The sequence below is a fragment of the Schistocerca gregaria genome, chromosome 1 (genome assembly GCF_023897955.1).
Source record: "Schistocerca gregaria isolate iqSchGreg1 chromosome 1, iqSchGreg1.2, whole genome shotgun sequence".
In the NCBI taxonomy this organism is placed as follows: domain Eukaryota; kingdom Metazoa; phylum Arthropoda; class Insecta; order Orthoptera; family Acrididae; genus Schistocerca; species Schistocerca gregaria.
Genome location: NC_064920.1, coordinates 1100604558 through 1100676646, shown reverse-complemented (window position 1 = coordinate 1100676646; position 72089 = coordinate 1100604558). Strand labels below are relative to the sequence as shown.

General features: G+C 37.8%; 1 protein-coding gene across 3 annotated transcripts; it reads left to right on the top strand.

Moving 5' to 3' along the window:
• The first annotated feature begins 13774 nt into the window (after positions 1–13774).
• Positions 13775–63325, top strand: LOC126282382 (U4/U6 small nuclear ribonucleoprotein Prp4). Of its 3 annotated transcripts, none has more exons than XM_049982055.1 (10): positions 13775–13916; positions 16931–17170; positions 21184–21388; positions 29292–29422; positions 29624–29828; positions 31568–31750; positions 37247–37462; positions 53695–53802; positions 54130–54298; positions 62956–63325. In XM_049982055.1, the coding sequence occupies exons 2-10, from the start codon at positions 16948–16950 to the stop codon at positions 63097–63099; spliced, it is 1584 nt and encodes a 527-aa protein (XP_049838012.1). In that variant the 5' UTR covers positions 13775–13916; positions 16931–16947; the 3' UTR covers positions 63100–63325. The 3 variants fall into 3 exon arrangements, with proteins under 3 accessions (XP_049838012.1, XP_049837999.1, XP_049838006.1); XM_049982042.1 differs by lacking the exon at positions 13775–13916 and adding an exon at positions 14724–14808; XM_049982049.1 differs by lacking the exon at positions 13775–13916 and adding an exon at positions 14757–15014.
• Positions 63326–72089: the final 8764 nt, after the last annotated feature.

Sequence of the window (72089 nt, the reverse complement as noted above, 5' to 3'; positions counted from 1 at the left end):
TGCGTTACACATCTGTAGAAACAAAATCCTATTGATATAACAGTGTCCAAAAAATTTTCGTCGGCATTGTAATACATTCACGCATTTACATACGTTTCATAACTCTTAAAGTACGATTCTCGGTTTCCGACATCCTTTTTCACAAACCAGAGTCCCTAACCACTACTCTTTATTCCTTACTTTATTCGTCGACACTTCTTCAATATTTCATCATAACAGATACATAGCATAATCAAATAACTCATATAGCATCAGCTTATTGACCATAAACATACCACAACAGCATAATACACATAGTTATCGTAATAATAACATCATAACACCTCAGTCAAATCTCAAAATCGTCGTAGCTTCCTCCAATAATTTCAAAACCTAAAAAATATTCTCTGCTCATGTCAAAAGTGTCATCTGCCTCAAACGTACTTTAACAATCATGATCCCATGGCAAACACATCATTCAAAGCTCTCATAGTATCACAATAGTTCTGAAAAAATATGAACATTTCACAAAGTACAGACAAAATAGAATTTCATAAGTGTGAAGTTATCCAACTGCATAATTGCTTAAACATGTGTCACTGACGTAGTAAAAAGATGTTTGTTTCTCTGTCAAATAATCATATAGCTGTGTAATTTATGTGTTAGATAAATATGGTACCGATGTGTAGAGTTGTATAAGCAAATACCATATTAGCTAGGGCTCCTTGTGCTTGCCAAACACATGGTACACAAAGTAAGTGAGTACCCCCCTGAGGATTAATGTAATTATATCCTCAGGTGTTGCAAATTACAGCAATGGAATGAAATGTATCATGGAAAACCTTTGTATCATTGTACTTCAAATATCTTTAAGAATAAATGTTTAAGTACAAAATTAATCACTCAAATACGTGTAAGGGTAGCGCTAAACTGTGCGTCTTGTTGTAAGATAATCTCTGTGGAAGTGTCGTAGTTATCGTCCTCCGAAAACTAAGTTCTGCAGAAGTCAATGTACTTACCTCATGATAAACAAAAGTGAAATGCTTTGCATATAGATATCGTAGTTACTACGCTTATTGCCGTGATGAAGTAAGTACTGTACTGTAACGTATTGTTGTGCTACAGACAAGGCTGTCTCATTGTAGCTATACCACAAAAGTTACTAGTAAAACATGTTTTACTTTCCAGAATTATTCAGAAAAACTGCAGATATAAAACAGATACACCGCAAAAGCAAAATTGTAAATTGTCACTCATTAGTAGCGTCATGATATAATCGTGTAGCTGTCACATATACTAACCACTGTGTCATCTGGTATCTCACAGAAAGTACTTTAAATCCAGAATGTATTTGCAACTAAACCAAACTGTTGCATTAAAATCTCATTAGTAGTACTGGTAAATGTTCTAAGTATGTCAGCCTTATGGTCGTTACATAATCGTGCCACTAACAAGCAAGAATGTACACACACACAATGACACTGTGTCATCTGTTCACTGTAACAATGCATTCATAATTTCTGTTTAGATAAGTTCTCTTGGTTCTTGATTGGATATTTAACTTAAATATTGCTGCATGTTAAGAGATTATAAGTCTGACAAAGCATACTAGTAATGTGAAGTGAAAAGTTATATGGCAAATACAAAGTTAAAAAGCAGATTATCTTTCAATAAACGGTTTTACATGTGAAATGTGGTGTAAACCTTTACTCTTCCTAGTACGCAGAGTTTCAACTTCATCGCAATTATCATGTGGTATACGTCGGATTCTGTAAGGTCCATTGTAAACTAGAAAGAATTTGTGACTCAAGTGTTTCTTCTTATGTGACAATGGATGAGCTTTAATGAGAACTTTCTGACCAATATATAATTTCTTTGCATTTGCTTTACCGTGTAATTTTTTCCTTTTGTCTCCAGCAGAATTTATATTTTTAATAGCCAAATCAATTATGTCTTTGTGTCGAAGTTTACGTGTATTCGGAAAAGGTACAAGCTCTCTGATTCTGTTTGGTGGTTCTTTATTCTTCAGTACAAGAAAAGGTGGTAAAGCAGTGGAGTCATGAGGCATTTCATTCAGCACGTTTTGAAATAAGTGTAAATATCTGTCCCAATGCTGATGTTTTCTGTGACAATAAAGTCTGCAAAGCTTATTGATTTCTTTCATAATCCATTCAGACGGGTTACAATGTGGTGAGTACAATGAAATAAAAACAGATATGATTTTATGGTTACGAAGCATGCGTGACCAAACAGCAGATCTGAATTGCGGTCCGTTATCTGAAATTACTTTAATAACGTGTCCAACTTCACGGAAGAAATTTCTAACAAAGGCGTTGGATACAGACCGTCCAGTGGCTTTACATAACGGAGTGAAAGAAACAAATTTTGAAGTAAGTTCAACAGCGACTAGAACGTACGAAAATCCATTAGATGTTCTGACAAGCGGTCCCAAGAGATCAACAGCAGCAAATTCTATTAATTTAGAAGGAATGATAGGAAACAAGGGAGCACGATGAGAGACAGTAGATGGTTTCGCCTTTTGACAAAGTTTACAAATAGACAAGACTCTTCGAATTCTCTTTTCCATATTGTTAAAATAACAAGTGGTTTGAAGAATATGATAACATTTTCGTGGACCAAAATGTGCATAGCTGAAATGAATGTACCAAATGAGCTTATTAACAAAATCGTCTGGAATGCAAAGTACCCATAGCTTGTCATCAACAGTGCATCGTTTGAACAGTACGTTGTTTCTAACCAGATAATAATGCCGAATCTGTGTCTGTGTCTTTTCATGCCATTTGCTTTTGATGTCTTTCCAAATCGGATCTTTATCTTGTTCATGAGCAATGTCCTTTAAAGATGTGGTGATGAAGTTTTCAAAGGCGACTTTCTGGATGTAAAGAATACTGAAATTTCTCTCGAGGTTGCTTTCAGTGTTACTTTTCTCAAGCCCAGCCGGTGCACGTGACAGTGCGTCCGCAACAATGTTCTCCTTGCCGGGAATGTAGACTATTGTGAAGTGGAATTCTTGCAGAAACAATGCCCAACGTTTTAACCTGTCATGATTTAATTTTGAAGACATAAGAAATTGTAATGCACGATGGTCACTGTATACTTTTACGTGCTTACCATAAAGAAAGAAACGGAATTTGTTAAATGCCCAAACGATAGCTAAAGTTTCTAATTCAGTAACGGAATAATTTTTTTCAGATTTTGTTAGCACTCGGCTAGCAAAAGCAGTGGTTTTCTGAACAGTAATGTCATTTTCTGTGGCTTCTTGAAATAAATGGGCACCAAGACCGACTTTAGAAGAATCCGTGCTAAGGCAAAAATCTTGTGAGAGATCTGGATGAGCTAGTATTGGCGCGTTAAGTAACGATTCTTTCAAAGAATTGAATTCCAACTGTGCTTGTTCGTCCCAGTTCCAAATAGTATTTTTTCCAGTGAGAGAACAAAGTTTTGGTGTAACTAGAATTTGCATATTCAGAAAACGACGGTAAAAATTTACGAGACCTAGAAAACTGCGGACTTGTTTTTTTGTGGATGGAATTGGAATGGCTCTGATTGCTTCTAACTTTTCAGGATCCGGCTGGATGCCTTCAGAAGAAATAATATGTCCCAAAAACTTCACTTTTGTCCTACCGAATTCAGACTTTTCCAAGTTAACTGTAATTCCAGATTCTGCAAAAATATGTAACACGCTGTTGAGGATGCGATTATGTTGTTCCCATGAGGCTTCTGCTATCAGAAAATCGTCCACATATAAGGTGATGTGACGTTTTAAGAACTCAGGTAATATGGAATTTAGCCCGCGAATGAATTCTGCCGAAGAAATGTTCAAGCCAAAAGGAAGTTTCCGAAACTGATAACAAACGCCGAAACAAAGGAAAGCTGTGTATTTTCTACATTCTGGATGAAGTTCGATCTGATAAAAGCTGGATCTGAGATCAATGGAGGACAACACTTTTACACCATTAAAATTTTGAAGAAGTTCTTCCAACGTTTGCGGCCTGTCTGTTTCAGGAATAATGATAGTATTGATTTGTCTCGAATCCAAGACAAGCCTGATCGACCGATTTTTCTTCTCAACAATATGTAATGGATTGTTGTATGAGCTTACTGCAGGCTCAATAATGCCATCGTCTAGCATAGATTGTATTTCTGTTCTAACACGGTCCCTATAATGTGCTGGAATTACGTATGGTCTAACACAAAATTTAGTATGCTCACGAACACGAAATTGGTATTGAAATCCCTTGATTGTTCCTGTTTTGTGAGTAAAAACTGTGGAATGTGCTTGTAAAATCTCAAAAAGGTCCTGCCTATCAGTGTCATTACAATTCTCAATTGTTCGAATTTTATTCTGAATTAACTCATTAGTATCAAATATGCCGTCGATATCATCCCTGTCAGTACTTGCAGAGCGACTGTTAGTGTCTAGTTCCGTAGAAAATTCCGAACTGTTGTCTAACAGAAGGTAAAGCCGATTAATTTCCTCGTCATGGTTTGAGAGCCAATCTTCAAATTTCAAAGCTATTGTCTTACCTTCTTTCTCTAAACTTATTTCAGCATCGTGAAAGTTTAAGATTGCTTTGTTTTCATTCAAAAAGTCTACTCCCAGTATAATTTCCGTCGACAATAATGGAACAATAAGAAAATTCATAGAGAAGCTGTGGCTTTGACAAAAGAATTCTAAGTTGGTTTGTTGGCGTCCATCTACACTTTTTCCAATGACTGCACCTTGTAATTTAATCTTGCGTAACGGAAGTGTGGGGCAATCTTTCGATTTGCTGCATTTACTAAAAGCTGTTTCACTAATTACTGAAATGGGACTGCCTGAGTCAAGTACTGCCGTAAATTTTACGTCATTTACTGTAATGTGAATCACAGGATATGCAATGTTGTTATGTTTTACGTCCTGTTCCTGGAGTAAGATGTCCCTAATGTCTTCCATTTTTACGTAATTACTGGCTACGGCAGCTGCGTCGTCAGTTTCATGCGTACGTTTTGTGGCTGCCAGCGGTATGAGTCATTGCCTATTGTGTCTTTGTTGGCGCGAGTCGTTAATGGGATTAGGAGACCTAACTTCTACAAATTCACCTTGTCGAGAGGGCCCTGCTCTGTTTGATTCCCGCCAGTTCTGCTGCAATTCAGGTCTGTCGTTACGATCATATCGTGTGTCGTCATGTCGGTAGCTTCCATAGTTTCTTTCTTGTCGGTCACGTGGTGGAGAATTTCTCCCTGAATCGTAACTGCGCGCTGGACCATTGCGTCTTAAGTTATTCCGTCTCCCTTGATAATAATTATTTTGGTTTCCATATTGTCTGTTTCTCTGATTGTCTCTGTGATAGTCATTACCGCGGAGAGGTGATCTTTCCCTGTAATAATTACTACTCTGCCAACGGTTGTCATACGGGTGGTGTCCGTTTTGGTCACGATTTACGTTGTACGAATAGCCTTGTCGTGTATTATTTCTGTCATCGCGGAATTGTGACAGGTGTGACCTGTAATTGTTGTGTTCCTGTTTTCGCGTTCGATTGTCAGTGTCAACTTCCAGTTCTTGTAACAGTCCCTGAAAAGCTTCAATGTCGTCTTTGCATCGTCCTGCTAAAATAATCTGTCGTAAATGTTCAGGTAATTTGATTAAGCAAATGCGGATGAGTTCTGAGGGGCTGTATGGGTTTGCAAGATACTGATTCTTATGTAACATGTCTTCAAAATATTTGACAAGACTGGAAAATTCAGATTGTTCGAAATGTTTCATCATTATGATGCTATGTTTTACTCAGTCTTGTGTGGTTTGGGACCAATATGCTGAGAGGAAGGCATGGTAAAATTCTCCTTCACTGTGGCAATCGTGAATGACCGATCGCATTCTTATAGCTGGTTCATTCTCTAAATAGCCACACATAAATTCTAATCTGTGCTCTAGTGACCAGTTGGGAGGAAAACAATGAGAGAATTGATGGAGCCACGCTTGTGGATGAATGTCGTTGACAGAATTCTTAAATGTTTTGAATTTACGTGTAGTAATGAACAGCTTATAGCCAAAATCATCGTGTCGGCGGGTCGCATATCGGTCATTGTTACGTCGTTTCGGCGGTTCCATCTCAAAATTCGGTGTATTTTGCCAATTACTTTCATGATTTCCGAAATGCCCTGTGTTATTATTTTGTGGTTGTTCTGTATTGCTATGTCCCTCTTCCCATACTGGGGCGCGAGTGTCCTCTGAAATATGTAATTCTTGTATTACTTGAGCCAACTGATCTTGTACTTCCCGCATTTCTCTTTTGTACTGAGTGTTGATTTGATTTTGATTCTGTTTGAATTTCCTAATTTGTTCATACTTTTCAGTGTCAGTGAAGGCTACAGGTTTTGTGTCATTCAGATCATCATCTACCTTCGTAGATAAGTTAGTAAACTGATCTGAAAGTTCGGCTACTTTCTCCGATAGTGAACACATTTCCTCAGTGTGTTTTTCTGAACCAAGTTTCAGAGTGTCCATTTGTGTTGAAATTGAATCTACTGTGACCTTTAAGTTTTCCTGAGTTCTTGCAAGTTGCGGAACCGAATTGGTGGATGCAACTGAGTCAATTTTAGCTTGCAAGGTCTCATGATTTTCATGAACAATTGTTTGCAGTTGTTTTATGGCTGCTTCGTGATTCTGTAATGCATTTTCATGCCGCGAAAAAATAGGTTGGAAATGCTCACAAATTTGTGTTTTTACGTCATTACAGACTTTTTGACATTTCGATTCGATTTTATGTAATTCAGTAGTTAAATCTTCACGTGTTTGTTCAAGCATATGTTCCACTATGTCTAACTTTTGAAGCTTTTGCTGTGTTTGTCTCTGATTTTGTTCCATTGTGTCCAACTTTTGCTGTGTTTGTCTCTGATTTTGTTCCACTGTGTCTAATTTTTGAAGCTTTTGTTGTTTTTGTCTCTGATTTTGTTCCATTGTGTCTAACTTTTGAAGATTTTGTTCCATTGTGTCTAACTGTTGCTGTGTTTGTCTCTGGTTTTGTTTCATTTGTTGCATTAATTCCAATAATAATGTATTAGTGTCTGGAATCTGATCACTATGCTTTTCGGCAGTGCATTTGCACCGGCAACATTCACAGTTTGACAAGCAGAAAATGTGTCTCGGCTTATTTGAGAAAACGGTGAGGACGCAAAACCTGAATGTACAGTATTTGCAAGATTGTGTCCTGTCATATCGGATTCCTGACGCGAGCTGTTGCCGACCAATCGATCGATAATGCTTCCCTGTTCACTAATTGTTTCACTGCCTACACCATTATTTGCAACCCGCTCCATTTCCCTATGCACTATTACCAAATTATTACTTTGGACATTAGTTAATTAATTACATGGTGGCGCCAACACACTGCTTTCGTCTTCACTGTCATTTCTCAGTTTACTTTGGAGCCTAGTATTACGTTTTTCACACGCCATTATTGTCACAATTTTTCACACGACAACACAAAAAAGCACAATTTGAAGAGCAAAAATAAGAGAACACATTAACATAGCACTGAAAATAATATCTAGTTAATTGCAAGCGCAGCTGAGAAATACTTGGTGCAACTCTACATGCATGCCACAACTGTTGTACTGTACAACAATGAAAGACTACAACTACAAAGGAAATTCCCTCTATGATTACGCGCTAGCAATAAAAAAAATCTACATTAATTACACAAACTACAAGAAAAAATCAGAAGATTCCAGTGAGGTATCCTCGGCTAAGGGTCGACATATGAAACGTCCCCTTTGAACAATTTATACACGACTGGTCTATGTGAAACGTCCTCTTTGAACAATTATACACGAATGTGCTTAAACTGACACACAATAGTTTTTAGCGCAACGCAATCTGACTTCCAAAAATCCCTACGAAAGAATGGCCCTGACTAGCATTAACCTATACGTTTCACAAATCACTTACCTCACAAAAATCTTCGTTACTGAAGCTACTACAATACAGCGAGCGCCACTACTGCCAGCTAAATAAAAGATTCAAACTACTGAAGGCACTAACTACTGATAGGCATAGTTAGCAAATGAAAGATTTTAATAGAGAACAAACAATGTATTTACCTCACTAGTCATAATATATATAGCAGTTCATGACACCAATTCTTACAAATTTCAAAACTCCGCCATCTCTCTCCCCACGTCCACCACTGCTGGCGGCTCACCTCCAACTGCGCAACGCTACGCGCTGTTAGCATCCAGCTGCCGCTGCTCAACACTACAATGGCGAGTATTACAACAATGCCAACCAGCCACAGACTGCACACGGCACAGCCAGTGATTTTCATACAGAGCGCTACGTGGCGGCGGCGTTACCAATAAAAAAAACCTAAACAGCCTACTTACAAGTTTGACGATCTGTTTGCCACCTGCATATAACATTCATCACAAGAAAGGCTGATTAGCGCATTACTCTCCTGCTGGAATCCTATTCTCCATATACAGCTCAGTAATAAAATTTCTACAAAGCGGAACATGCTCATTATGGCTCCATTTCTTGTCTCTACTGCCATCTGAGTCTGCACACCGACATTCTTTGGTTTAGTGCCAATACCACCCAATATTCTACAGTTTTGGACAGGGTGAGTGCGAGGTGTGGATGAGTCACAAATCTTTTGAAATGCCTCAAAAGAGATGATGGTCATAGCTGCCTTGTGTCGATTGTCACACTGAGAGGTATGCCTCCCACAATGAAATAATATATAAATTATATGACATTACTATTCTGTTTTTTGCACAGCATAAATTCTGTGCACAGTTCACCTCTTATACCTATACCATCGTTATAGTGAAGTAAATTTATATGCTCACTCGACATGCCGCCTATTCCTGCCATGGCCATCATTTGAGGACACATTTGGTTTAATGGACTTGAGGTGCTACATCGATACTCGTGTATGACTTCAGTTAGTCTTACAGGTGGGTGTCGCCAGTTTTGCTCCGCCACATTGTTAGATTCAGTAGCACTTTGTAGCTGGTTTGTGTTATCAGTTGACTGTATCATATTTTCAATATTCGTATGCCAGCTACTCTGCTGACTATTATTCCAATGTTGTTGCAGATTATTTCCGTTTTGAAAATACCCACAGTTGTATCTTGCAACAAGTCGCCTACGACTGTTGAATGGTGGCGAGTTTATGCAATCATTTAGCCAGTTATTTGCACCATTGTGATGTAATGGTAACACACCTTACTTCTTCCATTAACATTTCTACTGTAGTTATGATACTGATTGTTACCATTTGCAACAGACGAACTGCTATAGTTACTGATGTTTAACTTAGTCTCTCCATGTAAAAGGGTCAGGATAATCAAGGGTTGACATGAAGATATACAAGTCAGTGTTGAGTATGTGTAGCAGATTTTCCTACATGTGAACAGCGAGTTTGGATTTTAGCATCTGTATCACCTCTTGTTGTGACACAGGATCATTCCAGTAATGAGACTTGTTTACATACTTTTCAAAATATTTTCAGTGGATGCTGCACTTACTGTTATAAGGCTCCTGATTATACACTTCTCTCCAACGGCGGTCCTGAGTTCTAGTAGACAGGTGAGTGCTTAGGAAGGGAATGAACTGTGTGTAAGAATGACAGTAGTCTGCTATTTCACTGGTCCGCAAAGCACCATCGCCTTGAAAGTGTGTAGACACAAATTGAATTTTCTGAATATCTGTCTATGTACACTCCTGGAAATTGAAATAAGAACACCGTGAATTCATTGTCCCAGGAAGGGGAAACTTTATTGACACATTCCTGGGGTCAGATACGTCACATGATCACACTGACAGAACCACAGGCACATAGACACAGGGAACAGAGCATGCACAATGTCGGCACTAGTACAGTCTATATCCACCTTTCGCAGCAATGCAGGCTGCTATTCTTCCATGGAGACGATCGTAAAGATGCTGGATGTAGTCCTGTGGAACGGCTTGCCATGCCATTTCCACCTGGCGCCTCAGTTGGACCAGCGTTCGTGCTGGACGTGCAGACCGCATGAGACGACGCTTCATCCAGTCCCAAACATGCTCAATAGGGGACAGATCCGGAGATCTTGCTGGCCAGTGTAGTTGACTTACACCTTCTAGAGCACCTTGGGTGGCACGGGATACATGCGGACGTCCATTATCCTGTTGGAACAGCAAGTTCCCTTGCCGGTCTAGGAATGGTAGAACGATGGGTTCGATGACGGCTTGGATGTACCGTGCACTATTCAGTGTCCCCTCGACGATCACCAGAGGTGTACGGCCAGTGTAGGAGATCGCTCCCCACACCATGATGCCGGGTGTTGGCCCTGTGTGCCTCAGTCGTATGCAGTCCTGATTGTGGCGCTCACCTGCACGGCGCCAAACACGCATACGACCATCATTGGCACCAAGGCAGAAGCGACTCTCATCGCTGAAGACGACAAGTCTCCATTCGTCCCTCCATTCACGCCTGTCGCGTCGCCACTGCAGGCGGGCTGCACGATGTTGGGGCGTGAGCGGAAGACGGCCTAACGGTGTGAGGGACCGTAGCCCAGCTTCATGGAGACGGTTGCGAATGGTCCTCACCGATACCCCAGGAGCAACAGTGTCCCTAATTTGCTGGGAAGTGGCGGTGCGGTCCCCTACAGCACTGCGTAGGATCCTACGGTCTTGGCGTGCATCCGTGCGTCGCTGTGGTCCGGTCCCAGATCGACGGGCACGTGCACCTTCCGCCGACCACTCGCGACAACATCGATGTACTGTGGAGACGTGTTGAGCAATTCGGCGGTACGTCCACCCGGCCTCCCGCATGCCCACTATACGCCCTCGCTCAAAGTCCGGCAACTGCACATAAGGTTCACGTCCACGCTGTCGCGGCATGCTACCAGTGTTAAAGACTGCGATGGAGCTCCGTATGCCACGGCAAACTGGCTGACACTGACGGCGGCGGTGGACAAATGCTGCGCAGCTAGCGCCATTCGACGGCCAACACCGCGGTTCCTGGTGTGTCCGCTGTGCCGTGCGTGTGATCATTGCTTGTACAGCCCTCTCGCAGTGTCCGGAGCAAGTATGGTGGGTCTGAACACCGGTGTCAATGTGTTCTTTTTTCCATTTCCAGGAGTGTACTTGCCATCAAACACTGAAACACTTAAAGAAAATAACTGGGTGTGAGCTTCTCTTATCAGGGATGACTATCTGAAACTGCCTATATTTCAGAAGTTTCTCTTTGGTAATTACAGAGGATAAACCAGTAACCACCCTCACATTAAGAGGTACATGACTTCTTGGCGATCTAACATTTATAGTGCCACATCTGTTTACATCTGTGTCTTGCAGTGAAACAGTATATGTTTCAGTAAGTCGAATAGCAGTAGGCATTACATCTTTAACTACATCTTTTACTGATGATACTTCCCTTTAAATGCTTCTCCAGTCATGTCATCACACCATTGTGATGATTTAGTCTCATTCACCTTGTTAAAGTCAGTCTGTCCTAACAAAGCTTGATTAATTACTTGCTGCACTACTACATGTAGTTCTTTCTGCAAGCACACCATGAGCTGAAAATCTCATTGATTTAACCAGTAAACGAAGTAAAGCGTGATCTTTTTACTCTTTTCATCGAACATTTCCTGTATTTGTCTTTCTTGCTCAACAGCAAGAGTCTGTACATGTCCAGCAAGCTGCTGAGCGGTTCCTCCTAACGCTTCATGAGCTGCTTGTATTTGATTGACTTGCCTAGACAGATTAGTCACAGCCTATACCAAATCTTTATAGGCTTTCTTATGATCGGCAATTTCCATCTTCATACTACGAAAGATTTGTTTTAATTGACAATTAACTCTCGTTTCTAGTTCAGATGTTTCAAGTACAAAATTCGTATTCATATTAGAATTTAACTGTGTAGTTACATTAATGTACATTTCAGATGCAATACACCTGAAGGTTCTGTTCATTTGCGTCATGTGCTTATGAACCATGTGCTCTGAATTCGAGATTGATATCTCCTCAAAAAATTCTCATAGATCGGTAAACGATAACGGTAAAGGATTACATAAAGGAGCCGATTCTGTGTATTCTGCAGACAGTTCCGTTCTGCATATCACAGAATCCACCTTTTCGATTGAGGAACCTGGTATTTCTTGTTCGTGATCTACTGATTCCATGTCGTGATTCTCAGTGGAAGCCATCTCTTTAGGCCTTCCGACTTTTCCCATATTTAATTGATTCAGAATAATTTTTGAATAGTTTTTCAAATTGATATGTACCTTACCTATCGTTTTAAAGTCAATCCTGGCTGCAATTTCACTCAAATGAGCTCCATAGCTTCTGACTTACAATTAAAAAAAATCTTACGACACTAAAATTTATCCATTGGGTTGACCATAATCTCGACATAAAAAATTAGAAAATAATATTTCCAATGCAAATGTGGGCAGGTTTAAACACAAATAAGTTCCTCCAAAAAAACACATAAAGATAGAACAGTAACTCTCTTACCTTTCCTTATTAATGCTACACAGAAGTGTGTAATTTACTAGTTCAATCAATACGAAAAATTTTCCTGTTATCTTCATCATAGATTTGGTCAATATTCTATTCTCTTTTACTTATTGTTTTCAGTGTAAGCTTGCTCATTAAATTGTTGTCCATATAAAAAAACACAATTTTTAAATACACAATGATACAAGAGATGAAATTACATACTTACATAAGATTGGATTCAATACACCTTAGTTAATGGTGGACAATTTAATGTGGCTTACTACTACTAATGAATAAGTAGTTCCCACCACTCCTTAATTGAAAGTTCTGATAAAATAGGCAGTTGTAGTAAAGAAAAATCAAATTAATCTTTGTCTTATCTACAAGAGTAAATGCAATGAATGTAGCAGATATTCCTCCTTTTAAATGAAATACTTTAAATATCAGTGGGGTTTTCATTCAGTTTTTATGAGATTAGGAAATATCGGCTAGGTTTACAAACTTTTAGGAATCGATCCATTTAATAATTGCGCAACTGCGTGATTATTAAGCAATTTTCTTTAGACGAAAATCTAATCTAGTGTAATATCCAGACTTTGTTAATAAAGCAGGTACAGTTTTTAAAATAGTAATAAGGAAACTGGAGCTAAATGACATTCAAAATTATCACATGAAACAAATCGATTCTGATTAAAAGATGCTCATGTTTAACATTACCTGATCATTTCTCTCAATAACTTTTATGAAAGGTAAATTTGGACAAATTTCCCAACACAATTAATCTTGAAAAGGGTTACTATTCATTTGCACGTAACTCTTTTGTATCGCTTGTGAATAAATAGTGGCCGTTATTTAAGTTCCAACCCTCGTAATTATAATTCTAGAAGAAAAGTGACATTCATTACTCAACATTAAGGTTGTCTTTAGCACAGAAAAGGGTGCACAAAGAGCAAGAAAAATTGTTGAGAAATTACCCAGTGATATAAAATGTCTAACAGACAGCAAGATAAAATTTGAAAAAAATTTAAAATGTTTCTCTTTCGCAACTCCTTCTGTGCCCTAGAAGCATTTTTATGTTTGTAATGTGTAAAACGTGGTGGTTAGGAAATGCTAACTCAATATGTATATTTTGCTTTCATTTTGGGGAAAAAATTGTATTGTGATGTTTAGAGTACAAATATATGTACAAATTAATTTGCAATATGAATGTAAAATGACTACTTCCACATCATGACGATTTATTGTGCAAAATGATCCATGGAATATGAAAGTAACTAACTTTGTACTTTTGATCTAGTTTCTGATGTTTTTTTCTTTGCTTTGAGTTTGATAGCTGTATGTTTACTTGCAGTGGCCAAGTTGCATTTTTCTATGAGAAAAGAAACATTTGATTCAAGTGCAGTTGAATCATCGACTAGTAGTGTGTGAAATACGAAGAAATCATGTAATACAAACATGTTGTTGTTGTCTTCAGTCCTGAGACTGGTTTGATGCAGCTCTCCATGCTACTCTATCCTGTGCAAGCTGCTTCATCTCCCAGTACCTACTGCAACCTACATCCTTCTGAATCTGCTTAGTGTACTGATCTCTCGGTCTCCCTCTACGATTTTTACCCTCCACACTGCCCTCCAATGCTAAATTTGTGATCCCTTGATGCCTCAAAACATGTCCTACCAACCGATCCCTTCTTCTAGTCAAGTTGTGCCACAAACTTCTCTTCTCCCCAATCCTATTCAATACCTCCTCATTAGTTACGTGATCTATCCACCTTATCTTCAGTATTCTTCCATATACAAACATATAAAACAATATTTATAAACGAATGCATAGAACCCATTTACTTTTCCATGGCGTATTTTTTCCTATGTAGCAAAAAACATCATAAACAACTGTGTTTTTCTCCTTCGGTTGCATTGACGGTTTCGCTTAATAAAAGGTCGTTTAATGAAAATTGCTTGATCGATTTGTAAAGTGTAGATATCAGCTATACAATTATCCTAAAACCTATAAAATGTTCCCTTCAGATATCTGGCCACTCTCATGGAAGAACATTTAATGGAAAAAATATCAAAATACTCAACATTTGCTGTTTGTCATGAAAACTAAACAAAATTATAAAATAAAGGCTAAGAAAATGCAAAAGCATAAAATCACTATATTTAAATGAGTGAGCGTGGTGGACATAAGTTAACTTGTGATGTTAGCAGAGGACGACATATCAACAGCAAGGGCAAAATGTTCTTCCGGGAATACCTTGACGTGATGTGCGGATACACAAAACTCTGTTGTTGAAGTGCTTTGGTTGTGTTTACAAGTTACATGTGCTGCTGTGTTTTGTAAGTGTTTGGTAGCGTTCAAAATATTATGGGATAGCAAGGAAGTTGTTTATGTCGATCGTAAAGTCTGTTTGGATTATGTCGAATAGTAAAATACGTGCTTTGAGACTTACTGTTGTGAAATAGTGAAATATGTCACAGTCTTCCAAAAAATATCAAGAGAATAGTTTGAATCGTGCGACTTAAAGAACACACGTGACGTCCTAGTAAATATTATTTATCTTGTGTCTCTAGATTACTGTCAGGCAAGGGACGAGTAAAAAGGGACTAGACGTATCAGTAATTAAGCACAGTAGTATCGCAGTGCTCGTTTGTTGACTTAAATTTGCTGCTATTTTTTTTGTCGTTCAGAGTTCCCTTTGCTGAAAACCATCGAAAGTATTTAATTCTAGTTAGCAAAACACATTATGCGAAATGGATAGTTTTTCCCAGATTCCAGAAGACATTTGTCAATTTCGAAACTCTGTACAAGGGACGTGTTTCAGTGACATTTTTAGCTTTCAGTCACATTTTAGGGAAAGCTGCGACTCTGAAGTTCTTCCATCCCACATTTTCAAGAAGTACTTTTTGACACTTTTGTAGATTTCACGTTGTTAGACAAAATTGTGTAAAATTATTCGTAATTCTATGAGTGTTCGACAGTTAAACGCTCTGAAGTAATAAACAAACACTGTAGTACTGAATTTCATTTTTTCGGAAATTTGAAACCAGTCCCCGTATTCTTAACAAATGTGTGGGCTTCCGCGGCCGGTGTTAGACACATAACTATCCTTGGTATACTACCTTGTCGTCAAGATACAACAACCGACGTGTATTCAAGAGTTGCAGGGTCCTTCCTGAGGGCAAAGACTCGTAATGCTATTATTTATGAGGTTAGATTAGATCCAGTTTTCGTTCAATAGCCCCAAAAATCAGATGATTCTCGTGGACGTGGAACATCCCAGAAAGTATAACATAAAAGACATAGAACCTCTGAATATAATACTGGTGACATGTTCCACATCCACGAAGATCTCCTCAACACGGATCTATGGAACGAAAAACTAATCTAATCTAATCTTCCCAGAACGAATGTTAGGAGATTGTCAAGATATGTGGATAAATGACAATAAATGGGAGCTGCTATTAATACCAACGCAATTAACACACTGTCAGAATGAAATATGATTGTGCAGTTTTAATAAACATATCATACACAAAATTCCTAATCTTGAAGCGTTGTCAAAACTGGAAGCCAACAGATATTTTTACTTAAGCTGGTCTAAGAGCTTCTGTTAAGATAATCATCTTTACAGTAGAAGGAGTTGCCTACCAAAAAGTCTTTCATACTCTGTTTACACTATGGTTTATCTAAACCAAGTTTTAATCTTGGTCCTTGGGATTACGCAAACAAAAGCTACTTCATTTTGGAATGAGTCACTATATTGTTTACAGAATGCTGATTAAAAATTTATAAACAAAGAATTAGTAAAACATGAAAAAGCATAGTATGTGAATAAATGTGATTTCCTAATCCTATTATTTATCCAAATCAGATGTCTATTAGTACTGCTTATGTGCCTGCACTTGTGTGAGAGAACTGTTAAAGAAAGTGATAAAGATTTGAAGAAATGTGTTGTATTTGTTATTCAAGCTGTCTGTCTATAGATTTCTTGCCGCATTAGTTCTTGGAGATTTGCGCTAGGTGGACTCATCTCTGTAATTTTTTTGTTTACCACTTTGCTGTGACTATGCAGAAGTTTAGTCTGTCTAAGATCCTTTGGTGAATTACAATATAGAACCGAGTTAATTTAGCTTTAGAACCTAACAGCAATTTACTTTGGTCGTGAGACCTTGCTAACTTTCAGTGCCTCTTATCTTTGGAGTGCTGTGTTAGTAAAATGGTGCTAACATTCTTTAAATTATGGCTGAATAACATGTACCATGTTTTGTAAATAGAAGTTTCTTTTAAAAATATTTATCTTTTAAATTATCTGTCTTTTTGATTATCCATGCTGTCTGGGGTCTGCCTTAACCTGATTAATAAAGAGCATACTGTACCAGTAAATCATATAGAAATTTCCATTCTTTATTTTATTAATAATACACATTTTTAATGCTGCTATTATCTTGATTTTTTCAGTTGAAACTTGAAAAACCATGTCTGATGATGAAGATATTCTGTACATAAAAAAGCAGAAGACAATCCACTATGGCTCACTTGAGGAACAAGAGCGGAATAGGCTGAATGCTGCTGCCGCTGCTTCTGCAGCTGCTACAACTACTGGTGCACCTACATCATCTGTGGACAGTGATGGGGACAGTCCACCAACTGCAATGGTATCTTCACCGCCTGAGGCAGGGAATGTCAACATATCAGATGGTACAATTTTTTTTTCTTTTTTTTGTAACAATGTTATGTGATATTGGTATTAAAAAATGGGGTCGCCATTGACACAACTTTTCAAATATAGGTTGTGGTTACAGATTTCTAGTGTGCCCTAAGGCGAAGTTAGAGGATGATAGTGTGCTTATGAGTTGATAAAAGACACAAAATGCCATAAGAATTAGCTTTGTTTGTTTGTTTGTGTGTGTGTGTGTGTGTGTGTGTGTGTGTGTGTGTGTGTGTGTAAAAAAAATGAGGGTTGCTGTGGCAGACTGATCTGTTATATAGCACAAGGTCTGCTTGTAAATTGCTTGTGATTTGACAGTCAGCCAGTGTGTCATAACAATGCACTCATGAAAATCCCTTATTTTCTCATTGGGGGCTGATATTTTCAAATTTTTAATACATTTGAAGGCATTAATAACAAGAATCTCCTCCCCAGTTCGGAACATTCTCTCAGGAGCCCCAATACTTTGACAGTTAAAATATATGCGTCGTCGTCATCAAGTGGGTACATTGTGCTAACAAATATTTGCCTTGTTGACAGCGTCACTGGTCCAAGTTGATGTGTGGTGTTGTGTTATTCAATAGTGAGTCGAGGGCAAATGGAAATCCTGTTATTTGATTTATTTTTTTTGTCCTTTGTGAATAGTTTTTTACAATTACCAAAGAAAATAATCACTAGTTAGTACTTCAATTTTCATAATAGTAAGCACTTCTTCCTGATGTGTGGTGTATGGAGGTTGAGCAAGTACAGGGTGTTTCGAAATCAACATACTGATTTTAAGGCGTTGTAGCATTTATTACGTTCAACTTACAATTGTAAATAATACCCCAAATGAAAGAGCAACTTATACAGTTTTGTGAGTATACCTGTATGCAATGAGAAGAGTATGGAATGACAAAGGGTGACTGAGAAAAGTGTTGAATGAGTGTGCTTAGCCTCTAGAAATATCCCGCGGAAAGTTTATGGGCCTTTCTTTTTTGGTGAATCAACTGCAACTGATGTTTCTGATCTTGATGTGCTACAGCTATGGCCTGTGCCTCAATGGGAAGAAGCTGACTTCCCATCTTTATTTGGGAGTAAGATGGTGCACCGCCTCACTGGCATAGCTCAGTACGTGACTGGTTAAATAATGTTGTATCCGACCGGTGGATTGGGCGCAAGGGACTGGTTGGCACAGCATTTTATGCATGATCACTTCGTTCACAAACGATCTGGTGCAATCATGTGTACGTGCCTCCAATACCAGCTGATCTACCCGATTTTAGAAAGTGTTGTTGCAACAGTTACTCCTGACAGATTGATCAAGCTTCCGCAACAACTCACCTATCGATTCGATGTGTGATCGGTGTTCACACTGAATAATTGTAAGAAAAACTGTTTGTGTTTCTCTTTAATTTGGTGTATTATTTATAATTGTTGGGTGAATGTAATATGTGCTACGAAGCCCATATATTCATTTTGAAACACCCTGTATAGCCTTCAGGAGAAGAAAAAGAAAAAAACTGCGTAAAAATGATAACACTGTACCAATTTATGTAAGAAAAATCATACTCATCACCTTTTTGTTCGGTAGTTATCACAGGTGTTCAAAATTGCCATCTTCAAATAGTTTTTAGACACTTCTTCCTTAGAGCTTTTGCCCAAGGTCAGCTGTAATTGTACGTATTGTTTAAATATCTCCCCAAGGTTCTGCTTCTTTGGTATGCACTGTCCCTTAAGGTTCACAGTCCAGGACCCTACATGATTATCATGAAGATTAACTCATAAGTCACAATGGTAGTTAGGCAACAGACCATCCAATTAGAAGAAAAATGTTTCATTCTTGCAAAGTTTATCCAGGAAAGGATATTTTGTGTCATATATTTGATTGAATTAAAAACCTAGAACATGAATGCCACAAGACAAAACAGTTTATATACCGGGTGTTTCATTTATATGATGACCACCTGCCTGGGGGATTGCAGGCCATGCCTGCTGGTCAAATGTGTCCCATGGGACTGCACCATGCCACCCCCCCCCCCCCCCCCCCCCCACCTCTCCTCCCTCTTTTTTTGTGGGTTTTAGCCTGAAGGCTGTACAGGCATATGTGCCTTGTCAGTCAGTGTCATTCGAGCAGTGAAACAAGCATCATGAGTGTGACACTGAAGTTTGTTACACAACAATGTCGGGACTGAATTATTCAATTCCACAACAAGTGTTTGTTTATGATTCGGACTGTTCGGAAATCGTTTGAACAGAAGTTTCCAGCTGTTCGAATTCTGAGTTGTGATGTAATTCACAAACTAGTGAATAAATTTTATGAGATTGGAAGTGTTCAAGACGAGAAGCAGAAATGACGACTTACAGGTCTCACAGAAGCTTGTCTTGATGACTCTGCACAGACCTGGAAAATTCTTCTGAAAAATGTCTTAGACATCTTTTGCAGCAAACAAAATATTGTGTGCTTCTCTACAAAGGGATGTTAAGTTGCTTGAGCTAAGGTCCTATAAAGTATCAGTAGTACAAGAACTTCTACCTGGTGATCATGCACACAGGGTTAAGTTTTGTGAATGAGTTATAAAACGAGTGCATGACTGTGAAATGCGTCTTTACCTTATTCATTTTCAGACGAGTCTTGGATCCATTTACAAGGGTATGGTAATTCCCAAAACCGTCGACATTGGAGCGCAGATAGACTTGTTGTGCTTAATGAGGAACCCGTTCGTGATCAGAAAATAGGGATGTGGTGTACAGTTAGTGGTGACAGAATAACATGCCCAGTTTTTTTTTTTTTTTTAATGACACAGTTACAAGTAAAAGACACGTGAAAAATATTTTGCAACTATTTTTTAATGAACTGACTGAAAGAGAACAAAGCTTCCCATTTTTTCAACGGGTTTTGGCAAGGGCTCATACTGCCAATGATCCTTTTGTATTAATGGACTGAGATCCGCCTCGATTGCGAAAAAACACCTAGTGTTTACCTAGGTTTCGGTGTAGATAACTACACCTTCTTCAGAACAATAAACTCAAAAGTGTCTATAAAGACCTTTGTCAATAATTAAAAGCTCAGCATAGCTATATATTTATAAAAGAAAAAGATGACACATAAAAGTACATGTGAACAAAGTCAAAAGAATAACTTAACTTAATGGTGTACACTCCACCTCACATCAGCATGTGTTCGATGGGCCATGTCCCGTCGCAAACTGCAGTTATAAATCCGTTCTCACTTCTCCAGGCTCTAATAATGGTCATCTTCTTTTAATATTTGGAAAAGTTACTTTATGCACACTAAACTTCTGATGATGTAAGAGAGCAACATATGTTGGTTCTACTAACCTGAACCTCACATTGATGTCATTTGCTAGATTTTCATAAACAGCCCTGCAACATCTCCCACAATTTCCCACTTACACATTTTGCATTGGATTATTCCATATTCCAGCTAGCATTGTTGCACTTCTATTGAACAGTTATGGTCTCAGCTTTCTTCTAACACTTTGATATTTTCTTTTGTTTTTAAATGGTAAGTTCTTCTCCATTTTGTTTATTGATTTACCAGTCACAGAGCAACACTAAAATACTGTATTCAACTGAGATATGTTAAAAAGAGTACGTCATATCACCAGTTGATGTATTTCAGTCCAACTTCTGATGGGACGCCAATGACCACACTGTTACAGTGTTCACATGTATTTTAGTACGCCTTGTCTACTCACTCACTATTGGCGCAGAACTAAAATGTAGAACATGGTATTATTATGTTATTTAACTTATATATCAAGCAATTTATGAAGAAAGGGAGTGAGAGAAATGGGACGAGTGAGATGTCAACAATTGTGTATGTTTTGAGAGTAAACTAGAATGATAATGTAATATATCTGTAGTAAGTTATTTTTATATGCTTACACATCTCTGTATAACTGGATGTGTCTTGTAATACAAGCAAATATTACTATTACATTAGATAAATATTAACATGTTACTTGAATATATAGCTACCATTTTTTTTTATGTTTAGAATATATGGAACTCGAGGAAGAAATGAATCGTGATCGTCAGGCATTATTAGAAGAATTTGAAAGACGTAAACGAGCACGTCAGATTAATGTATCAACTGATGATGAAGAGGTGAAACGTAATCTAAGACAACTTGGAGAACCAATATGCTTATTTGGGGAAGGTCCAGCAGACAGGCGTAGTCGTCTGAGGGATCTGCTAGCAAGGTAGTCCTGTATTGTCAACTGTGAAGAAGTAGTACAGTAGATTATTTGTATTTTATAGGTATTATACATGAACTACACTGTAAGATGTGCGGAAGTTGATAGTCACTATATTCCAGAACTTGGGATTATTTGACAAAAGAATGGCAAATAGTTGGAGCTAATAGTTCTTTCTGATCAACAGGTGTAAAAGTGGCTTAAAACTCTAGATTGAAGGGCACAATCTGATAACACTGTAAGAAATAAATCATTTATTCCCTCACATTCTGCCCAGTTGTGATGTCCTTGATCTTGAATTACTTTACAGTGTACTTCCTTCAAACCTTTCACCTCTTACTTGACAAACCAAAGAACTGTGGCATCTGAAAACTAGTAACTACCTACGTTTTTGTACACATCATCAGTATGCTGTTTCCAGGTAGGGAGTAAATGTTTCTCCTACTTTTCTTTGGCTGTCCCTTCATTTTGGAATATTTTTCTCTTTGTAGATATATTAAATTTTGGTGTTACCTCAAGACTGTAAATCTGATAATGAAAGCAGCATATTATTAGCCTGACAAGCATTGTAATAAAAGTAAATTTGAAAAAAAGCAATCTTCCTTAGCAATATAGTTGTTCGTATGAGATTTAAGTAATAGAATATAGTTAATGTAGCACTTCCCTCTCATCAACAGTTCCCATTGTCCAGTGTTATACATCAATTCATTCTACATTTACAGGGTGTCCCAGGAAGATTGGTCAATATTCAGGCATATGACAGGTGATTGTACAATTAACTGGGCACCAAGATTGTCAGACTTTACACCATTACATTCTTTTCTGTGGGGCTTGATAATGTCTTGAGTTGTCCAAACAAAAGGTGAATGCAGAAGATGAAATGGATGGTTGCGTAACTGTTGCTGCTGCCTTCATTAGGAAACATGCAGAGGCACTCAGACAAGCAGCACAACATGTTCTCCCAAGAGTGCACAAATGCATTGAAGTTGATGGTGGGATATTTAAACTTTTGTTGTGAACTGTACAACAGCTGTAAACCTTACAGTGTATTAAATAATACACAAACAAAGAACAATGCGTATTAAATGTATTCTGTCTCATAAACTATTTGGAATAGGGCATTTGTCTGTAGGAAGTATTTCACTTCAAATGATTGTTCCTGTCGTATCCCTGAATATTGACCAGTCCTCCTTTGATGCCCTTTATAACTCACAAGTAATAAAATATTCTGGGCTATTATGCCGTGTCCAAATGCATTTCACTTTAAAACCCATTGTTTTGTCCCCACCTGCGAAGGACATTATCAATGGGGATGTCCTATCTTCTTTGAGTGTCCAGTTCACAATTTGGCTCCCTACTGACCAGCAAAATTCTGATTACGCATGCTCCCATGCAATGGTTTGGCATCAGAGGCTTTGAATAGCTGAGTTCAGTTGACTGCTGTCGGTTGCTGTCATCCGCTGTTGCTATCTCCCCATGGTGGAAGATTAGTGAGCGTCCTCAGCATTGGAATCCAGATGTCATTTAGTTTTATGCCCTCTTCCTTCCTACTGAAATTCCTGGAATGTTTAACAATCTCTATGGCCACTCTGTACATCCTTTCATGGCATCCTCTTGTGGCTGCAAAGCATGTTCCGCAAAGCTGATCTGTCTGTTGTTTTTTGGGCATTCTTTCTGTGCCCCCCCCCCTCTCCACACACACACACACACACACACACACACACACACACACACACACACACACACACACACACACACACACACACACCTCCCCTGCCCATTGTCTAACCTCCCGACTGCACCTAACTGCCCTACTCTCTCTCCACCTCGTTCCTGCACACTCCCTAGCAGCACTTAAACATCCCCCACCCCTACCCTCTGTCTGTCCTCCTCTCTGCCCCAGCCTCCTCCTTACTCCCACCCAGTTGCCTCTCCCATCACGTACTGCTGCTGCTACTTGCAATGTGGCTTCAGCTGCCAGAGACCGCAGTCGTGTGTGTAGACTAAAGCATTATATGAAAGTGAAGCAGAGACCATGGGCTGAGAAGAAAAACTTTTAGAGTGTTTGAAGTGCTATAGTATTCAAATATTGTTAAACTACTGTCTAGGCAGATAATGTTTTAGGTAAGGAAAGAAGCCTGTGGAATATTCTTGCTAGTAGAAGAGGTAAATCGATGGGACATCTTCAGAAGCATCCAAGAACAGGAACGGTAGAGGGAGAAAGAAGACTGGAACTTGAAAAACAGATTATAGGAGTTGTTGAATATGACAATTATGCACTAATGAAAAGATTAACACGGTACAGGAGATGCAACATGGCATCAATCTAATAAAAAAGATTGAAGAGTTTAAAAAAAAAATCAATTGAATGGTGTTGACTCCAGATTTCAATGCTTGGCAAGACAGTCATAATTAACGTAATTGATATATTAAGTTGCCACTATTGATCATTTTCTTTGATGAAAATATTTCCAAGCAGACTGGTTTTCAACATGATGGCCCTCATTCAGTTTGACACCAGCAGATTGAGATTCTGTACAATTTCATGGTTATAAACTGAACACTTTTCAGCAACAGATACTTGACATTAAAAAAAATAGGGTCATAACTTTGTGGGACCACTCTATCTGGACATTATGCTGTTATGACTTATTAATGAATTAGAAACGGTAACATTATTTCCTCTCAAAACCAATGAAGGATAATAGAATAAATCCGAAAACCTGAACAGAGACTGGTTACTATGTATCCTTTTCCCATCAAAGTTATTAAGGCCTTTGGATTTCATCATTGTGTAACATATTAAAGAGAGAATGGAAAACCAGTAAGAACCTGAAAGTTGTTGATCAATTACATGATTCTGAGTACATCAGCAGTATGAATTTCTTCCACAAGATCCATCAATAAACAGTACCTACCAAAAATCCATTTTCTTATTTTTCTCCGCAACCTGAAAATTGGTTGACTCGCTCGTACCTCCTCCTTTTGTGATGCTGTTGTGTCTGCTGCCAGCTCTAATTTTATCAATGAACTTCTGTCCCAGTTGTCCTCTCCATGTCCTTGCCTCCTTCATTCCCTCAACCAGAGTTGTGAACTGGGCTCAGTGATTGGGTAGGTGGCAAACCATGTTGCTCCTCTTAATGTGTTTTGAGCAGATTTCTTTTCCTGCTCCTCTCTGCAGTTTGTCTGAGACCCTGTCAGCCCCAGGTATCTTCAACATTCTTCTCCAGCACCCCATCGCAGAAGCTTACAGTCTTTCTTTTCAACTTTCCCCTGGTCTAAGTTTTTTGTCCTGTACGTGATATGCTCCAAATGTAGCTCTTTAAGAAAAGTTTCATGGTAGTCAAAGAGACGCTGTTTAGTGTCAGGAGTGTTATTGTCTGGATAAGTAATTCTTTTGCCTGGACTATTCTAGCCTTAACATCTGTTGTATCTCTACCAGCTGCTGCGATACAACTTCTAAAGTACCTGAAGATAATTACTTTGTCTTCAAGTGGCTGGAATGCCCTGTATTTTCCATCTCTTGCACACATTGTGATTTGTGGTTTGTTTCTGTTGAGCATCATCGCACACTTCTAAATTAGAATTTGATTCATCTTGTGATGTGCCTACTGTAATTCTTCTGCATATTTTCCCAATAATGCTATGTTGTCAGGAAAACAGTTTGTTTCTGACGTATTCTCCATTAATTGTTATCCTATTGCTTCTGACGTGTGAGAATCCCTTCATTGCATTTCCTAATTACAAATTAAACAGTAGTGGAGGAAAGCCACTTCGCTGACTTACTCCTTTTCTTATCTTCTCCCCTGACATAATTCTGATTCACGTAGAGCTACAAGACTATTGTTTCTTCCCTGTAATCTTTTCCTTAAGTCTTCATCTCTCACAACATTTTCCTCCAGTTAGTGTTATCAAACATTTTCTCTGTGTGACTGAAGGTTATCAAGATTGATATTTGAGTCTCAAGTCTGTACCTAACGGTGAAGTGAGTATTCCTACTTGTGTCATCCAGTTCTTCAAAATGAATACTAGTCATTTTGTAAACATTCCTCTACTTTATGCTGAATTAATTTTCTGTGTCTAAAACTTTTACTCCGAGGAAAGCGAAAGAATATATTTGTGGTGCTCTACTTAGTAATAGACATTTGTGTTAAGTAATTTTTGGGAGGTGCAAAAGACAGCTTTGACATCACTTAAGAAAATATTTTCAGAGCTTATTTATGTCTTTCATACTTCAGTTTTCTGGCACAACCATCGAAGTTTCCTGTGCTGCGATTGGGAACTTTGGCACCCACCTTTGTAGTTCCAAAACTAGATGTTGTGGGGAGTTCATTAAAAGAAGATTACTGGCTCAGTCCTTTTGCTTGTTACTGTATACTGAGACATTACTTGTAAGCTAGTTTGCGACTGAAGGTAAACTTTGATCGTAAGACAGTCGTGGAGAGATGATTAGTTTCACTAATGAAAAACAGTTTGTTTTGGACTTGATTGATGGGCAATTGCAGAAGAATGGTCTAAGCAGTATAAATGAGTGCTTGGTGATGAGAAATTTTCTGTTGAGTTCTAAGTACTGTAGTCTGAAGGGGCAGGCAGAAGATTTTATATGGAACAGGTGAAAATTAATACCCTGCACTGTTCGTACAGTTTCAGTTGGTAGTGAGAAGGGTGATATGGTGAAACTGCAATTTGTGTAGAGCAAGAGGTAATAACAGACATATGAGTAGGTAGCATCTGCAATTCCGTTTTGGTAATGACTATTTATGAAAATAGCACAAAAATCTTAATTCAGTACCTCATGTTTCAGCTGGAGTTGAGGCTGTGTTATACATGGAAAGTCATCTTAAGAGTCTACAAGAGCCTGGAATAATCAAGAAACAGACACTCAGACTTGGTAAGGGATCATAAGACAGTAAAACAATTCTAGAATCTTAACTTTAGGGGAGGGTCTAAGTAGTACCATTGAAAAAAACAAAAATCCTTATATGTTATTGTCAGTGTACAATTTGTTATAGGGGAAAAGAAGAGATTTTGTGAAGTAAGCAAAATGTGATACAAAGGTTATGAGGGGTTGTATGGCTTTCACAGCAATATTGAGATTGAGGGTACTTCACGGGACAAAACTTTTAATGTTGTCTCACTGGTAATAGTGAAGCCAGGTACTGTATGTAGCTATTGAAAGTCACAGCAGAGTCAAAAGATAGGTATGGGTCTGACTTGGTACAAAACACCATTGGGCAATGGTGTTTTGTACCGAGTCTGTTTTTTTGTGATTTAGTCCAAGAAAACCGTATTGCTCTTTCGGAACATAGCAGTGCTGCCTAAGCATCTTGTGAACACACATTGCACATCTTTTATTAAATTATCACTGGCTTAAAACAAAATGAAACTGTTCTACACCCTGTTGAGGAGACATGTTCTACAAAGCATTGATAACAGTTAGTGCTGTTTTTGTGGCACTGATACTAAAAATAAATATGCAAAGGATTTTGTTGTAAAACTTAGTTCTAAAATTCTGTTTTTGGCAGGAACAAATTTTGAACATGGTTAGACTGCAATAGTGATGATGAACTGTTTGTCTTAATTAAGATATTATTTCTGCAGTTGCTTGTGTGTATCATATTTCTTGAAATTAAATTATCGTTTGGTTCAGGAAGATGCTCATAATGTTACTGTACATACAGCAAAAATTCATGTGCTTAACAGTGCAGAAAAATTGCCTTCAGGAAAAAATACTATTTTATATAGACAAATTCTGAAATATAGACAAGAAGAAACAGCAATTAAAAAAAATTAGGCAAGCACTAACTTTACAGTAAAAGAGTAAGCTGGTAAAAGAAGTGAGACTAATCAGGGTACAAACAATAAAAGGTGTGGCAGTGTATGTTCATGAGTTTGCAGCAAAGCAAGGGCAGACTGGAATTGAAATCGTGTACTGGGGGGAGAAGGGGAGGGGGGGGGGGGAGGAGGAGACCACTTACAAGGAAAAGACAAAATAGGCCTTAAAATATAAAAGAAAGATGGAAAATTATGACTTAGGTGAGTTGGTTGTGGCTGGTAAGTACAAGCTACGCAAAAAAAAAATCACCAGAACAATTAGCACCTGTTTGTAAGGTGAGGCCAACTGATTGGTGCAAACTACACCTGATTCCAAAATGCTTGTGTTTGAAGAAAGAATCCAAATCAACTGTTAAGAGAGGCAGGCACAAATGTCAATGCTATGCTTTCACACAGCATACTCTATGGCTTTATTTTGCTGATATCAGTGTAGACCACTCATGATGTTAAAATAAGAAGATAAAGAACAGCTGTTTCTCATCTGGCATAAGGCGTGTGCTGTTTCATAGGTTGTTGTGTCTTTGGTGTAGCTCTGTTTGGTGACCCGAATTTAGGTTTTCTGTGGTTTCTCTAAATTGCTTAACATAAATGGTGGAATGGTTCCATACTATCAGATCGTTTCCATTCATTTATCATTCCTTTAATTCCAGTCCTTTGGTTCATTTCTGATGTCATTGTCAGTGAGACATTGAACAGTCATCTCGTATTCCTCATTTGGTGAAGATTCACTAGTGATATTACTTGACTGGATAGTGGTAAGACAGTTTTAAAAACGGGGATAGTCATACAAGTCCATTCCTCAATTCTCCCATGATTTTCCAATTACCTTTCCCCACTGCATCTTCTGCAGTATTTACTTTATCTTTCCTTTACAACCATAGTCACCAGTTTTCATCTTGTCTCTCTCTCTCAGCTTTACTTGTTGTGTTGCTTATCCTAAATGGAGATTATAGGAAGCTTTCTGAATTATTTAAGCCATTGTCAGCTTCTTTCCTACTTTTTATCAGATGAAAGAACATTTTATTGGAAATGCTGTTTTTTATAGCCTGTTTGTTGTGCCTGTACCTACTAATTTGAATTTTATCAAAATGTTAAGGTAGAAGTGATAGCATAATTTATTGCTGTATCATTTCTTTGGTTTCAGATTGTATGCTTGTGCTGAAGGCATATAATGCTTTGTCTGATATGAAAAGTAGATGTGCAATACCTTTGTTGTAAATGTTTAAAGATAATTTTTTGCATTCTATGTCACTGCTTACATTTCATTACTATTTTGGCAATTTTTCTGTCTTTAAATTTAATTTGCAAAGTTTTATGCCCCCTTTTTTCTGTAAATGTTTCAGAATGACAGATTTTCAGAAAGAATGACACACTTTATCCATAGATATTGTTTTCAATCACAGATGTTTATAAGTATTTACCCCTCTGCTTGCCAGTTTCTACTTGATGTCATTCTTTTAAAACAAAAAGTAATATGTTATAAATTTCAATCTTCCAGTCCCTAAACTTAAAGTGATCTCTTACCTTAACTCTTCGTGGAGCAAAATTATTATCATTATTATTAAATTTAGGTTACTCGAACACAACTTTTTTACATGTATTCAGGGATTTCTGATTATATCTAACTCAGTTTACATTGTAAATAAAATAGAAAGAAACTTCCACAAGGGAAAAATATATTAAAAACAAAGATTCCAAGACTTACCAAGTGGGAAAGCACCGGTAGATAGGCACAATGAATAAACTGTGTGTGTGTTTGTGTGTTTTATTCATTGTCCGTATCTACCGGCGCTTTCCCGCTTGGTAAGTCTTGGAATCTTTGTTTTTAATACAGTTTACATTGTGTTACAAGTGAACAACCACAATTTAAAAAAGCTTTATATTGAATTCATGAGTTCCAATGTACCAAAATGTTCAGTCTTAGTACTCTTGGTATTAGTTAAAGTGCAACTACATTTTCCCTACTCACACTGCAGAAAATGAGAAATTCTTGTGCATATAGCACATATTTTAATTATTGCTGTTTAGGATGTACCTAGTTATTAATTATCTATTTTTTATCTGCTATTTGCAGACTGGGTGAAGATGCAATTAAGAAAAAGCAGGAAGAGGAGGAGGAAAGGATGCAACAAGCGAAAGATCAAGAAACTACTTGGTATCATGAAGGACCAGAATCACTCAAAATATCAAGACTGTGGATAGCTCGTAAGATGATCTTTTATGTGTTTGGCCTAAATGGTATTCTGAGTTCTTGAGACAGTTAACACAGAGACATATGCCATTGCTCTTCAGTGTACTAACAGGCACTTGCTGACATTGCTAATTTTAGCTGTTTTATATAAGGAATTTATTAATTTCTTGTTAGAAGAAAGGAGAAATAAGTGTTAAATCTGAATATTTCTACAGAATATTCCTTGGCAAGATCTAAAGTACGGCTTGAGAAGGCAAGGGAAGAGAGAAATCTGCCTGAAGCAACACGTACAGCTCGAAGACAAGAGCTGCAAAAGAAACTTCAGGCAGTGTCCATCTATTGCAGTCAGATTGGTGATACTCGCCCTATTTCGTATTGCCAGTTCAGTCCTGATTCAACAATGCTTGCTACTGCCTCATGGTAGGTTCTTTCCCGCATGTAGCCATTTTTTATTTTTAATAAGTACCATTGTAGATATGTATTTTTATAAACATTAGTAATAAATACGTAAATGTTTTGAGAGGTAGGTTCTTTCCTGCATGTAGCCATTGTTTATTTCTGATAAGTACCATTGTAGATATGTATTTTTATTAACATTAGTAATAAATACATAAATGATTTGAGAAGTAGTTTAACAATGAATGCTCCCATATTGAAGAACAGTTGTGAGTAATCTCCACATCCAACAGAAATAAACTGAAGCATAAAAAAAAAAAAAAAAAGAAAAAAAAAAAACTAACCATCATTATTCGGTTATGAAATGGTAAACATTGCTCAAATTTTTTCTAATAATGTACAGATGTCTTAACTGCAGTTTTATAATTGGTGAGGATGATAGTCCAGTGATGATATTGACAAAAGATTGATTGTAAGATACTAAAATTGTAAGGAGATAATGTCTGGCCTGTATGTGACTTGGGGGGGGGGGGGGGGGGAAACAACCTTGGCTTTCAGATGTGTTGGTCCCTTCATCAGGAGGAAAGATGGACAGCTTTTGAAAGTTTGGGAGACTCCTCATCCTCTTCAGAGGTGTCCCTTGGCAGTATGGGAATTCCATTTCTTAGGAGTTCAGTACCAGCCAACCATTCTCTCACTATGTAAACTAATAGTGAATTTTCCTTTTATTCATGTTGTAAAGTAAAGCTCCATCACATTTTGCTGTCTGTATGTGTAGGAGTTTTGATATGGTTTTCACTAATGGATAAACTGATTACAAAGGAATATTTGTGTATAATTTATTATGGGTACACCAGTCAAGTCATCATGCCACAGATACTTTGTGGTGTCCTTGCAAAGCCAGTCAAAATAGTGTAAGTGGACCCCTGACAGCTCACAGTGCTGTTGCCAGATTTCAAATGTGGAGTGCTAACGGCTGTAGGTGAAAACAGTAGCCATCTGCAGAATTGTGATGACACTGAGGCCTTGCCTTAGAGATGTTTACAAAACTGCATTATGTTATTGGTTGAGGTCAGCCTGTGAAGCTGCTGTGCCCATTCCGGTGGACCTGGCAGGGATCAACTTATGCCAGATATATTAAGAATGAATATGGAAAGCAGAAAATAATAATAATAATAGGCTAGATTGGTACTCACCATATAGTGGAAATGTTGAGTCACAGACAGGTAAAACAAAAAGACTGCTAAACAAGTAAGCTTTCAGCCAAAAGACCTTCTGAAATACACCCCCCCCCCCTCACACACACACACACACACACACACCCCTCACTGTCTTCGGCTACTGAGGCCAGTGTGTGTTGTCAATTTTGGAAGAATACCTTTTAGCCAGAAGCGTACTTGTTGAGCAGTTGTTTTGTTGTGTGTGTCTGCGGCTCATCTCCACTATATGGTGAGTAGCAATCTATCCCATCATAATATTGACATTATTTCACCCTGGATTTTCCAGTTTTTAATAATAACAACAACAATAATAAAACAGAAGTGCATATGACAGGCTGTAAGAGATTTTACATATTCATGGTACTGAGGTTATGAAGAAATAAAGAAATGAAGTTGTAACTAAGAAAGCAAGATGTTTAAATATCTTCCTTATTGTGTCATGTATCTGCACCACCACCATGTGACATTCAACTTCATGTTTGTCAATGGTCATAATGTTTTCTGTGTATGTTTTAAATTGAATTGCATTTCATTATGTTTCAGGAGTGGACTGTGCAAACTTTGGTCAGTACCTAATTGTGAGCTGATACGAACACTTCGTGGACATAATTGTAATGTTGGTGCAATAGTTTTTCATCCCCACGCAATGTCTGAAAATGATGACAAAGTTTGTGCCCTAGCTTCATGTGCTGCAGATGGTTCTGTGAAACTGTGGAATCTTGATAGGTATGATTAAGTTTCATTTTTTTCAAATATTGTAGCTATATAAGACGTCATCTTGCATGTACTGAGAGATTTGTTACAGATGGAGGAGGTGCATTCATATTTTTATGAATTGAAAATTACATATATTTTGTGTAAGTGGCTTTCCATAACTTCAGACCATTCGAAAAATGAAGATATGGCCACCAGGTGGCTACAGTGTAACTTTACTTTATTCAGTAATAGTTCTGATGACATTATCATCATCTAGTTAAAAGTAAACAAGTTGTTATAGCTAATTAGGGTGAGCCTTGTCATAATACATGAATAATTATCAAAGAAATTTAATATTTTATGATTCATGACACATGACAATGGCCAATTGTAGCCAGTATAACTCAGTTAAATTCAACCTAATGATGATACTCAGGATGACTCAGAAGAGTAGACAGTAATCAAAGGGGATAACTACAGCATCTTGCTGTATTTCAATACATGGTTTACTGATTTTAAAAGAAAATCATGCGTCAAGATCAGTGTGCATGGTAGCAATGTCTTTTCATTCTTCTGAGTTCAGCATCTCTCTCATCATGGTGAGATGCTGGCTCAGTGTCTCATGGACAGAGGAAAGGACAAGAAGACAAACATGGAGAATAGTTGAGTGTTTGTGACCGTGGAGCCAGTTTTCTGAACAGACTGGAGTCAGTGCAAGGTGAATAGCAACATCTTCATGGCCCATGAGTCACTAGTGGTTGTGCTTAATGTATGCAGTGATGATGAACACAACATGATTTTGGTTTCCATATATGGCTATAGGCAATTACCAGGGTGGTTCTTTCATAAAGGCCATGCTCAACCACCTGTCCTACCCCCATTGTGTTGTATGTACATCTGGAATTTCGAGCTATTGATTTTCAGCATGACAACTCCTATTTCATTATGAGATGATCCTTGGATGAATAATTAAAAAAAATAATATTATGCCACCAGAACTAGTCATTGGATAAAGTAAAGTAAAGTAAAGTTGTAAGGCATTGTTGACTGGGAGACCCCAAAGGACAGGTTCAGCTGCCTAGTTGGGAAGATCTTTCTGCCCCTCACACTCATTGACACCTCTCCTTGCGATATATGAGAGTTGTGCATTTAAAGTTAACTGATGATTGTTAAGTGACAGTATTTGTGTGTGTGTGTGTGTGTGTGTGTGTGTGTGTGTGTGTTGGGTGATGATGAGAGAAAGGAGAGGATGAAACCTGGTGCTGACACGTAGCCTATCTTCTCCAAATAATACCAAGGGGGCCACCGAGCTTAATGTCCCCATCTGTCAGGACTTTATGCCACCACCCCTCCTCCCTTTTGTCGCAAGAAGAAAGCAGCCAATAGGACGTTGCTTAGCCAGGCACTTACCCATTCAAGTATTGACTATGTGTGACATTGCTTACCTTCAATGATCTGATGACAACCATGTGTTGAGACAAGTAAAGCCTTTGGCACTGGTAAAGTAATATTGTATTACAACTTCCTTGTAGCCACCTCGTACTTTTTCAGTTACATATGTAACTACTGTTAGGGTGAGAAACATGAATTTTTCTCCTGCTTCTGCTCTTGATTGTGCATTATGCATGCATGGGTCCCAAAATTTTTACCTGTGTGATAAGTATGTCAAAATAAGTGGTTTCATGGTGATGAACAAGAAAACTAAACTGCAGAAACTTGTGATGGAAATGCAGTGAGTAGCCAAAAGTCATGGGAAGGCACTGGATGTAGTGCTAGTAGTGAGTTGCCCATCAGCAAGTTCTCCAAATGTCAGGATCATATTGGAGCATGGAGTCTATGAGCTGTTGGAATTGTCCTGGAGAGAAATTGATCCACACGTCTTGCAGCAGTGCTACCCACAATTCTTCTTGTGTACTCAAAACATCGACAGCATCTCCTAAATGCTTAGTTGGGCTAAAATTAGGTGATCGGGGGGCCAAGTTGTGATTGTGATATGACTGGATTTTAGTTGAGACACCAGCATGCAACCAAAGAGCAATCACATATCACTGTAGAAACACGGTCTCTCCATCAGGGCAATAAAATGGCTGAAAGGATACTGATGGTCTGCAAGGTAGTCCACATAACACTGCATTTGTCATTGATCCCTGTAGACAGGTAATGGAACCTAATAATGCTCTTGTGTGAACGTAGCTTACACATAACTGAATGACTTCCAGCCAGCACATGACCTTGCACAATTGCCTGCACCCATCAGCTCGATACAAAGGAAATTGAGTGTCTTCACACTGTGCTACGTACCACCACTGTTTCATTGTCCAGGGATGCTGTTCACAGGCTCATGCTGGTCATTGAGGTGTTGGCAAATGGACACCAGTTGATCATCAGCTGCTGATGCCTAAGTGGTGCATTTAACTCTTCGCAGTCCTGGTAGAGACAGGTTCTCTACATGCCACATTCAAATCAGCGGCATTATGAGTCATTATAGATCGTCGATCACCCCATAAGGTTCTGCATAGGCAACATGACATCTGTTTGTCAAACACTTCTGGTCATCCTCTGCAGCAGTTTACATTTGCCAAAACGTTTTGTCTGATATATTGGTTCTCCACCCTAGACACTGTTGACACAGGAATCGTGAATTCTTGTCTAATACTGGACTTGCCATGACCCAGTGCATCTTGCACTCATTACCATCCCATGTTCAAAGTCAACTACCATGTTTACCTTTTCTGCAACTATTGGCCACTCAATTTGATATAATAATTTTAAAAGATGGAAAAGGTACTACAGAATCTGAAGGGACCATTGTTGAATAAAAACTTACCCTATTATAGCTATGGAAGATTGTTGTCTAGTAGATTACGTTATTCAGTTTCTTGGATTAGGGAATGTTCACAGACATAGATAAATATTAAAATATAAATGGGTGGCAGTGTTGTGAAGTTAGTAACAGAAATAGACATGCGATGGGGAAATGATAAACAGATAAGATGAAAGAAAATTGAGAAATTAGAAAACTGATGAAATTATAGAAAACAAGTAGAGGTCCGCATAAAAAAAATGCTGGGGGGGGGGGGGGTACTATTGATAAGAAACTGTGTATGGTGCTAATCATCATATGTCTCATGGCTTTTTTCAATACTTTGCTTGTGAAGCGAAGCTTTTTGGTCACTATATCTTTAAATTTTTTATGTTACTTTTTAAGTGCTTGTAAAAGTTTTAATGAAGGACACTCTCATCCAGAGTTTGCTTTCTGATGTAAGCTTAATTGTGTGATCTTCTGAGGATGGCAAATTAATTTTCTGAAACTAGTCAAGCAGTTAATTTAATAGGCAGCTAGCATCTGATTATTTTTTTCTTAAATGTGCTTCACAGCTGCTGATTGACAGTCAGAAATAAAATTGTAAGAGAAATTGATACTGGAATTAGGATATAGGTAATTTTGGAGATTACAGACATTTATGGAGGACTGCATATTTTGTGATGACCTGTTAAACACTTGAACTGTTTAGTTTAATGCTACGATCTGTTTTGTTATGATACTTAAACGAGAATTTAGTTCTCAAATGTATGCAAAACTGACGAAGACTGGGAGAGCAATGCATTGACCCCTTTCCTCTCCATACTTCACCCAAATGACACCATGCGGTAGAGTGCCACACGACAGCCAGTCAGCACAGCAAGGTCATCTGTGCCTGACTGCTGAGTCAGCTTAATTTATTATATTTTCTCTGTAAAGCATATGTCAGTTGCATGATGGTTGTGATAGAACTGACTGGAACTTTGTAGTTTCTCCTTGGTAGCGCCAATCTTGAGTGCCACAAAACTGAAAATCGAATGGAGCGTGGGATGGATGACAGTAACATATACATTTTATTCCCTTCAAAGTTCAGTTGTTAATTATGCTGGCCAGCTTTTGCACTGCAATCCAATTATTAGTGCAAGTCTCAAGCCAGCATACACAACCACAGTGGCAAAGTTTTCAGTTGTGGCACAAACTAAACAGTCCACGTTTATCAAAAAACAACACTGCTCACATTCAACACTGTTGTACAGTAGTTTGTTAAAGATCGCACAATGGTAGTTCAATCTTGGCCTTCCTTAATCAAATTCACCACATCCAACAATCACTGGTTTCGATGACAATAATATTTCACAGGCTTTCTAATTACAAGCTAAATCAGTCACAATGTTCATTTATTAGAGGTACTGTCATCACACAAAAGTTTTTACACATTAAAGTCCTTGAGTTTTGAAGTTGTCTGTATGTGTCTTTTCACTTACGGAGTATGCATAATTGTGGCACAAGTCAAACAGTGAGAGTACATCCAGACTGATTGTTTTGGAAGACATCCAACTAGTTATAGATGGGACTAAGAAGAAACTGTTATTTTGAAAACCACATAATACTTTGAAAAAAGCTTATGTTGGAATGTTCTGTTTTTGTTGAATTATGAGATTCAGTGTAATTCTGGATGACAGAGAATGTTGCTGGTTACAGAAATCCCTGTCCATGTCTCAAGCTGTGCAAACCACTATCCTTCATGAATCAGACTATTACGGTGTGTCCAAAAACTGAGAGGTTGAGGTTCGAATCTGTAGAGCCATAGAAATTTTGTGTGTGTCTGTAACCCAGCCTTCATCTCTCAGTAATGTGAAGATTCACCAGAAATGATGTGGTTTGAATTCCTCATTAAACTGTAGGTGCTCTTTCCCCAGTAGGATTACTGCATCCCATTGAAAGACTTTCACCAAGCCCTTGAGACCTATTAAAATATTATTATTATTATTATTATTATTATTATTATTATTCCTGCAGTTTGATAACATTTGGTCCTCTGTGCACAGACAAGAGAAATTGCTCTAACCCTACTTTTATGTTCTTTGCGTTATATTTACTTCTGTCCAGTATTGTTAAATGATTTGTTCTATCATAAGTGCCTTGAGAGCTTTCTAATTGCATTTGTTGTCAAATCTTCTTAGATTATTTCTTCTTACAGTATGTCTTCTGTAGTGCCCATAAATATTTACAAGACAGCGAGTATCTGTTCTGTTGTTGAACCTTTTCAAGCCTGAACAAATTTTCTGTATGATGGACCCTTCACTTCACTTGGTAGAGCAAATACTATATTTTTAACATTTATTCCTGATTCTGTTTTATGAGTATCAAATAATAATAATAATAATATGCACTTTCAACCTGCGGAAAATCAGTTGTTTACTTTGGAAGGCTTATTGCCAATTTTTATGAAGCAAGTGGTTTTTATTATCTCTTATTGTGTGATTATTTTAACTATGTATAACTGTAACAACTATTTTCTCCACAAAATGTGGTATAAATATGATAAGATCAGTGAGGACTTTTAAATGCAAAAGAAGGAATTTTCATATCGGTTTTTAGTTTTGGGGGAGAGGAATAATTGTAAGTACAACACTAACATCAACATTGATGTGACTGACTAATAGTCAATATTTATCATTGTTATGTCCATTGACGTGATTTTTTTTTTCTTTTTTTTTCAGTGAAGAGCCACTAGCAGATGTTGAAGGCCATGAACCTCACCGTGTTTCCAGATTAGCATTCCATCCATCAGGTCGATTTTTAGGTACTTGTTGCTTTGATTCTTCATGGAGACTCTGGGACCTTGAGCAGTGCCAGGAAGTTCTTCATCAGGAAGGCCACTGCAAGCCAGTTTACTGTATTTCTTTTCAAAATGATGGTGCTGTTGTGGGTACTGGGTAGGTAACTATATGTAATCCATTTTTTTTCTTTTTCCAAAAATAACACTGCCAAAAAAATAGTGTGTGCATAGAATCAAAGGAAACACACTTCACATTTAAACTTTAAATACAGCTGCAATTAATATCAATGAAACAATATAATAAGAAGGAAAGTTGCTACTCACCTTATAGCAGAGATGCTGAGTTGCAGATAGGCACAACAAAAAGATTTTCACACTTAAAGCTTTTGGCCGATGGCCTTTGTCAACAATAGATGCACATAAGCACACACACACTCCTGCAAACACAACTCGCACATATAACTGCAGTCTCGGGCAACTGAAAGCACACTGAGATTGCAGTTGTGTGTGTGTGTGTGTGTGTGTGTGTGTGTGTGTGTGTGTGTGTGTGTGTGTGTGTGTGTGTGTGTGTGTGCGCTCGCACTTATATGTGTGCATTGTTGAAAAAGTCCATTGGCTGAAAGCTTTTAAGTGTGAAAATCTTTTTGTTGTGACTCAGCATCTCCGCTGTATGGTGAGTAGCAACTTTCCTTCTCATTATATTGTTACAGCCCATCATTTCCATTGTTTGATTTAATATCAATGAAATTATTTTGTACAGTGAAACCCCGATTTTACACTTTTCAAGGGAGTTCAAAAACATGGGAAAATGCAATGTGGGAAATGATGTTTTAAACTGTATGTATGATATATGTACATAGCAGGCATCAAAAGGCTTGCAGGAACTTGTTTATTATCTAATGAAAGTTTATTATCAAATAAAAACCGCTGCTGTAACTGGAACTGGCAACTGTCTGGGAAGTAGGAGCGTTTGACTCAATTTCACATCATAATTGATGTTTTTGAAAGCCTGCAGCTGTCATTCATTATTTAAGTAATGAAATACTGCACTAGTTACATATTTTTTCATGCTTAGCATGATGTATTTCGAGAATTTTTTCTCGTTGTCAAGTGCAAAAATCTGAATAAGTGTTTTGTGTGGTGTTTGACTACATGTTATTCTGTCTCTCTTGACCTGTAGTCATCTTTTTGAGGTTATCAGATCAGTTTTATAAAAAAACTACACACACACACACAATATCACTCACATTGTTTCATTGTTTGTATAACATCACAAAAAATACATACATAATACTTCACACGACAGCGAGAATAAATTCTCGAAACACGTTTTTCTCCGCATGAATAAAATGCATAATGGGCATTGTGTTTAAATACATTTGAGCAACGCAAAATGAATGACAGTGTCAACTAGTGTTCCAAGTGACCATACACCGAAATACGCTAAATATGGTTCGACAAAGGTGACACGATGATCACAACAATCACGAAACTGTGTTTGTGCGGTAGAGACAGTTTGGAAATGGTTGTGATTGGTCATGATATCTTCATTTAAAGAAACCTAGTTACTCCCAGCAGCCACCATGCCAAGTAGAGCTTGGCAGCGGCGGAAGATAAAGCACGAATTGTTACAACTTTTACGCATTTACTGGTTCAAATCCGCTGAGTAGAGTGCCCTGGTGTCAAGGAACTTAACCATGTAATACTTGTAAATACTACTGTACGGCTAACGTCACGCCAGCGTCATTTTTTCTCCACAAACATTTTTTCGTAATGCATAAATTGTGGGAAAGTCATAAATATGCTGACGCAAAATCAGGTGCAAATTAACATTGTGGGCATAAGAAATTTGACGGGTCCAATGAAAAATGTCATAAACAGCGGGAAAACGTAAATTCTAGTAATGTAAAAGTGGGGTTATAGTGCATTTCTTTGAAACTAACCTGCAGTTCCTTCTTGGAATGTAGCAGTGGTTGTTAAAGAGCAGGGTGTCACTTATAACATTCTTGTAGATCTTCATTTTCACAACCAGTGAAATTAATATTAGAACACTGTGTAAGCAGTGAAATAATTTGCTTAATCCATTGACCATATGGCATTGTATTATTTTTATAATTTCTAAACTTGGTTGAAATATAAGTATATACCTATAAAGTAGCTGTTATGTAACAGTGGCCAGGCAGACGCGCGTGTACGAAGCTCTCAATAAGTTCAGCAATTAATATTGAAATAACAGCTAATTTAGTTAATATTACATTTTAGACTAGTGCATTTACTTCTTACCTAATCTATCTATTGAAGGTTTCGCTTTTCTAAACATAATTACATCAAAAAGGAAGTATTTCGTAAAGGCCGACAGTCGTGAGTTTGTTTACATACTTAGGTGTAAATTTCGTACGAGTGTAGATATTTGTTTTTGACTAGACTTAACACTTCAAAGTTAAATTAATTCGTGTCTCTCATCCAGAATTTGTGTCGTTAATTAAAAGTTTCTGAAGCAAGTTTATAAGTTTGTTTACATTAGTGTTTAGTTACATATTAGTACACATTATGAAATTATTGTGTTATTGAAGTTATTTTCTGCTTTTGTGTTACTATTTACTATCAAACCATGTGTGACAAGTGTGGTGGTTGCCGTAGAAATTTGAAATATGGGGTGTTCTGTATAGACTGTAGATTGTGGTTTCATTGGGGCAAGTGCAGTGAAGAGGAAACGAGGGTAGATAATGAGGCTCTTTCATGGCAGTGTAGGTTATGTAGAAAGGACAGAAAAATCACGGAACAGGAGGGAAAGATTTGTGCCCTTAAGGCTGAATTAGAAATCACGAATTTGGAATTATGTAAGCTAAGGGAGGAAAAGGATTCTGGGTGCTGGGAAAAGGTAGCAAGCAAATGGTGAAAAGGGAAACAATTGATAAAACTTCTGAAATTCAGTTAGCAAATCAGTTTGGCTTGCTATCTGAAGTAGTGGAGGAAGGGCCTCATTCAGATGTAGTTTAATGTAGGTTTAAGCAGAATACTAGCTTAAAGAAAACAAGACAGGTCGGGATCAAACCAGAATAGGAAAAGAAAATTTCTGCTTATAGGTAGCAGTCATGGGAGAGGTGTGGGCCAACAGCTTCAGGTGAAATTAGGGACAGAGTACCAGGTCACAAGTTTTGTGAAACCAAGTGCTAGCCTTAGCCAGGTGACAGAAAACTTAGGTTAGCTATGCAAGGACTTTGAGAAGAAAGATCAGGTAATTATAGTTGGGGGAGCAGGAAACAGCCTGGCTATGAAATCCAAGATATAGTATTAGGAGTGACCTGGATAAAATAGGAGCAGAAACAGGGCACATGAATGTGTGGTTTGTGGAGGTCTTTCAGTGCCATGATCAGCCCTGGGTAAACACTGCTGTAAGGCGTGTTAACACTGAGCTGAACGGGATGCTCCAGACACCGGCAAAGTCTCACATGAGTGTTGTTCCAGTTGATGCTATTGGTAGGTGGGGGTACACTACACATGGCCTGAACCTTAATAGGAAGGGGAAAGGTAAGTTAGCTTCTCTATTAGCAGATACTGTAAGGGGGGCCACAGTCACACAAGGGGTGAACCCTGTGGCTATTGGGACCAGGCAGACAGGTTTTTTAGGTTAAAGCCGAATTCCAGACAGACAACAACCAAGGAAAATAGAAGAAAAGAAACTTCATGCACAGCAAATATGGATAAAGCTAACGGCAGTATCAACTTACTTCACCAAAATATCAGGGGAATAAAAAATAAAGTAGATGAACTGATAATGTGTTTAGATTATCTCAAAAATAAGAATGAGATTGATATACTTTGTCTGTGTGAGCACCATGTAACTGTGAGGATGGAAAATGTTAGTATAAATGGGTATAATTTAGCATCTTACACTTTTAGATCTAGTATGGATAAAGGAGGAGTTGCCATTTTCATAAAACAATGGTATAAATACAGAACTGTTGAAGTAAGCAAATTTTGTGGTGATCTGCACTTTGAGGTATGTGCATGTGAACTTCAGCTAGATAATGTTGTGTTGATATTAGCAACAGTGTACAGGTCTCCACTAGGAGATTGGGAGCTATTCATAAAAAAAATTGACTCCCTATTATGCTGTCTGTCGGACAAAAAGAAGTAGTTATTAATCTGTGGTGATTTCAATGTTAACTTTCTAAATAATTCTGATATGAAAAGTGAACTAGAAGTGTTGTTAACAACATATAACTTATAATCAGTGATCAATTTCCGTACATGTATAGCTCAGGACAGTAGTACTCTAATTGATAATGTATTTGTACAGCAAGAGGATGTAGGTAAATGGATTATCTGACCATGATGCACAACTGATTAACTTACAAAACATAACAGGGCGTGCCCTTCAGAAACCATTAAGTAAAAGTGTGAGGTGTGCTCAACCTGGTGTCTATAGATCACTTCAGAGAAAGTTTAGGAAATGTAAACTGGGAAGATGTATATAATGAGCCAAATGCTAATGATATATGCAGCATATTTCTTGATAAATTTATATCCCTTTTTGAACATTGTTTTCCAAAGAAAATTACTAAATGTAACACCACAAACTTTTCAAAGAAACCTTGGATTACTACAGGTATTAAAGCGTCTTCAGAAAGAAAAAGAAACCTGTATGTGACAGCAAGAACTAGTAAAGATACAGAAGCAGTTTTACACTATAAAAATTAATGTGACATATTGAGAAAAGTTGTAAGGAAATGAAGAAATATGTATCTAAGAGAAGAAATTAACAACTCTAGCAATAAAATAAAATGTTTTTATAAGGGAGACAGGAAAAGTAACCACTGGAGTAGGTAGTATTACTCTTAAAGAGAATGAGACCATCTTAACCAACAGTACACAGGTAGCCAATGTATTTAACAATCATGTCTTAAGTGTAGGAGAAAAAATTGGTGGGAATAAGAAAAACCCAGGCAGTACATTGAGGAGCCAGTTTTGAAAAATTTTAGTCAGATTAAGTTTCACCTAACAACCTCATGTGAAATAAGGAAAATTATTAAATCTTTGAAAAATAAATGTTCTGTTGGAGTAGATGACATGTTTAATAAGTTATTAAAACAATGTGGAGCAATTACAGCTGATGTTTTGAGTCACATATGCAATACATCACTGACTCAGGATATTTTTCCAGACAGGTTAAAATATGCCATTGTCAGGCCTCTCTACAAAAAGGGGGAAACCACACATGTCAATAATTACTGGCCAGTACCCTTGCTTACAGCATTTTCAAAAATCTTTGAGAAAGTAATGTACTCAAGAGTGTTTAGCCATCTCAACAGTAATGGGATACTTAATAAAACACAGTTCGGATTTCATAAATGCTGTTCCACTGAGACAGCAATATACAATTTCACTGTCCACATAATAGAGTCTTTAAATAGTAAAATGTCACCAGTAGGAATATGCTGTGACGTATCCAAAGCATTTGATTGTGTCAACCATGACATTATGTTAGAGAAATTACAATTCTACTGTAAATGGAACAGCATATGAGTGGTTTAAGTCATATCTACAGAACAGGAAGCAAAAAATTTTCTTTATATGCTTCAAGTGATTCCAAGCAGTTTGCCACTTCATCTAACTTGGGTGAAATTACATTAGGTGTTCCACAAGGTTCGATCATGGGTCCCCTCCAGTGAATGACCTCCCTTCTCATGTGAAACAAGATGCTGAACTGACACTGTTTGCTGATGATACAAGCATAATTATTAATCCACTAAAAGAAAGTCCAATAGAAAATTATACAAATAAGGTCTTTGGAAAGTTATTAATTGGTTTTGTGCGAATTGGCTTGCTCTGAACTTTGAAAAAACACAGTACATCCAATTTTCTGCTGCAAAAAGTATAATTCCTTCAATAAACATAACACATCAAAAGAAGTCGGAAGCCAGGCTAGAGCATACTAAGTTTTTGGGTGTACATATAGATGAGAATCTTAATTGGAAAAGTCATATTTTGGATCTCCTAAAGCGACTAGGTTCAGCAACTTTTGCAGTCAGATAATTGCAATGAGGATGTAGAAATTAGTAAGCTAACATACTTTGCATACTTCCACTCTCTAATGTCATACAGAATAATATTCTGGAGCAACTCAACACTTAGGCAAAAGGTATTCAAAGCTCAAAAGAAAGGAGTTAGAATAATTCGTGGGGTCCATAGCCGCACAGCTTGTAGGCATCTGTTTAAAAGATTAGGAATTCTTACAACTGCTTCACAGTACGTTAACTCGGTAATGAAATTTTTTTCTCAACAACATGTACCAGTTTAAAATCCACAGTGACATTCATGATTACAATACCAGTAAAAAAGAAAGATCTACACTATCCTTTACTTAACCTATCTGTGGCACAGAAAGGGGTAAAATATGCTGCTATAAAACTTTTTGATAAATTACAAGATAAAATAAAATGTCTGACAGACAGCAGTAATAGTTTCAAAAACAAGTTGAAATCATACCACCTTGACAACTCCTTGTATACCATAGATGAAATCTTGAATTAGAGTAAATAAGTCTGGAGATATAATATATGCATTTTGTGCGATTTAAGGGAATGGGATAGATAATAGAAATATTTAGGTATTATACTATAACGCATTTCTTGTGCATGTGACACCTTCCACATCATAACGCTTTTCTGTGCTATTGATCAATGGAACACGTGACTAACTAACTTAGTATAAAACCCTTCATTTCTCACACTGACTTCTGTTAACGTACACTAGTAGCTCAAATACTTTTTCATTAAAATGCTGCAAATAAAGTGGTATGTGAGTAGAAGCTATTCAAGATTAAGGGGAATTGGAATACCGTGTCTTCCCAAAGTTAAATTTGGTGACATTATTAATTCTTTCCTCTGAAACTGTCATGCTTAGAACTTTAAAATATTGACGGCTATGTTCAGGATGTATTGCTATCAAACTGAACTGGAATTAATGTTTATTTTTTTGTTGGTGTAATTTTTATCAATTGTTTAACCTAAGGCCATTTTAATTGGGGGAAATTCCATAAAAATCTCCCTGTTTCAGAGAATAAGTCAGTTTTTGTCATGATTATAGTTCAGTGGCAACTTTGAACTATATTATAGCATTTCTGAAAATTTAAATGTCACTAGCTTTATGACTTGGGAGATTAAGGTACATTTAACTCTGAAAATATCGAATGCTAGAAAATGCAATCAAAGTAATTTATTACGAAAATTGACAAACACCTCTTATATTTTATTATCTAAAGTATTCCAGCAGAGTAATTAAGGCCATGTTCTGGTTCTTCGTCAGCACATAGTAGATTTCTTTTTCCTATTGCCCTTGCTTGCTTTGTATTAGATTCAGTTCCATACTAAGCCTTGCCTATTCGCACTTTATCCAGAAGCTGAAGATCTATGATAGTGTTAAAATTAAGAACAGTGCCAAGCATTTCCATGATCTTTAAACTATCCAGGTGACCATCACCGAATGAAATAACAACATCACTGACTCTCCATTTCAGAGTCTTTATCCCAACAAATACACTCTGAGGCACATAAATCCATATGAGGTTGTTTAGCAGCTTGTTTTGATTCATGGTACAACCATGAAGACATTTTGTGAAATGATCAGGATGCCCCAAGTTTCTATGTATTGGCGTAATCGCTTCCATAACAGCCACTGGGATAGAATTTTTATAGTTAATGAACTCCAGTAGCTTGAGCTTTTCTGGATTTACACCACAACTGAAGACCACCTGGAAAAGAAAAATGAAGAGGATTATCATCAGTTAATGATTGGTGTAAATATGCTGCCCAAACAGCTTGTGCAATTTCCAACAAAGTATTAACATTATTTTAATTGCTATATTATAGTACATTTATAGTTTTATCTGATAAGTGACCTCTAATGCTTTTCCCATCTGCAACATTTTATCCTTTAGATTGTGCTTCAGTTTCCGTAGATGGGTGTCCATTCTTTTTTGAACATGACCGACACATGATGTATGACATAGATCCTATCACACTTTTGTAAGCCTTGGAGCCACCATCCCCAAGGAACTTGGTATAAAATACTCCCTATTCCTTCTCTAATATTTTAAAAATATCCACAGCAGCTGCAGCCTGGGATCTGTGGTTTTCCTTCATTGATATATTTGGCTTCACTGGCAGCAGCTTTTAGAAATAAATATGCTATGGATTGAACAGTGTCTCCTATCACTTCATTGTATTTGTCCGTTTTAGCAGGTGACATTGAAAGATCCACTATTACACAAAATGTTTGAGCAGCAATGTGCTATTTACTGATTACTGACAGTGCATATAGAAGCCTGATTACTCTCAAAAATGTTGTTCTACACTTTTCAGAGGTCCAAAATCAGGCCTTATTTTCACATTTGGCACAAACAGTGGCAATATTGGTGGAGCATCCAATAGATCTTGTTATTTTCAAGTCAAGAGAACTTCCACAAAGACTAAAACTTACACAATACTAGATACAAGTTTCTTGAGGTGCCCATGTTTGTAGCAGCTCTAGAGAAATCAGTCGTATTCTTTCAAACTGTGTTTTGCACTTCAATTTTTTTTATTTTACTTGTGCATCCAGATGTGTTACATCATTTTTACAAGGCGTATTCAGAGGCTGTGCTGAAATGTTACATGATTTTTTCCATTTGCACATGTAGGTTATAGATTTAAAACAATTCATGGAAGTTTTTATAACAAATTTCATACACTTACACATCAGGATGTAATGCATTGTTTGTAAGCCAGACAGCTTTCTCGGACGTGGAAAACTGGTTAAAGCTTGCAGTTTTTCTTGTGGTTGCTCTGTTTTCCAAAATTGGCATTGTAGCTGCCACTTTCTGTGTTTAGAGTGTCCTTTTTATTATTATTATTATTATTATTATTATTATTATTATTAAGTGTTGAACCAACTTTCACCGTTTTTGATTTCAGTTGGTTGTTGTTTGACTGTGTGTGTGTGTGTGTGTGTGTGTGTGTGTGTGTGTGTGTGTGTGTGAGTGTGTGGTGATGTAAGTTTTGTGTGTATGCGCGTGTGCGCTCTTTTTATTTTTATTGTTTGTTCTTATTTTTAATTTTTTTTATTAATAGTTGCATCAGTGCTTGGTTTGCTAAAACTTCCGGGGGAAGTTTCTGAAATTTAGACCTCTTAAACATGGTTTTGTGTTTTCTGGGGATTTTAGAACTCATATACAGCATTGAAAAAAATGGAAAGCATAGGCTGAAGTATCAATAAGGTATGGAAAGTGATAGATTGCTACTCACCATAAAGATGACTTGTTGAGTCACAGACAGGCGCGCGCACGCACACACACACACACACACACACACACACACACACACACACACACAAAAGCAGGCTCACCTCATACACATGTAACTGCCATTTACAGCAGCTCAGACCGTTTGCCATTCCGGTTTGAGGTGCCAGAGATGACAGGGATGCGTGAGTGAGGCATGCTTGCCTGTGTGAATGTCTGTGTTTTCTTTGCTAAAGAAGGCTTTGGCTGAAAGCTATAATATGTAATAGTCTTTTTGTTGTACCTGTTTGAAACTCACCATGTCGTCTTTATGGTGAGTAGCAATCTATCCTTTTCCTTATATTGTTAAATACAACATTTGTCTTACATCACTTCAGCCACAGAAAAAATTCTATTGTATCACACGTCTTTTTGTTGGAGGTACTGGTACAACATACTGGTGTGTACTGTCACAAATCAAGCACTGGCTTTTATTCTGTTTTCATTTCATTTACTTATCCTATGTATATAAATAAAAAATAAAATAAATAAATATGAGAATAGAGAATAATAGTACATATGCTCACACAAAACTGCAACACACGTACTGCCTAACAAGAGAGAGAGAAAAAAAAGCAGAAGCAGGAAGTTGCCAACACCTACAAAAATGGATAACACTCTAGACAGAGAAAGTGGCAGTTAGAGAGAGGTGTCACCTCTGGATCATGGGGTCCCAGTTTCAATTCCTGGCCGGATTGGGGATTTTCTCTGTCCAGGGACTAAGTGTCTATGTTGTCCTTATCATTTCATCATCATCCTCATTATTTGTGACAGTGGCTAGATTGGACTGTGAAAAAATTGGGACTTTGTACAGGAATTGGTGACAGCTCAGTTGAGAGCCCCACAAACCAGTCATCATCATCATCATCACAGTGCTATGTTTTGAAAACAGAGGAACCACAAGAAAAACTGCAAGCATTCAGCCAGTTTCCCACAAGAGAGAAAGCTGTTTGGCTTACAAATAATGAATTAGACACTGATCTGTAAGTTCCTTTACATTTTGTTATAAAAACTTCAATGAACAGTTTTAAATCTGTAACCTATATGAGCAAACCGAAAAATCATGTGGGGATACCAGCATGAGTAATGTCTCTTACTAGATAACACACATGGATGGCTAAGTGCAATATATGCGTGGACTTCTAAGGGGGTGAATTTGATGGTGAATCGTGTACCATGTTAATGACTAGTATATTGGATTATGAGCAATAAAGTAGTAGCATCATATCAATTTGTTGTCCCAGTTATTGGTACAACCCTTACAATTGGTAGGGAAATCTTCCACATGGTGACTGAGGCAAATATGTAATGTGGCTGGCAGACATTTTGTTCCATATTGTGAATGCACAGTAACTGTGCAGGCATCTTGCATCAGTTACTCAACATCATCAGCCTCTCGAGGACTGCACCTCAAGGATCAGAGTGAGTTATGTGCATCATCAGCATAAGAACTGTCAACCAGTGCTTGAATATCAACTAGATAAGGTTGCAGGTGTTGCTTCGCAAAACAGCACATGTTCCGGCATGTCACGACAATGGTTGCTGTAGGACAGTCTACCATAGGTCTTTTGTACAAGGTTTGGGCATCAGGTGCATAAGTTTGTGACTCGGCAGGACAAGCTGGACCAAATATGAACAGTAACATGATCCTCTTGCCAACCGCATTGCGAATGCTATTGGGGAAATGGGACCACCATCTCACCATGTATGGTGGAGTGCGACAGGCCACACATTACACGGACATGATTATCAGGTTTGCACCCACAGTAATTTGTCGGTTATACCATTTTGCACAATAGCACCAGTGCAACCATATCCATATTTCAGAGACTCGCCACACAACCCAAGCTGCCGCTCGTCCAGCCAGAACAGTAGGCACTTTGGCTTGCTTTGTTGCAGTGTGTGTTTACCTTATTTGAAATTTTGAATAACTCTTGATCTGTGACATTAATTTCACAATTAGTGGTGCATGCTGGTATTATCTGCATGTCATCCTCGCATCACCCGAATGAAACAAATAAGAAGTGGTAAAATCCACCTTGTTCCAGCACTTGTCATGTACCCCAGAATGACTACTGAAATTGGTAATCTCTGTTTGCCGACATGATGCCGTCGCAGCTGTGGCACTGGCTACAGACGCTATTTGATTTGAACATCATGTCAGATGCTGCATTATGGACTCTATCAACTGTCAAGCTTCTGTAGCAGTTACAACTCCATGATTGCTCATGAGGCAGAACAGTGCCTCGTGGACACAATGCTCACTGTGCTACAGCATAGGCAGTGCATCAATGCAGCAGACAGTATCACTCCATGCAGCACTAGATCTCGTAAAATACCATGCATGCCAAACCACTCCGACTCATGTGGAAAGCACACAATAGTGAGGTCACCGCCTCCAGCAGGGACGCTGACATGCGCGAGACACACTCCACACATTTGAAATTTCACTCAATGGAAAAGCAACAATGGCCTCATTAAACCACCTCAAAACCAGCGTGGATTCTGTGCGAACACACAGCTGCGCGTAATATGTGCCCGGAATAAACAGACAACTGCTGTGGTCATTTACCCCTTGATATGCAGGTGACTTATTTGGACTTTGAGAAGCCAGTCTCCATCCAACTTTACATGAGAGACGTTGATCTAGAGAAACTTGTTGACGGTGATCTGATAGTGGATGCCTGCTGTGACAATCGTGTGACAGATAATGAACCAGTAGCTTGACAGCTCTCTCTCTCTCTCTCTCTCTCTCTCTCTCTCTCTCTCTCTCTCTCTTGCATTTGTCAGCAGATGGCATACTCACTATTACAGTCGCAACTTAGCCACAACAACAGCTACCACACAAGATGTCACAGATGGCTTCAGATCCTCCTATTGATGTGCCATCCCAGCCAAATATCTGGTGTTCTCTAAGGAAGTGTTAGAGGCGCTCTGCTGTTCCTGATCGATATAAACGATTTAGGAGGCAATCAGAACAGCCCTGTTAAGACTGGTTGCAGATAATTCTATCATTTACCTTCTTGTAAAGACATCAGATGATCAAAATCAACTGCAAAATGATTTAGAAAAGATGTTGGTAGGGTGCAAAAATGTAAGTTGCTCTAAATCATGAAAAGTGTGAAGTTATCCAAAAGAAATAATGCAACAGGTCTACTAAAGTCTGTCTACACTACACTTGTCCATCCTCTTTTGTGGTTTTGCTGCACAGTGTGGGATCCACATCAGATAGGACTGATGGAGGACATCAAAAAATGTCCAAAGAAAGGCAGCTTGTTTTGTATTATTGTGAAATAAGGGAGAAAGTGCCATAAATGTGATACATGAACTGGGGTGACAATAATTAGAACAAAGGCATTTTTTATTGGAGCAACTCCTTCTCGTGAGATTGTAGTCATCAGCTTTCTCCTCTGAATGTGAAAATATTTTGTTTCTGCCCACTTACATAGGGAGAAATGATGATCTTAATAAAATAATAGGAATCATAGCTCTCACAGAAAAATTTAAGTGTTTGTTTTTCTTGTGTGCTGTTTGAAGTGGAATGGTAGAGAGACAGCTTGAATGTGGTTCAGTGAACCCTCTGCCAGCCACTTCATTGTGAGTTGCAGAGTAACCATGTAGATTTAGATATCTGGTGGCTGGCACAAAAACTGAATTTGTTTAACTACAGTAAAAATGAGGATAAACTACAGATACTTTGTTTGTTTGATTGAATTGCTCCTATACAGTCACACACAATGCTCTAATGGTCTCAGAAACATTACCTGTCACTCAGTCAATTTTCTTTTGCAGAATACATGTGAATGCTCTGTAGTTATTTATTTTCTCTATTTGTACAGCAGAACTTGAAGTTCATGGTCTTCTGCAGTGAAGTGGCTACAGTAGTGGTGTAAATCTGCCACAAATCTGTGCTTATACACTAATGTTTGGCTAAGTCATAGGAAACTCATGTTACTAATTAATGGAAAATCTCATATAAAGATGTGAAACAGTTACTAACAAAGAGATAGAGGGGCTGGCCAGTACTTACCTCAACTCAGTACAGCCGATAGAAACACAAAAAACAACTAGGAACTTAAATTTTCGGTTGTTTTTTGTGTTTCTATCGGCTGTACTGAGCTGAGGTAAGTACTGGCCAGCCCCTCTATCTCTTTGTTAGTAATTGTTTCGAAACTCATGTTACTTCAGATGTTGAAAAAGAGAGAGAGAGAGAGAGAGTGTTTGGATATTTGGATACCACCATATCATTGCAGTAATTTTTTTCTCTTAAAGCGAAGGTATCTTTCTTTATAATATCACAGATTCACAGATGCTATTGAATTCTAGTATCCAGTAGCCTCCACTAAAATTGTTTCCCCAGTGGTGTTATCCCGCATACCTCATGGGAATATCTCCAACTGTAATGTTGAAAAATCATTGGTCAAAACATCAGTGACAGGGAAACTGGGAATCTAGTTTGGAAGCATTCTCAGATTGATGTTGAGAATGGTCTTTCTGATCATGGTGCACAGATAGTTACAATATATCACATAGCTCCATTCAGGAGTACTAAACAGTCCTCCAAAGTAGTACGTTCAGTCAACGATTTAAAAATTGCAAATTTCAGGGAAAGCCTACAGCAGTTAGACTGGGATGAGGTGTACCATGAACCTGATGCCAATTTAAAATATAATTTATTTCATGACACCTTTGTAAATGCATTTGAAAGCAGCTTCCCCAAGAAAATAGTAAATCACTTGTAAGAAACCATGTAACAAACCATGGCTTACTAAGGGTATAAAAATATCTTGTAACCAGAAAAGGGAAATGTATCTGACAGCAAGAAAGAGTAGTAACCCAGAAACTATCAAACATTGTAAAAACTACTGTGCTATATTAAGAAAAGTTACTAAAAATCCAGAAGTATGTGTATCATGTGGTGAAATCAGCAACTCTGATAATAAAATTAAAACAATTTGGAATATTACTAAAAGAGAAACAGGTCAACCAAGAGCACAGGAAGACAGTATTACCATCAAATTGAATGAAAACTTTACGAACAAAAAGTCAGAAGTTGAAAATATTTTTAATAATCATTTTCTAAATGTTGTGGATATAGTACGATCCAGGTGTTCATTAGAAGATGCTAGGCTGTTAATGGAAGAGGCCATACCTATGCAATTTGATAAAATTGAAATCTCACCCACTTCTCCCTCTGAAATTAGGAAAATAATAAACTTGCTTAAAAGCAAAAACTCACATGGAATTGATGGCATTTCCAGCAAAATACTAAAAGCTTGTTTTCAACAGATAAGTAAGATTCTCAGCCAACTGTGTAATAGCTCTCTGGAACAGGGCATTTTCCCTGATACCTTTGCCTAAAAAAGGGGATAGATCTGATGTCAACAATTACCGTCCAATCTCCCTTCTAACAGCTTTATCCAAAATTTTTGTGAAGTAATGTATTCAAGAGTAGCTTCACATGTCTGTAAAAATGAAGTACTAACAAAATGTCAGTTTGGTTTCCAGAAAGGTTTTTCAACTGCTTTCACCAATAAAATTTTGAATGATCTGAATAACTGAACACCACCCATTGGGATTTTTTGTGATCTCTCAAAGGCTTTTGATTGTGTAAATCATGAAATTCTGGTAGACAAGCTCAAGTATTGTGGCATGAGTGGGACAGTGCACAAATGGTTTAATTAGAACCTAACTGGAAGAGTGCAGAAAGTTGAAATAAGCAGTTCTCATAATATGCAAAGATCAGCACATTCCTCAAACTGGGGAACTATCAAGAATGGGGTTCCACAAGGGTCGGTCTTGGGTCCTTTGTTGTTCTTAATATGTATTAATGACTTGCCATTCTATATTCATGAAGAGGCAAGTTAGTTCTCTTTGCTGATGATACAAGTATAGTAATCACGCCTGACAAGCAAGAATTAACTGATGAAATTGTCAATAATGTATTTCAGAAAATTGCTAAGTGGTTCCTTGTAGACGGACTTTCACTGAATTTTGATAAGACACAGTAAATACAGTTCTGTATAGTAAATGGTAAGGCACCATTAATAAATATAGACCTTAATCAGAAGCATATAGCTAAGGTAGAATATTCAAAAATTTTAGGTGTGTCCATTGATGAGAGATTAAATTGGAAGAAACACATTGACAATCTGCTGAAACGTCTCAGTTCAGCTACATATGCAATAAGGGTCATTGCAAATTTTGGTGATAAACATTGTAGTAAATGAGCTTACTATGCCTATTTTCACTCATTGCTTGCATATCGCATCATATTTTGAGGTCATTCATCACTGAGGAATAAAGTATTTATTGCAGAAAAGCGTGTAATCAGAATAATAGCTGGAGTCCACCCAAGATCATCCTGCAGACATTTATTTAAGGATCTTGGGATATTCACAGTAGCTTCTCAATATATGTATTCTCTTGTGAAATTTGTTATTAACAACCAAACCCAGTTCAAAAGTTATAGCAGTGTGCATAACTACAATACTAGGAGAAAGGATTATCTTCACTATTCAAGATTAAATCTAACTTTGGCACAGAAAGGGGTGAATTATACTGCCACTTAAGTCTTTGTTCACTTACCAAATAGTATCAAAAGTCTGACAGATAACCAACAAGTGTTTAAGAAGAAATTAAAAGAATTTCTGAATGACAACTCCTTTTACTCCATAGATATAAATTGAGAAAAGAAATAAAAAAAGTTGTTATATTAACTTAATTATGTTGTTAAATTAACTTAATTATGTATGTATTGGAAAATTTGACTCATTCCACATCATTACAAAATATCGTATTCATGATCCATGGAACTAGTATTAATCTAATCTAATCTAATCTGTCTGGAGGTCGAGATGATCCATGTTTGAAGCCTAGTGTGACAAATTTTCATTAGTCGCAACGTTTCATGTAGGTAATTAAGAGCATATTTATGCCTTACTTCAAGTAACTAATTTACAGTGGTGGTTGTTACTTATTTTTAATGCCACACTAATACAACAAATGCATTTTGACATGTACAGTTTTTAATTATTAATAGTTGTTTCATGAATCATACTTTTCAGTGGACTTGATGCATTTGGTCGAATTTGGGATCTACGCACTGGGAGGTGTATAATGTTTATGGAGGGCCATCTGAAGTCAATTTATGGAATTGACTTTTCTCCAAATGGGTGAGAAAATTGATAACTTCATTTATACTATTAAATAACTTTCCTTTAAAACTGGTAATTAAACATTTTATCAAATACACTTTTTTCAATAAATGAAAAGCACCAGTTTGCTTTTGTTCTACAATATTACTTCTTCTTCTTCCCTCTTTAAACCGGTTTTCTGCTTACAAGGCCATCTTATCTGAAGATGACCTTGTAAACCAAAAACCGCTTAAATAAAAATTGTAATATTGTGGAACAAAAGCAAATGGGTGCTTTTCGTTTATTATAATGTTGTTCTACCAAGAACCAATGGAAGATTCTGTTAACACTTTTTTTCCTTCTCAGCTACCACATAGCCACTGGAAGTGAAGATAATACTTGTAAAATATGGGATTTGCGCCGGCGTCACTGTCTTTATACGATTCCATCACATATGAATCTTATTTCAGAAGTTAAATACCAAAAGGGCAGTGGCAATTTTTTGATCACTTCTTCATATGACAATTCATCGAAGGTAATAAAATCTTGAATAAAATTGTAGCTATAAGTGTAAAATTTGGCATCTTCTTACTTTTACATATAAAAAAAGTGATGACAGTTTTGGCGGAGCAACACAAAACTAGAGAGGTATCTTATATTCTCAGGGCATTCTTAAAAAGTAGTAACTGCTTCTTGTGTAATGCTGGGTAACTTTTGTTCTTTCTAATGCACTTAGGATTGCTCTGCTTTTTTAATTCCTCTGAACGATAAGTGAAAATTCTATCACTAACATGAGCTTAACTTAAAAATAAGTTTAATCACAGAGTAATTAAAAAACGTGGGAAGTTTGAGATACCATTTGAAATTTCTATTGATTTCTTTGGTTAGCCAATGATGAACTCAGAAGGGTACCAGACTATATCATTTGTATCAAAACCTCCCTGTATCTTTCCTTTTGCTTTGATGTTTCATATAACTTCAGAATAGTCATTATACACTAAGGCCTTTCATAATGATTGGCATTTTTCAGTAATCTGTAATCAGTCATGTGCATCACCTATATTTACTGTCTTCCTTTCACTGAACAAATAAGTTTCTTCACTATTCTGGATTTCAAGTAATTCCAGATTTTTTGGTCTGTTATTCTGAAAAGTGCTGCACAGAATGCGAGAGTATATAAATCATAAATATTACTTGCTTTCCACACATATAGTTTATGAGAGTTGATTACATGCTCTTATACAAGAAACAGACACTGGACTGGAAAAATTAAGTTGGAGAAAGAATACACAACAATAGAAATTGCAAAGGAGGGAAAAGGATGAAGAAAAGGGGAAGTATGTAAGTGAACATGGCATTTACACCAGAGTGATACTAGCAACATTCAATCTATCCATAATTTTACCAACACATTTTTTATTCACAGTTTGTTTCAAATTAAATATTCACTCAGTATCAAGCTATAACCACCATGTTCTTTAGTTTTAAAGTTGACTGAACTTGTTTATGTAATTTTATAAACCATATTTTTTAATTGTGGCATGGAAAGATTTGGCAGAATATAAATAATAGATGAGTAAGGAAGACAACTGTCTGATTTCAGCATACATAGAATGTGTGTGTGTGTGTGTGTGTGTGTGTGTGTGTGTGTGTGTGTGTCTGTGTCCTTTACTCCTAAATTATATTATGTGTTTTTAATTAATATCCTGTGGAAAAGGATCCAAAACTGAAGCAGACTAAGCCAAATTTTAACTAATTGCATATATATTACTTCATTTTCTCTTATGATTAATCGGGTCATTTGTCTTTTTTTCTATAAGATATTCTGCATTACCAAAACTTTCTTTAACAAAATAATTTCATATTTTGCATGACAGTCTTTGTGATGTGGACTTAACAGACTTTTGAAGTAAATGTTATATTCCTTACTGATTAAAACTTTTAAAATCAACAATGAATAAAAGTATTCACACTTCAGCTTCTGATTTAAAAAATGACCGACCCTACACTTAAGTAGTTGTGGGTGATAATAAATCGAATCTCATCTAATCGATAAAGACGACTTCACAATATCCCCCTTCAACATGTTTCTCAGGCAACACTGGTTCCTGTCCTTAGTCAGTGGTTCACTTGTACATAACCAGTACTTTGGAAATTGCTCACATGTTTTCTATTCTAGACACGATGCTGCAAAACATTTATTCTTTCCTGTGCTGTATGTGTTAATGGAATGATATCTTGGTTCAATTGTCTCTTCTTTGTATTCTGTGTTGAGGCTTGCATAGTGTAAGCGCAAAATAAGATACATTGCACAATTACAGGGTGTTACAAAAAGGTACGGCCAAACTTTCAGGAAACATTCCTCACACACAAAGAAAGAAAATATGTTATGTGGACATGTGTCCGGAAACGCTTACTTTCCTTGTTAGAGCTCATTTTATTACTTCTCTTCAAATCACATTAATCATGGAATTGAAACACACAGCAACAGAACGTACCAGCGCGACTTCAAACACTTTTTTACAGGAAATGTTAATCATGGAATTGAAACACACAGCAACAGAACGTACCAGCGCGACTTCAAACACTTTTTTACAGGAAATGTTCAAAATGTCCTCCGTTAGCGAGGATACATGCATCCACCCTCTGTCGCATGGAATCCCTGATTCGCTGATGCAGCCCTGGATTATGGCGTATTGTATCATAGCCGTCCACAATACGAGCACAAAGGTTCTCTACATTTGGTGCCGGAGTTGCGTAGACAAGAGCTTTCAAATGCCCCCATAAATGAAAGTCAAGAGGGTTGAGGTCAGGAGAGCATGGAGGTCATGGAATTGGTCCGCCTCTATCAATCCATCGGTCACCGAATCTGTTGTTGAGAAGCGCACAAACACTTCGACTGAAATGTGCAGGAGCTCCATTGCACATGAGCCACATGTTGTGTCGTACATGTAAAGGCACATATTCTAGCAGTACAGGTAGAGTATCCCCTATGAAGTCATGATAACGTGCCCCATTGAGCGTAGGTGGACGAAACTAAAATGAGCTCTAACATGGAAATTAAGCTTTTCTGGACACATGTCCACATAACATCTTTTCTTTATTTGTGTGTGAGGAATGTTTTCTGAAAGTTTTGCTGTACTTTTTTGTAACACTCTGTATATTGATATAACTTGTCTGATTTGGATGGTTAAATATGTGTATGCAAACATTAAGAATATCCTTTTAAAAGTAATGCTAGTAGTTATTGTTGTTCTAAGTCTGTTTAGTACATCTTCATTAATTATCCTATCTTTCCATGTTAATCTTCAGCAGTTTTCTGTAGCACGAGATTCCAAAGCTTCTATTCTCATCTTGTCTATACTGGTCATTGTCCATGTGCCACTTTCATATAAGGCTACATTCCAGACAAATACTTTCAGAAAAGGCATTGTTGTTGTTGTCTTCAGTCCTGAGACTGGTTTGATGCAGCTCTCCTTGCTACTCTATCCTGTGCAAGCTGCTTCATCTCCCAGTACCTACTGCAACTTACATCCTTCTGAATCTGCTTAGTGTACTCATCTCTCGGTCTCCCTCTACGATTTTTACCCTCCACGCTGCCCTCCAACGCTAAATTTGTGATCCCTTGATGCCTCAAAACATGTCCTACCAACCGATCCCTTCTTCTAGTCAAGTTGTCCCACAAACTTCTCTTCTCCCCAATCCTATTCAATACCTCCTCATTAGTTACGTGATCTATCCACCTTATCTTCAGTATTCTTCTGTAGCACCACATTTCGAAAGCTTCTATTCTCTTCTTGTCCACACTAGTTATCGTCCATGTTTCACTTCCATACATGGCTACACTCCAAACAAATACTTTCAGAAACGACTTCCTGATACATAAATCTATATTCGATGTTAACAAATTTCTCTTCTTCAGAAACGCTTTCCTTGCCATTGCCAGTCTACATTTTATATCCTCTCTACTTCGACCATCATCAGTTATTTTACTTCCTAAATAACAAAACTCCTTTACTACTTTAAGTGTCTCATTTCCTAATCTAATTCCCTCAGCATCACCCGATTTAATTTGACTACATTCCATTATCCTCGTTTTGCTTTTGTTAATGTTCATCTTATATCCTCCTTTCAAGACACTGTCCATTCCGTTCAACTGCTCTTCCAAGTCCTTTGCCGTCTCTGACAGAATTACAATGTCATCGGCGAACCTCAAAGTTTTTACTTCGTCTCCATGAATTTTAATACCTACTCCAAATTTTTCTTTTGTTTCCTTTACTGCTTGCTCAATATACAGATTGAATAACATTGGGGAGAGGCTACAAGCCTGTCTCACTCCTTTCCCAACCACTGCTTCCCTTTCATGCCCCTCGACTCTTATGACTGCCATCTGGTTTCTGTACAAATTATAAATAGCCTTTCGCTCCCTGTATTTTACCCCTGCCACCTTTAGAATTTGAAAAAGAGTATTCCAGTCAACATTGTCAAAAGCTTTCTCTAAGTCTACAAATGCTAGAAACGTAGGTTTGCCTTTTCTTAATCTTTCTTCTAAGATAAGTCGTAAGGTCAGTATTGCCTCACGTGTTCCAACATTTCGACGGAATCCAAACTGATCCTCCCCGAGGTCTGCATCTACCAGTTTTTCCATTCGTCTGTAAAGAATTCGCGTTAGTATTTTGCAGCAGTGGCTTATTAAACTGATAGTTCGGTAATTTTCACATCTGTCAGCACCTGCTTTCTTTGGGATTAGAATTATTATATTCTTCTTGAAGTCTGAGGGTATTTCGCCTGTCTCATACATCTTGCTCACCAGCTGGTAGAGTTTCCTCAGGACTGGTTGTCCCAAGGCCGTCAGTAGTTCTAATGGAATGTTGTCTACTCCGGGGGCCTTGTTTCGACTCAGGTCTTTCAGTGCTCTGTCAAACTCTTCACGCAGTATCGTATCTCCCATTTCGTCTTCATCTACAGCCTCTTCCATTTCCATAATATTGTCCTGAAGTACATCGCCCTTGTATAAACCTTCTATATACTCCTTCCACCTTTCTGCCTTCCCTTCTTTGCTTAGAACTGGGCTGCCATCTGAGCTCTTGATATTCATACACTTGGTTCTCTTCTCTCCAAAGGTCTCTTTAATTTTACTGTAGGCGGTATCTATCTTACCCCTAGTGAGATAAGCTTCTACATCCTTACATTTGTCCTCTAGCCATCCCTGTTTAGCCATTTTGCACTTCCTGTCGATCTCATTTTTGAGACGTTTGTATTCCTTTTTCCCTGCTTCATTTACTGCATTTTTATATTTTCTCCTTTCATCAATTAAATTCAATATTTCTTCTGTTACCCAAGGATTTCTAGCAGCCCTCGTCTTTGTACCTACTTTATCCTCTGCTGCCTTCACTACTACATCCCTCAGAGCTACCCATTCTTCTTCTGCTGTATTTCTTTCCCCTATTCCTGTCAATTGTTCCCTTATGCTCTCCCTGAAACTCTGTACAACCTCTGGTTCTTTCAGTTTATCCAGGTCCCATCTCCTTAATTTCCCACATTTTTGCAGTTTCTTCAGTTTTAATCTACAGGTCATAACCAATAGATTGTGGTCAGAGTCCACATCTGCCCCTGGAAATGTCTTACAACTTAAAACCTGGTTCCTAAATCTCTGTCTTACCATTGTATAATCTATCTGATACCTTTTAGTATCTCCAGGGTTCTTCCACGTATACAACCTTCTTTCATGATTCTTAAACCAAGTGTTAGCTATGATTAAGTTGTGCTCTGTGCAAAATTCTACTAGGCGGCTTCCTCTTTCATTTCTTAGCCCCAATCCATATTCACCTACTATGTTTCCTTCTCTCCCTTTTCCTACACTCGAGTTCCAGTCACCCATTACTATTAAATTTTCGTCTCCCTTCACTATCTGAATAATTTCTTTTATTTGATCATTCATTTCTTCAATTTCTTCATCATCTGCAGAGCTAGTTGGCATATAAACTTGTACTACTGTAGTAGGTGTGGGCTTCGTATCTATCTTGGCCACAATAATGCGTTCACTATGCTGTTTGTAGTAGCTTACCTGCATTCCTATTTTCCTATTCATTATTAAACCTACTCCTGCATTACCCCTATTTGATTTTGTGTTTATAACCCTGTAGTCACCTGACCAGAAGTCTTGTTCCTCCTGCCACCGAAATTCACTAATTCCCACTATATCTAACTTTAACCTATCCATTTCCCTTTTTAAATTTTCTAACCTACCTGCCCGATTAAGGGATCTGACATTCCATATATATAGGCATACTGTTATTTAAATTTATGTTGTTAATATTTGCAGACATTTTTCCTCAGTTGATACTTCAGTGACACCCATACTATAAAGATAATAAAAAAATCAGTCTTTTACAACTGAATGGTTTATTTGTATCTACCAAATATGTTTTGCCAATTCATGCTAGGTATCATCAGTGGTGAAAATGAAAACCACCGATGATGCCCGGGTGCTGATGACCACGCAGTTGAGTGCCGTACAAACCAAACAGCATCAAACATCACCAATGACTCCTAGCATGAATAAGTGAAACACATTTGGCAGACGCAAATAAAATACCCATTTGCAGAAGATTGAATTTCTTCTTATTTACATGATAAAGCAATACTTACATTTATAATAGATATTTAAATGTTTCTGTTTTCCAGAGTTGTTTTCCGTCACCTTATAACCCCTTCTCAATACGGTGTCCATTCTGTTCAACTGATCTTCTCAGAGGTCAGCTTCTACCAGCCTTTCCAATATTTTTTAAAAATGGTGTAAATGTAAGGGGCAGTCAAATGAAAATCAAACATCTGTCATAATGGAATAGCCCCATTCAAAAGTAATCACTGCACATGGTAAGACATTTATCCCACTGTGGGTCAAGACAGTCAGTTCTCAGTTCCGTACAAAGCGGTCAGCCACTAACAGGCACATAACCGCACCCACTTTTACAACTGCTCTTCCAACTGAAATCTATGTCCATGCCTATCTTTCTACAGGTCACCAAAGACATGAAAATTACATGGTTCAGGATCCAAGCTGTATGGAAGATGACATTGTGTTTCCCAGCCAAATTGCTGGACTGTAGCCTTTGAGCCTTCATCTAATTGGCAGCATGAGGGGCGGGCACTAACTAGTGCTGTGCGTTGATTATAGTTTTATAGTTCCATGCTCGAGCAACTCGAACAGCAGATGGCTGCTGCAGTCGAAGGACCTTACCAGAACTTGTGTGAACAACTTTGGTCCTCTTTTGTGGGGGATGTTTCTACTGTTGGCTTTGCCATTTATCCCCAGACTGTCAGAATGCTGTCAGACAGAATTGTCCTGTTGCATGATAAAGCCCACCTCCCACATTGCCAATTGGAAGAACACTACACTTCAGTGATTTTGTTGGGAAACAGTGCAGCATCCTCCATACAGCCCAGATCTTTCACTGTGTGCTATCCCCATCTTTGGCGACTTGAAGAACACCCTGCTTGGATGTTGGGTTCAGTTAAGCACAAGAGTGGATGCAGTTGTGGATCCGCCAGCAGCCAATCAAGTTCTACAAAACAGGAACTGATTACAGTGGAATAAAGATCATAACATGTGTTTTGATGATTTGTGAATGGAATCATTCCATAGTCCCATTGTGGTGGGTGTTTGGTTTTCATGTGATTGCTCCTTATAGAATAATGAAAATTATGTCACTGACAGAAAATTGTACGAAAATATGAGGATCAGAAGTACTTTATTCAGAAAGTTAAAAACAAATATAAAGTGTAGGTGATGGAGGTTAGATTCCAGTATTAGTAAAGAAATTACGCAACCGTTTGTGGAGTCAGAGACTGAAATGGCCGCCCTTCATTTTTGTCTACCCATGTCCTCACTATATATGTGTCTCTGTCATCCTGGACCTGCGTTGATCTGCCCATCATTTTTTAACCTCCACGAATGTATCCCTCTCTCCACACTGAGGAAGGAACTGATTAGTTCCTCAAGCCGGGATAGTATATCACTTTTACTTTTTTATGTGTGTATTGACAGTGTTCACATTTCACTTCCTGAAAGTGATGGCCAGCAATTCTGTTTCCAGATTTTTTTATTTTACACTTTTAAAATAATGAGTTTTGCACATTGGTTATCATTAAAATGAAACATTTCTGTACAATATGACATGAAATATAAGTGAAACATAAAAAATAATGGTGGACAGTATGCTAGTTCAGCATAAAACATGTTTCTGATAGCTTTCCTAAATCACAGGAAATGATTGTCGCAATGGTTTTTCCAACAAAACCTCACTTTCTTCTCCCTCATCATAAACGAGCCATTCCTTCTAACATTAACAGGACTCCCCCCCCCCCCCTTCCAGCACCCCCCCCTCTCAGTGTGTGTGTATGTGTGTGTGTTTGTGTGTGTGTGTGTGTGTGTGTGTGTGTGTGTGTGTCCATTTTGTGGGAACTGCTTTCTCGTTCTTTTGCTGTGTTTTTTGTGAAACCTTTTTTGAAACAGTGATTGGCATATTTAGGTTAACTTGAGATTTTTGTATTTGACTGCATGATTAAAAATCAAATCATTAAAAAATAGCATACAGTATTTCATCAGCTGTTGGTGGAAGCTACATGAATTTTCGTACAGATATTGCAGTGATAAAACAAATTACATTCACTAATAGAGTGACTTCCCTTTGGACAGAATGTGTTTAGTTCACAGCTGGTAATGGGCGAAGCTACGTACCAGATTTTTAAATGGCAATACCAGGAACATCCAGCAGATTTTTCACAGTGGCTAAATGTCACAAACTTCATAGTGTATCGGTGACCTTTATAAACACATGTACCTGACTGCAAATAATTCTTATAGTGTAGTTTCCTCAGCCATATTCCACATGAAATGAACGTAGTGTCTGCAGATGAAATCTTTTCATACTTCTATCTGGGTGGCTGCATTTAAACTCCACATTGTTTCAGTGAGTGTCACTTTCATCACTAATATCACAGAATATCAATGCAGCCACCCAGATGGAAACTGTAGCAATATATGCTGGGAAAGTCTACAGTCACATACAGTCAGACTACATCAAATTTGTATGTACTTTTTTGTAACAACATTGAATAACTGTTGTTTTCCTTCATGAAGGCTATATTAAATTGTGACTAGTCATGTAATGTTCACTTTTCTTCCAGGTGTGGTCTAACAAGACATGGCAACCACTGCGGACATTGTCTGGACATGATGGAAAGGTCATGTGTGTGGACATTTCACCTGATTCACAGTATATAGCAACAAGTTCTTATGACAGAACATTTAAGCTCTGGGCTCCTGAGTAGTACATCTTTGTGTACAGTTGTGTGTAACAATTTTATGAAATAAGTGTACTGTGCCAGAACGTATGTGTATTATGAATGTTAACAACTAAGCTATACAAACTTGTGTGTTTGGTTTCCGTCTGTACAAATGGTAATATGAAATATGTTTTGACCTGCCAACTTGCTGGCACTTTAAAGTAGTCCAGCTGTGTTTGTTTCATTCAAATAGATAAGAACTGGAATTTAATGTTGTTTTGGAAAGTTTGTGGCTTGTGGAAATTCACACAGATTTGATGAAGATTCACAGTGAGCATGTTGCTTCGTTTTTAATGGCCGAATTTAATAATGAGGGCACTTCTTTTCAGTGTGGTCCATATGAATAATACTCTATAGTGGTAATTGCATGCAAAATCATTGAGATACCACACCATGTGTTGTTAGAAATTAGCAATTAAATGCTTGCAAAATAATTTATGCTTTAGGCCTACCAATAAAAAGAATGGAATGTGTTTTACGTGAAATATTAACTCCGAGTAAGTGTTGAGCAAGGTAAGTGCTACATTTGTTTAATGGTAACTGAAAGCAAGTATGCAAATAAATTTCACAGTGATGTTTTGTAAATTTTACAGAGAAACTCAACTACTTTAGTATGCCTAATTGTTACTGTCTATGAGCACCAAAATCAGGACAATGAGTAGAAGCTGGTACATCTACATAAAAATGTGAAGTTGATTTAGACAGCTGGAAAAATTATGGCCGATGTTCTTTTGGATGCAAACGAGTGCTTGTATTGCCTACCTTGCAGAGGATATATTGCAACAACTAGGGAGTAGCACTTTATGAAAAATGACCATCCCATTCATCATGTTTGGGACTCTTTGATTTCCACTTAATGACTTCCATCTACTGAAATTTTTATCTGAAAAAAAAATTAAGTCGAGTGAAGAGATTATGACAACTGTAGTATTTTTACATCATTCAGAATTATACCTCGGGTATGGAATCTAGTCATTAGGAAAATATGTTACATAAACTGCCTTGAACTAAATGGGGTATTCCACAGCCAGGCTGATAATTTTTTTATCTTGTCCTCGTACTTCTACGCATGTGAGCTACGTGTAAAAACAAAATTATGGATTTGTATATGAGACATGGTGGCGTATTTTACCAAGTACATTAATACACTGTGACCTAGTAGTTATTTGCAGATGCTGTTTCTAGCATTTTGTTTTACTGAAGGGATAACTTTTAACTTTTTTGTTTGTATAGCCTTCCAACAAACTATTGTATAGGTTGCTTTTAAAATCGTTTTAGCCAGACAAAACTCATTTTGTTTTTGTTTTGAACATTAATGCAAAGTAGTGAAGACAATTGTTCATCTGTCTGATGTTATAATGTACTTCTCTGATGAACCATGCATGCTTTTCCTAGCATAAGTGAGAAGCACAATAGAAGACATATGTATTGATGCATCAGTCAAAATCTCACTAAGACTTCTCAAGAGATCTCTAAGTGATTAGTTAAAAAAGCAAACCTCTCATCAATCCGAAGGTTGGTTTGAATGCAACAGTACTATATTACGCAAGGTCCCACTGGAGGTGCAATGTAATTGCCTTCCTCTGACCTTTGAACTGACTTACCTAGCAAGGTATTGGGGATACCTACAGTTTAACATGAGGTCTGAACCATGGTTCAACTCAACATTTTGCACATTACCAAACACTGCCAGAGGTGATAGGTGATAGATACAGATGCTAGGACTTATCTAGGATCAAACCAGAGATCTTTGAATCTGAGTCGGGCACTTTAGCACTGAGCTCCCCAAGCTACTTTTCAGCTTTGTGGAACATGACTAATCAGAAACTGTGATAATTTATGTTCCTTCATGCTGAGAAACCAGAACTGGCTGACAGCGTGTAGTGTAACATATCATAACATATCACTTTGGTGAATTGATGTGTTGCACAAGCATTTTTTGAACCAATAATTGATGATTGCGCTATAAAAAGTTTAATTTTGTAATGAAGTAGATAACTACGGTTTGGATGTTTGTTTTTATGTATGTGCATGTATTATGAGATGGGTCGATGCAGCATTTCTGCAAGCCGAGACGACATTACATGTTAGCGGTATCTGCTGGTCGAAGAGTTTGTTGTGTGTCATTGGTTCCTGCGTAGCAGATATGGTGCACACCTTGGAGAAAGAGTGACCATGACAAAGACTACGATGTCATAGGGGCAAGAGGAAACGTGTTTTACAGATGCACTCAATTGGAATAACAGCTTTGTAACACACAGTTATTATAAATAAGGGTACAATACAAGAAATTGTTAGTGAAAAGCCTCACATTTATTTTGAGAGTTGGCTGTTGGACTTGTACTCTTAACTTCCAGCATTAACAGCAACACTTCAAGAAAAGAAGTTTGATTGGAAGAGGTTGGTGAGTGTGCTGAAATAAGAAGGTGAGCAAGATAAAATAACAGAAAGTCTTAGCTCCCTATTGGACTTAACTTCTCCACTTGATATCACAGTAAACTACCAGTGCAACATCGAAAATGCTTGAAGATAAATGAAGTTTACCCCTCAGAAGCCTACTTATGAAGTTCCAAGAACCCGTATCTAGAAATATACTTCAACTCACTATATAATTAACAATACACACAAAAAAATTTAAGCAGTCGTTCTTTCTGTGCATGATACACGACAGGAGCAGGAAGAAATCCAAACATGCTGTGCTTTTCACTGTGGCTGTCAGAGCATGTTTGTAGATGTAGCTAATGTTACATTAATTAGTTCCTGTAGAATGGACATTCTGTAAACTTTAGTGGCACTGCCCTCCAAATATTATCTCACTTGTCAAGAAAGACAGTCCTGTCAAATACTTTTATATTGGCCCACATTTGAATGTAATATACCAACTTCTCTGCAAGGAATATGCAGGTATCTATAGGGGTAAGACAACTAACCAGTGTAATGTTTCAACTTTTGTCTGCAAAATTTGGGGAAAAAATCTTGATTTCCTAGTTTATAGCTGAGTGGATGTTACCATTTTTTACACTGTATTTTGATGGCTTCCCTAGCTGTCTTTCTTGAATCTGCAAAGAATTATCTTGACTGCTCACAGTCTTGCCAAACTGTGACCTAAACAAAGTACATGCTGCAGTTTGTAACAGCAATTAAATTGGTAGCATCCATTCAGGTGGTAACTCGGAAATGTAGAAATTAGCTGTTTAGTTGTCTATTGAGAAGAATGGCTCCTGTCAAACTGTGGCTAACCAATAGCTTAAAAACAAAATAAACATTCACTTGCAAAAGACAGACAATATTTGTTCCTATCTACATGAGAAAAAATAACACTCATTATTATTGAAACAAGCCCTGCAAAAAGACACAGATGGGTCTGTCCTATATCAGAGAGCCATAGCAATGAAAAGTTTCCAGTTAAAAATGATGAAATCAAAAAGGAGTTCAGTAAAATTATACAAGTAATTAAGGAGAAAAGGAAGTATTGACAGTAACAAGAATGCTCATTATTGAAAAAAAAGTGTTGTACTGAGATACAGTACTGCACACTCAGAGTGAACCCTTTATTAATTTTAAAAAAGCTAAAGTAAATGTAGGCCTTTGTACTACAGGAACTCTTTGAGGAAGACTACACTATATAATTGTATAGAAGCTTAACAAATTTATTGGTTATGGATTTTACAAAATTATCTGTCAAAAAATGTGTTAAATTTTTATGCTGGACAAACAGGCAAGGACTTCTCTATCTGCTTTAGCAAACGTGTTTGAACAGAACATAACAGGCCTTGGTAATCATCTGAATGTCCATAAACATAAAATAGGCTAACAGAAGGCAATTAAAAAGATACTTAACACGTCGAAAAGCTATGGTTTTTAACGTACATGCTTAAGGAATAAAATATTTCAAATTAAACCCTTTTGGTGTAGCAATGTGGCAAGTCCATTAGACAATTCGATGTTTATGCGTAGCTGTCCTCCAGTGCGTATGTGTTGATTGCATACAATGGTGTATATAACTGTGAGGCCAATGCTTACACTCCAGGTGTACACAATATGCCCCCCCCCCCCCCCCCCCCCCCCGCACACACACACATTTTTTTCTTTATTATCTTACAGATTCCGATGAGGATTAGTCCAACACCAGTGAGGTTGTATAGTTTACAAAGTAAAAATTTTTCGACTTGGAAAATGATATTAACTGGAGGTGTGAGAAAGATCTGTGGGTGGATGTTCTTCATATCAGGTCGCTGTGAAATTAGTCAAAGCTTTTCTGCTGGGTGTGTTTTTAGTTGCTTCAGTTTGAGTTGGCGGAAGGTAATAAGGATGCTGCTTCTTCATAACTGCTTATTGAGTGGTTGGAATACTAGGAAGATCTGTTTGTGAACCATATTTTGGGGTAGTGCCTGATCATGAAGGTCTGGCCAAGGCTTGCTGTGTACTGGAGTGCAAATAGTGTATCACAGCATATTCACAGTCCACGGGTGGCAAATACTTATAGGTGAAACTCGTGTCGTGGAAGAAATGGCAGCTATTGAAACTGAGGTGTTATTGCGAATAGAATCACATGAGGTGTTATTGATACTTCTTGGATTTTATGTGGATGGCAGTTCTCATGGAACCATAAGTCACATGGAGATCAATGTCCAGAAAGGTGGTTTGTTGTGCTGTAGCTGGCCGGAGTGGCCGTGCGGTTCTAGGCACTACAGTCTGGAGCTGAGCGACCGCTACGGTCACAGGTTCGAATCCTGCCTCGGGCATGGATGTGTGTGATGTCCTTAGGTTAGTTAGGTTTAATTAGTTCTAAGTTCTAGGCGACTGATGACCTCAGAAGTTAAGTCGCATAGTGCTCAGTGTCACTTGAACCATTTTTGTTGTGCTGTGGGGGACCAACTGAAATGACTTAGGAGAAAAGATGCCCATACCATACCTCCCCATACTATCCTTATTTAAATCAACCTCTGCCACTAACCTGGTGCAAGAGAGCACACCTCTATTACCCAGGATCAATCCTGACTGGAATAACACAAAAATTTCCTTTTCAGTAGTTTTGCTACCTTTCATTACACTCTTAAATGAGGAATATCTTCCCCAAAATCCTTCTGTCCCCTTCCAAGGTGGTGTCCCACCACCCACCCAGTTTATGAAATATCTTGGTTTGTCTTTGTCACATTGGCTTACAGTGCCTCGCCATGTGGATCAAATGTATCTGACAAAGCCAGGTTAAGACTTGTCCCTTGCACACATCCAGCACAACCTGCTCTACTCATATCACAGGTATATTTTAATGTTAATATTGGACAAATCGGGAGTATCATGATGAATACAGTGATTAGTGACCACAAGGCAGTTGCTGCTAGGCTGAATACCATAACACCTACAATCATAAAAAAGAGACACAAAGTACATCTGTTTAAAAAAAAGCTGTTAAAATGCTCCTACCACCTCTTCTAGAGACAGTCTCAACTCCTTCTGGTCTGATAACTGAAGTGTAGAAAAGATGTGTAATGATTTCAAAGAGAGAGTACCGACGGCCTTTGAGAGATGTATACCACATAAATTAATAAGTGATGGTACTGGTCCCCCATGGTACCCAAAACGTATTAAATCGCTGTTGCAGAAGCAACAAAAAAAGCATGCCAAATTTAAGAAAATGATAAATCCCCAAGATTGGCAAAATTTTGCAGAAGTTCGAAATATAGCGCATACTTCAATGCAAGATGCTTTTAATAATTTCCACAACGAAACTCTGTCTCAGAATCTGGCAGAAAACCCAAAGAGTGGCAAGGCACAATCAATACCTTCACTGTGTGATAAAAACTGTGAAATCACTGATGACAGTGCCACTAAATCAGACTTATTATACATGGTTTTCCGAAACTCCTTCACCAAAGAAGACCAGATAAATATATCTGAATTCCAATCAGGAACAACTGCCAAGATGAGAAGCATAGAAGTAGATATCCTCGGTGTAGCAAAGCAGCTTAAATCACTTAATAACGGCAAGGCCACTGCTCCAGATTATATACCAGTCAGGTTCCTTGTAGAGTATGGTGACACAATAGCTCCATATTTTGCAGTTGTATATAACCGCTCGCTCACAGAGAGTTCCATACCTAAAGCTTGGAAAATTGTGTAAGTCACACCAATACCCAAAAAGGGAAATATGTGTAATCTGCTGAATTACAGCTCCACATCACTAACGTCGATTTGCAGTAGTCTTTTGGAACATATACTGTGTTCGAACAATAAAGAAAATGATTTATTGAAGGATAATCAGCACGGATTCAGAAAACATCACTCTTGTGAACACACAACTAGCTCTTTATACTCGTGAATTAATGAGTGCTATTGACAGGGGATTTCAAATTGATCCCATATTTTTAGATTTCCAGAAGGTTTTCGGCACCGTTCCTCACAAGCGTCTTCTAACCAAATTGCTTGCCTGTGGAATATCGCCTCAGCTGTGCGACTGGATTCGTGATTTCCTGTCAGAAAGGTCACAGTCCGTAGCAGTAGACAGAAAGTCATTGAGTAAAACAGATGTAATATCCGGCATTCCCGAAGGAAGTGTTATAGGCCCTCTATTGTTCCTGATCTATATTAACTACATAGGAGATAATCTGAGTCACCCTATAAGACTGTTTGCTGATGATGATGTCATTTACTGTCTTGTAAAGTCATCAGATGACCAAAACAAACTCAAAATGATTTAGATAAGATATCTGTATGGTGCGAAAATTAGCAATTGAGCTTGAATAAAGAAAAGTGTGAAGTTATTCACATGAATACTAACAGAAATCCACTAAATTTCGATTATGCAGTAAGAGACACAAATCTTAAGGCTGTAAATTCAGCTAAATACATAGGGATTACAATTACAAATAACATAAATTGGAACAATAGCATAGATAATGTTGTGGGTAGAGCAAACCAAAGACTGTGATTCATTGGCAGACACTTGACACTTAGAAGGTGCAACAGGTCTACTAAAGTGACTGCTTACATCATGCTTATCTGCCCTATTCTGGAATATTGCCATGTGGTGTGGGATCCGCATCAGGTGGGACTGATGGATGACATCAAAAAAGTTCAAAGAAGGGAGGCTCGTTTTGTATTATCACAAAACAGGGGAGATAGTGAGTGCCATAGACATGATAAGTGGATTGGAGTGGCAGTCGTTAAAACAAAGGCATTTTTTGTTGTGTGGGATCTTCTCATGAAATTTCAGTCACCAGTTTTCTCCTCCAATTCCAAAAACCTTCTGTTGGCATCCACCTACATAGGGAGAAATGATCATCGCGGTAAAATAAGAGAAATCAGAGCTCGCACAGAAAAACTTGAGTGCTCATTTTTTCCATGCGCCGTTTGAGAGTGGAACGGTAGAGAGACAGCTTGAAGGTGGTTCATTGAACCCTCTGCTGCCAGGCACTTTATTGTGGATAGCAGAGTAATCATGTAGTCGTAGAAGTAGATGAGTTGAGTTGCAGACGTATTCACACAAACAAGCACACCTCATGCACACAGGACCGCTGCCACCAGCAGCTCCGACCAGAATGCAACTGTCATGTGAATAGTAATCTGGAGTGGGGTGAGGAAAGGGAAGGGATAGCAGGAAACAGGTGGGGATATGGAGGGGGGGGGGGGGGGGGGGGAGAGAGTAGAGCACTGTTGAGCTGGGCGTGCAAGGACTAGAGACTGCCAAGCGCAACATCAGGAGGGTGTGTGTGTGTGTGTGTGTGTGTGTGTGTGTGTGTGTGTGTGTGTGTGTGTGTGAGAGAGAGAGAGAAGGCAGGGGCGTGGCGACAGAAATGGGGAGTGGAGAAAGAGACGGCGCAGGAAAGGGAAGGGGATGGTCAGATACATTGGCAAAGGGCAGCACACACAGAGGGTGAGGGAATGTGAAAAGGGAGGAGGTGACAGAATAAGGCAGGGCAGGAACTGTTGGGTGGAGGCTGTGGGGACAGTAGATTACTGTAAGTTGAAGCTGGGATAATTTTGGGAGCAGATAATGTGTTTGAAAGATAACACCCAGTTCACAAAAGCTGGTGGTGGAGGCTAGGATCCAAATGACCTTGGTTGGGAAGCAGCCATGGAAACGAGCTTGTTACGTTCAGCTGCATGTTGTGCCACAGGGTAGTCTATTTGTCTCTTGGCCACAGTTGGCAGTGGCCATTCATCCCGGTGGACAGCTGGTTGATAGCCATATCAATATAAAAATCTGTACAATGATATGATCCCTATGGTTAGGTTTTGGGATTGGGAGTAGCTTAGGGATGGATTAGGGTGTTGTGGAGGTTGGCGACAGACACCAGTTTAGGAGGGTTGGGATGTTCTGAAGGGCACGATGATAGATAATCAAAGGCCTGACGAAAGATGTGGTTCAGTTCTTTCAGACTGAGGTGATATTGGGTGATGAAGGAGCACTCTTTTGGAACTGGCTCTTGGGAGTGGTGTGAGGAATAGGGGTGTGTGGGGAAATGACATGGGAAATCTGGTAGCATATGACAAGTGCATTACATTTGTAATGAAAGTAATAAATTCTGTTTGTAAAAATCAAAGAATAATTAAAAGGCAGTCTCTTCTGTATAATAGATAAGAGACATTCAAGACTTGCATGCAACACACACAAAAAGTTTTTAGTCTGTGTGAACTCTGATATCAGTTCATTCAATAGCTTTTGTTGAAAGCCTACATCAGTATGCCACTGTATATATTTCTTCGCTTAAACATTTTGTTTTAATCATTTTTTTTAAATACTACTACTACTACTACTACTAATAATAATAATAATAATGCATCAGTGGTAGCAGTGGTTTTGGTTTTTAAGCTAAACATTGTAAAGTTCCACTCACCTCTTCCATGAAGTGACAAGTGGAAACACTTTTCCAAGTAGTGGCTGCCAGTTCCTCAAATTAAATTGACAAAATGACTTGCAGAAGTAAACTTATGCATGTTTTTGTTCTAATGGAAGCACCTCAGCATCTTGC

Coding starts and splice junctions, on each gene's coding strand:
- LOC126282382 (XM_049982055.1), top strand. CDS start 16,948: ATGTCTGATGATGAAGATATTCTGTACATAAAAAAGCAGAAGACAATC. Junction 29,829..31,567: donor ATGCTTGCTACTGCCTCATG/GTAGGTTCTTTC, acceptor ATTATGTTTCAG/GAGTGGACTGTGCAAACTTT. Junction 54,299..62,955: donor CATATGACAATTCATCGAAG/GTAATAAAATCT, acceptor CTTTTCTTCCAG/GTGTGGTCTAACAAGACATG.